At 44.7% G+C, this 64080-nt stretch overlaps 1 protein-coding gene across 1 annotated transcript; it reads left to right on the forward strand.

Annotated features, from left to right (window-relative positions):
- Positions 1–20479: 20479 nt before the first annotated feature.
- On the forward strand, positions 20480–57687 carry MAP3K14 (mitogen-activated protein kinase kinase kinase 14). The gene is made up of 16 exons (XM_040436818.1): positions 20480–20625; positions 35458–35708; positions 38617–38689; positions 38774–38966; positions 40726–41175; positions 41793–41930; positions 43288–43417; positions 48914–49045; positions 50067–50171; positions 51866–52029; positions 52463–52613; positions 52795–53031; positions 53447–53544; positions 54046–54175; positions 54841–54941; positions 56153–57687. The coding sequence occupies exons 2-16, from the start codon at positions 35474–35476 to the stop codon at positions 56384–56386; spliced, it is 2571 nt and encodes an 856-aa protein (XP_040292752.1). The 5' UTR covers positions 20480–20625; positions 35458–35473; the 3' UTR covers positions 56387–57687.
- Positions 57688–64080: the final 6393 nt, after the last annotated feature.

Here is a 64080-nt window from a genome sequence, read left to right on the forward strand (position 1 = left end):
TGGGAAGGTCACTCCCATACTCCATCTCGGGTGTTACCGCCACACACACAGGTGCGAGGGTGATTTTTAAAAGACACTCTGCCAGAGAGCAGGGTGTGTGGTTGGTGGTCTGAGAGGAAGACTACTGAACCAAACCTCTTGGCAGTGAGGATTTGCTGGGAGAAAACTGCAGCTGGTGAGAAGCCTGTATCACTGTGTTTTGTTATTTCATTTGGACTGTTCTGTTATTTGAAGAAAGCAAGCCTGTACGGTACTGTGTGCCTAATAAACCCTGAAAAGAGACTGTTTGAGTGGTCCCGTCTCACATATGGTGGAGGATGCGAGCAATTGGTTGCTAGGAGCAACGACATGAAAACCTGTCAGTGGTGAATGTTGTGGGTTAAGGCAGCAGCAGGATTGCAACAAGAATCTGTTGAAATGGAGGAGCTCCTCAAGCAGATGGTGCAGAGCAATCTGCAGCAGCGGCAGGCCCTGGAGCAGCAGCAAAGAGCCCATACAGAGGCTTTACAGGCTCAACGGCAGGCTAATGCGCAGCAACACGAGACTAACCGTCTATTGACTGAGCAAATTGCGGCCCTCAGAGATGCTGTGACAGCACCACAAGTGGTGCATATGGCTGGGCAAGCTTCAGGTGGTGTGCGGAAAACTGTGCAGTCTGATTTACAGAGAATGACAAATGAGGACGACGTGGAGGCTTATTTAACTGTCTTTGAACGTATTGCAAAAAAGACAGAGAGAAACTGCCTGTAGATCAGTGGGCTGAGGTGCTGGCTCCATATTTGACTGGGGAGCCGCAGAAAGCATACTATGACCTGACCTTGCAGGATTCGAGAGACTACCGCAAATTAAAAGCGGAAATACTGGCTCGCATGGGAGTCAGTCCTGCACTCCAGGCCCAGCGGGTACAACAGTGGATCTTTTGCCAAGACAAACCACCGAGGTCACAGATGTTTGATCTGTTCCACTTGGTACGGAAGTGGTTGCAACCAGAGTCGTCGTCCCCAGAGCAGATGGTGGAAAAAGTGGTAATGGATCGTTACCTGCACTCTCTTCCCGGGCCAGTACAACGCTGGGTTGCCCAGGGAGATCCCCAGAATGCTGACCAGCTGATAAGCCTGGTTGAGAGGTACACTGCAGCGGAGAACCTCCTTGCAGGAGCTGAGAAAATAAAAATAACTCCCGGTAACCCCAAGGTTTATGCGGAACCCAGTAAGAGGGGGTTTAAACCCAGGGGAGAGCGGGGACAAGTGCCCGTGGAAACGAAAAAAGAATCACCAAAAACTGGTTCTAGACCTCCACCCCGCCGTCTTGTTTGTTGGAGGTGAACATATGGATTGTGATATGGCACGACGGTGCTCCCTGTTTGCCGGGCCTCATATGTGCCAGGTGACTGTCAATGCTAGCCCTGTGACTGCACTACTAGACTCAGGGAGCCTGGTTACACTTGTTAGAGAAAATCTTGTTCCCGTATTGCCGGCACCTGGTCAGGGCATGGGGGTGATGTGTGTGCATGGGGATGTTAAGAACTATCCAGTTGCTCAGGTCACCATAGCCACTGAATGTGGGACTGTATTGCATACGGTGGGCATGGTGAAGAACTTATTGCATGCCATGATAATAGGGCGGGATCTTCCATTGTTTTGGGAACTGTGGGGTAAAATGTCACCCAAAATAGTAAAATTTGCACCTGCTTATGATGTGTCTCATGTTGAGGAAATCACAAACCAGGCTATGCCTAGTGAACCAGCTGAGATAGTTGAGGGATTTCCGCTATCTGTCATGGTGGGAGACGAGAGTGAGACCGTAGAATCTGAGCAGACCATACCCGTTCTGGATATCCCGCAAGGGAATTTTGGGACGGCCCAGGCGCAAGACCCCACTCTAAAAGGGGCTTTAGCAAATGTGACTGTTCAATGGTGTTCCCCAAGAGCCGGGTGCTGACCACAGGTATCCGTATTTTGAAATGCACAATGACCTCTTATATCGGGTTACCAAAGCTCACAATGAGGTGATAGAACAGTTAGTGGTTCCCGGGCCCTATAGAAAAATGGTCCTAGAAATGGCCCATACTCATGTGTTAGGGGGTCACCTAGGTACAGATAAAACCCGCGAACGAATATTTCAGAGGTTCTACTGGCCGGGGTGTTATAAAGAAATAGATGAATACTGCAAATCCTGCCCTACATGCCAATTAAAGGCCCCACTGTCTCATTTTAAAAGTCCGTTGGTGCCACTTCCTATTATTGAGATACCATTTGAAAGGATCGCCATGGGACCATTAGACAAATCAGCTAGGGGACACCAGTATATTCTAGTAGTGCTGGATTATGCTACCCGGTATCCAGAGGCCGTGCCGTTACGAAACTCCTCCGCTAAAACTATTGCTCGGGAGTTGTTTCATATATGCATGAGAGTGGGACTCCCCAAAGAAATCTTGACTGACCAAGGGACCCCATTTATGTCCAGGGTCATGGCCGAGCTGTGTAAACTACTGAAAATTAAACAGTTAAAAACTTCAGTGTACCATCCCCAAACTGATGGCCTTGTAGAAAGGTTCAATAAAACCTTGAAAGCCATGTTGAAAAAGGCCATTGAGAAAGATGGCAAGGATTGGGATTGTTTGTTGCCATATCTGTTGTTTTCAATCCGGGAAGTTCCTCAAGCTTCTACAGGGTTCTCGCCTTTTGAGTTGCTTTATGGTAGACACCTCGGGGTTTGCTTTATATAGCTAAGGAGACATGGGAGACTGAAGTTACTCCATACAGAAGTGTCATTGATCATGTGGTACAAATGCAAGAGAGAATTGCCAAGGTGATGCCCATAGTGAAGGAACATCTCCAGAGGGCCCAAGAAGCTCAGAGAAGTGTGTACAACCGTTCTGCCAGAATCAGAGAGTTCAAGCCAGGGGATCGGGTATTAATTCTGGTACCTACGGTTGAGAGCAAGTTATTGGCTAAATGGCAGGGACCTTTTGAGGTGATGGAAAAAGTTGGGGAAGTAAATTATAGAGTCCATCAGCCAGGGAAAAGGAAACCAGTGCAGGTCTATCATGTAAACTTAATGAAACCTTGGAGAGAACGGGAGTCCTTGTCAGCTACGCTCTTATCTCCCACTGTTTCCGGTCCTGAGTTTGGAAAGGTGACAATTGCTAGTTCCTTATCACGTCCCCAAAGACAGGAAACTAAAGAGTTGTTGCAACGTAATACGGACATATTCTCTATCTTACCAGGTTGCATTAATGTGGTGGAACATGATGTCATCACTGAACCCCACATAAGGGTTAAAGTAAAACCGTATCGCATCCCAGAAGCCCGTAGACAAGCAGTCTCAGAAGAGGTTCAGAGGATGTTACAATTAGGGGTAATTGAAAGGTCCAAAAGTGAATGGTCCAGCCCAATTGTGTTGGTCCCAAAACCAAATGGAAGCTGGCGCTTTTGTAATGACTTTCGGAAACTTAATGAGGTTTCCAAGATGGATGCTTACCCTATGCCTAGGGTGGATGAACTGGTTGAAAGGTTGGGTCCCGCCAGGTATATAACCACATTAGACCTCACCAAAGGGTATTGGCAAATACCATTAGCAAAAGAGGCCCGAGAGAAAACAGCCTTTTCTACGTCAGAGGGATGTTTCCACTATGTGAGGATGCCATTTGGGTTGAAAGGGGCCCCTGCTACATTTCAAAGGGCAATGGATGACATTTTGCTTCCCCACAGGGAATATGCAGAAGCCTACTTAGATGACATTAATATCTACAGCCTGGATTGGAAAAGCCATTTAAGTAAAGTCCAGGCCGTTCTAGACTCACTCAGAGAAGCAGGGTTTACAGCCAACCCAGAGAAGTGTGCCATAGGTATGGAGCAGGCCAAATACTTGGGTTATGTTGTGGGAAGAGGCATGATTAAACCCTAGGCCAACAAGGTAGAAGCCATACAGAGTTGGCCCCGGCCTCTTAAAAAAAAAACAAGTGCAGGCTTTCTTAGGGATAGTCGGGTATTACCGGCGGTTTGTCCCCAACTTTGCCAGTATTGCTGCTCCTTTGTCTGACCTCACGAAAGGGAAAAAGTCAGTTATGGTTCAGTGGTCCCCGGAGGCAGAAAAGGCATTTGTAGAACTAAAGTCCGTTCTTTGTAGGCAACCAGTGCTAATAGCGCCAGATTTCTCCAAGGAATTTATAGACAGATGCATCAGAGGTGGGACTAGGGGCTGTTATGTCCCAGGAGGTTAACAGAGAAGAGCATCCTGTCATGTATCTAAGTAGGAAACTGAACCCCTGTGAGAGGAATTACTCGATTGTGGAACGGGAATGTCTGGCAATAAAATGGGCCCTAGAGTCCCTAAGGTATTACCTGCTAGGCAGAAAGTTCAGACTCGTCTCAGACCATGCCCCACTGAAGTGGATGAGTCAAAACAAGGGAAATAATGCTAGAGTAACAAGGTGGTTCCTGGCATTACAGGATTTTGACTATGTGGTGGAACACAGGCCAGGTAAATTGCACATCAATGCAGATGCCCTGTCAAGAGTCCATTGTTTGGTTATGGAAGGTGCCAAGCCCCCCGGCTTTAGGCAGAGGGGGGGGGGGATATGTAAGCATGCAGTGGGTGACATCATAGATGGTAGGTATGTGTCACTGAGGCTGCTACGCTCAGTGATGTAAATCCCGGAGGTAAGTAGTGACCAGTGGTGGTAGATCACTGAGTTGGTGGTAGCTGGAATTTGGGTCCGGGATTTAGGAGTGACTGAAGAGCTTGGGTGGGAAGGTCACTCCCATACTCCATCTCGGGTGTTACCGCCACACACACAGGTGCGAGGGTGATTTTTAAAAGACACTCTGCCAGAGAGCAGGGTGTGTGGTTGGTGGTCTGAGAGGAAGACTACTGAACCAAACCTCTTGGCAGTGAGGATTTGCTGGGAGAAAACTGCAGCTGGTGAGAAGCCTGTATCACTGCGTTTTGTTATTTCATTTGGACTGTTCTGTTATTTGAAGAAAGCAAGCCTGTACGGTACTGTGTGCCTAATAAACCCTGAAAAGAGACTGTTTGAGTGGTCCCATCTCACAATATATACATATATACATATATATATATATATATATATATATATATATAAACTAGCCATATGCACAGATCGGAAATGAAAGTTGTTGCATAATGAGACATAGGCATGTTAATCTAAGGTGTGTAGTAGGGTTACCACCTTTTACAACAAAAAATACTGGCCAAGTGTACATGGGCATAAAGGAGGTGTGGCCTTGGGGGCATGGCCTAGGTAATCAGGTTAGCAGCTAGGACACCAGGTCATGTGACTCATATACTGGCAAGGACTTAAAGAAACGTCACCTTCCAAGAGCTATAACTTTTTTATTTTTCCGTCTACTGTATGTAGCTGTATGATGGCTTGTTTTTTACGGGACAAGTTGTAGTTTTTAATGGTATAATTTTGGGGTACACATATGCAACGGGCCCACTATCAGGGGCGTCTGGGGTATTCCTTGCCCTTTAGGAGGTTTCTACGAAATATGTCCCTCTTATAGAGCAAGTAATTGTGACGCCAGTTGCAGTTAAGCAACAAGGACATGGAGTCCCCTTTGTAGATGGTAGTGTTGATACCCAGGGTAGGATTGCCAGAGTGGTGTAGAGTGGCCTACAATATCTCTGTAGTTGTTGTATACACATGTCACGGTGCTCCTACCGGGATATCCTTGGATCCCAGACGTGAAGTGGTCCGAAGAAGTGCAAAAAGGGTAGTTGAACTTGGATGATGAAGGAATAATTGAGTCCAGACTTGTAGTAACGTTGAACACAGCTTTACTTGGCATAAAACGGTAATCCACACAGTTCCCAAACTTTATCTTCATCAGCATGTATTGTCTTAAATGGCAGGCAAACACTTCTTCAAAAATCTCAGCTCTGCTATGCTAGCTGGAGTAAATACGAACTTCTCCTCTTCTGCTGGAACTTAGTTTAGCTGTCTGTAGTCTGTCTCTTACTTTAATCCTAGGAACTTCTTCCTAGCTTTGAGTACCTCAAGCTCTAGCTTCAGCTTGGATGAAGGCAATGCAAGCCCAGGAGGGGACAAGCAACCATGAAGACTTTAGAGGCAGGGCCTCTGGGCACAGTAGAGCAGGCAGAGCTCTGCTGGCCGACACACAACCTCTCCCTGAGGAGGGTAGGCTAGACTGCCCACTAACTAACTAACTAACTCCTCCCTCTCTAGAGAGGGGAATATAATGGAAGAAGGGTTCCATTCTATCTAACATAGCTCTGCACAGATTGCCACCACCTGCTGGTAAACCAGGTACACTACATAGAAACAGTAGTTTAAAAGGAAATATATAAGGTACTTTCACACTTGCGGCAGGACGGATCCGACAGGCTGTTCACCATGTCGGATCCGTCCTTCCGCTATTTCGCCGTGCCGCTGGACCGCCGCTCCGTCCCCATTGACTATAATGGGGACGGGGGTGGAGCTCCGGAGCAGCACGGCGGTGCACGGCGAAAGCCGCCGGACTAAAAAGTCGGACAAGCAGGACTTTTTAGTCCGGCGGCTTTCGCCGTGCACCGCCGTGCTGTGCCGGAGCTCCGCCCCTCTGTCCCCATTATAGTCAATGGGGACGGAGCGGCGGTCCAGCGGCACGGCGAAATAGCGGAAGGACGGATCCGACATGGTGAACAGCTTGTCGGATCCGTCCTGCCGCAAGTGTGAAAGTACCCTAATACACACATTGCAGGAAATGACATTAAATATCAAAAATGACGCATGATGCACCAACCAAGATAGTGGGGGTACAAAGGAGGTGGTAATGCCCACTCTGGGTCATTACACATAGCTTTATGTTTAACTTTTATTAACTCTTTCTGGGAGGGAGATGGGAAAAAACAGCAATGCTGCCACTGAATTTTTCATTATAAATTTTACGGCATTAATTTTTCGGTGTAAATAACATAATAACTTTATTCTCTGGGTCAATACAATTACAGCGATACCAGATACATATAGTTTTTTTTTTAGCGTTTTACTACTTTTGTGCAATAAAACCCCTATTTTTTTTAAAAAAAGGAAGAAAATCTTTTTGCAAGACCCATAACTTTTTTATTTTTCTTTCTATGGAGTTGTGTCAGGGCTTATTTTTTACTGGACGACATGTAGTTTTCATTGGTATCATTTTGGGGTAAATCACACTTTTTGATCGCTTTTTTTCAGGGGTGACTAAGAATAAATTAGTAATTCTCCCATTTTTTTAAGGTGTTCACTGTAAATATATTTGTGTAGTTCGAGTCGTTACGGACGTGACGATACCAAACATTTGGGGGAGTTATATTTTTGCTGTTTTTTTAATTGAAAAGCGTACTTTCAAGGGGACTATAACAGGCAATATTTAGATTGCTTTTAAAATACAAATGTGGTATATATGTTGCACTGCATTTTAATGTCAGTGCTATATTGACATTGACCAGCAGGCTGCGTCAGAGAGAGGCACAGCCTCCTGGACAACATTCAAGACAGGCTTGGGGCCTATACCAGGCCCCACCCAACTTTTACACACTTCGGCACTCTGCGATCGAATTTGCGCGGTGCCAATGGGAGATAGAAGGAGGACACTCCCTCTGTTACCGCTTACATGCGGCGGGCGCCATTGCCCCCAGCATGTAAGGAGTTAAACAGCCCGGATTGGCACTCCTGCTAGTCTGGGCTGTTACAGCAGGAGACCGGCTCTGTGAGAGCCGAGCCATTGCTGCACTTGGGACCTGCTGCATGGCCCAGCCTAAGGCCCCTTAGTGACCGCTGTAAAAAGGCACATTGGTGATCACTACAGAGTTAAAGCGGTTGTCCGAGTTCACAGCTAAACCCGGACATAACCCCTTCTTCACTCAGACAGCCCCTTTGAGTGGAGCATCAAAGCAATTCAGCGCAGGGCAAGGGCTTTTACAGCAGATCCGGTGACATACCGGGTCTCTGTATGTGAATGCTAGGTGGAGGCTTCCGCCTAGCAGTGAGCCTGGTGATGTCTCTGGCACCTATGGGAGGACTTTAGCGCTGCCCTAGCCTGTAAAACAGCCTAAGGCAGGGCTAAAGCCCACCCATTAGTGCCGATTACATCACCGGGAACACTGCTAGGCAGAAGCCTCCATCACTCCATTGAAGATGGTTGTATGCATCTTTCCCCTCCTACTATGCTTACTGGCATGATGCAAAGAAAGAAAGAGCATCAAAGAGGCTTGGTATGAATAATTAGGACGGGGTCATCGTGTCAGTCTTTCCATGTACGTAGCTTAGTGTGTGAGGGACAGAGTGATGATTCCGGTTATACCAGTGTATCAAACGGGCAGATGCTGAAAGATGACTTTTGACTATTTGCGCTGCCCCTCATGTTTTTGTGTTTTTCATGTCATTATGTGTCTGGCAAACACAGTGTTAAAGAAATGTACAGGCAATTCCTGTAAATAAAATAAAATACTGGATTTCTGGACAAAATATTGGCTAAGCCGATCATTTACGAGTACCAGCCAGGTGGCAACCCTAGGTGTGTGTCAGGCAGTGCCAGTAATAAATCATGTCCTACCCCATCATATGGAAATAAAGGTTTTATGTAAGCTCAGCTCCTGAAATTTAGGAAGTTCATATGTGAAAGTTGGTGAAATTCTTATGACTGGACTGGGATAATGTGCCCATCAGTCTATCTTGCTGAATTAATAACACCTAATAACACCTATCATTTTATTTACAGAAGAAGAAGCTTCTGTGAGTGCTAAGTAATACTTAACCACACAGAGGCTATTTACCAAATTTAATAAAAGGGTTGTCCCATCTCGCCATTTCCATGGCGAGATGGGACTAATTGCTGGCTGTATTGGCTGGAGTCACAGAAATGGCCAAGGGGCTTGCATTCCACTGTTCCAGTAACTCCAATAGCAGTGCATGAAAGCTAAGCAAACTGTGTAGCGCGGAAACCTATACTGTTTCCGTAACTCCCAAATTACAGAAGCTTGCTGTGCTATGTGTATACATTTTTGCTGTCCGTTTTTTTATATCCGGCACGGGATCTCAAAACCACAGCAAAACGCATCTGTTTGAATAATACAACTGGCTGCTGCATCTGTTCAGAATGGATCTGGTTGTATTATATCGAAACTGAACATGCTGATCCGGCACTAAAACCATTGCAAGTCAATGGGTGCCGGGACCATTGACTTACATAGTTTTTGATGCCGGATCTGGCATGTTCAGTTTCCCATGCCGCACACAAACATGCAGCGGTTTTGTGTCCGGCATGAGAACGCAACAAAATGGAATGGAATGCATTCTGGTGCACTCCATTCTGGTTTCTTCAGTTTTGTTCCCATTGACAATGATTGACGACAAAACTGAGGCATTTTTCTTTGGTTTCTGAGATCCTCTGCCAGATCTCTAAACCGAAATGAAAAACGCAGAAGTGAAAGTAGTCTAACTCCCCGCCACTGCGGTGGGAGTTATGGAAACAGCTGAGCGCCAGCTGTTTCTGTAACTCCACCTCCCACGGCCACGCTGGCAGATCCAGGGGGAGCAACGGGTCAATTGCCCCCCCCCTGAGAATATAGTGAGAGAGTGGGTGCCGCTCCATTCGCCTGCTGTGGCACCGTTACCTTCTCCCGCGATGTATGGTAATTGCTACTATCGGAACACCAGGGAGGAGTCTGCCCTGTTTCTCCCTGGGCGTTGCTTCTCCCCTGGCTGTAGCGCTGTCCAATCGCAGCGCAGAGCTCACAGCCAGGGAGAAAAAAAATCTCCCAGGCTGTGAGCTCTGCGCTGCAATTGGACAGCGCTACAGCCAGGGAGAAGGAATGGCCATGGAGAAACAGGGCAGACTCCTCCCTGGTGTTCCAATAGTAGAAATTACCATACAGCGCAGGAGAAGGTAACGGGGCCACAGTGGGCAAACGGAGCGGCGCCCAGGGATAAAAGTAAGTGTAGTGAGATCCCTGGGCGCTACATATACAGATAGGTATCTTACAATGTTTGGACCCATCAAAGGTCCTCTTTAATAAGTTTTTCAGGGCCCCTTCACATACACTGGCACGGCGGCATTGGTGGCCTGCCCTGTCCCTTCCGCCCCCCCCCCCATGCATCTTACTGCCAGCCAGCCAGAATCAAGCTGGTACAAGCCGGCGCCGTTCTAATTAGGCCTGCCTACCAAGTTCCAGGACCGGGAACTGGAAGTCCGGAACAGAGAAGCGCCACCAGGGAGTCGGGACAGGGATGGGACCTCCCCTCACGGGTTGCGGACAACTGCGGCGGTGCCAGTGACAGTCTGACAGACTGTGCCCCTCCCGGGACCAGGCTCTGGATCCGCCACTGCATGGCCAGCAGTTAGCCTCATCTTTGCTATTGAAACGGTGAGATGGGACAACCCCTATAACTGTTATAGACCCTTTTTTTGCTTCGACCAAAAGAATAAGAGACGGCCCTGTCCTAGGCAAATTCTTCCAGTATGGAAGTTTTTCTTGGCCAAAAAGCAAAGTAGGGTCAGGCTGAATGTGCCTTAACCCTGAAAAACAGCACCCCCACAGGCAAATCTTGCCTATTCCATTGCGCTTGAGGCGCGGATCCAAGATAGCTGTTAACCCCCTCTGGGATGGTGCACAGCCAATGGCGCGATTCCTGGCCTTGACAGCAAGCTGGAGTGCGTGTGAACAATCACAAGGAGTCCTGATAACACAATGTGGCTGTAGCTTTCACAAGGCAGTCACTGCAGTAGTGCAATAAAGTTTCTTTAGTGTCCAGACAACAATTAGGCCACTTCTTAGTAAGACATGGAGGCTCAATCCTGTTCGAGATGCCAAATTTATGTGCAGTGCGGCCATGAAGAGCCACAGTGGAGGATGACAGTGGTAGTGACTCTGGCTGTCCCAGACAATCATAACAGCTGTCCTCACACTGTTGCTCCCTAGGGCCATGCAGTGAAAAGGATGGGGAGTCACCCTATCTTCCCTTTGGGCACACCCTGATTCTGGGACTCCTACCTGATGTTAGCTGGGGTGCCCATGATGTTAAGTGTTTGCATGGTTGCAAGGCAGGGCGTGTAGAGTGCAATGGCCAATGTATGGTATAGCAGTCAGGAAACCAGACCAGAGGTAGAAGAATAAATATCTCTCTTTACTGTAGTGCAAAATGGGAGTTGTAGTACATCTTACTATAGCAGTCACAGTTCCAACTGTACACAATGCAATTCTCTACCAGATAGTTCTGTATGGATTTAGGCAAGGATGGGAGTTATAGTCTTTTTTGTACATTATCTTGCTAAAGTCTATCTCAGTATAATCTTTGGCGGTCAACAGTAACTTGGCAATAATGGCTGTAATGTCCACTGCGGGATATAGAGTTTTGAAGGCATGTCTGATCTATGGATGTAAGGGGTAGGAGGTACTATTATCTAATGTCATTACATTACTAATAGAAACATCAGGAGAGTCCTCAGAGTTTTTGTATGAGGATAGTAGGATACCTGTGGATGTACATAGTAGGTACTGTAATATTATGTTACATAATATTATTACAGTAATAATGGTAATAGTAGGAGAGCCCTCTGAGTTTATGTATAGGTACAGTAGGACACCTGTGGATGTAGGGGGTAGGTAATATTAAATGATATAATGTTATGAAAGTAATAATAGGAATATTAGGAGAGCCCTCTGAGTTTTTGCATAAGGATAGTAGGACACCTGTGGATGTACGGGGTAGGTAGTATTATATTATATTATATAATGTTATCACACTAATAATAAGAACATTAGGAGAGTCCTCAGAGTTTTTGTATGAGGATAGTAGGAGACCTGTGGATGTACATAGTAGGTAATATTATATTACATAAGGTTATAACAGTAATAATGGTAATATTAGGAGAGCCCTCTGAGTTTCTGTATAGGTACAGTAGGACACCTGTGGATGTAGGGGTAAGTAATATTATATTACATAATGTTATTACAGTAATAATGGTGATATTAGGAGAGCCCTCTGAGTTTTTGTATGGCGATAGTAGGACAGCTGTGGATGTAGGGGGTAGGTATGGCGATAGTAGGACACCTGTGGATGTAGGGGGTAGGTAATATTATATGTATTATTATTATTATTTATTTTTAAAGCGCCATTCATTCCATAGCGGCTGCACATATGAAAAGCAGTGTACATACATAATACAGACAATTGCACTAAGCATGAACAAGACGAGTTACAAACTGGTACAGAAAAGGAGAGAGGGCCCTGCCTGTGAGGGTTTACAATCTACATGGTTTGGGAGAAGGACACAGTTGGTGAGGGTAAAGTTGGTCGTGGCGGTGTAGAGGCAGCAGGGTCACTGGTTGTAGGCTTGTCTGAAGAGGTGGGTTTTTGGGTTTCTTTTGAAGGATTCCACTCTAGGTGAGAGTCTGATATGTTGGGGTAGCGAGTTCCAGAGTGTGGGGGATGCACGGGAGAAATCTTGGAGTCGATTGTGGGAAGAGGTGATGAGAGGAGAGGAGGAGGTCTTGTGAGGATCGGAGATTGTCTGTGGGGATGTATCGGGGAAAGTAGCTCAGAGATGTAGGGAGGGGACAGGTTATGGACGGCCTTGTATGTATTTGTTAGTATTTTGAACTGAATTCGCTGGGCAATGGGGACCCAGTGAAGGGATTGGCAGAGGGGAGAGGCAGAGGAGTAACAGGGTGAGAGGTGGATTAGTCGGGCAGAGGAGTTGAGGATGGATTGGAGGGGTGCGAGAGTGCTAGATGGAAGGCCACAGAGGAGGATGTTGCAGTAGTCTAGGCGGGAGATGATGAGGGCATGTACAAGCATTTTCGCAGATTCAAAGTTGAGGACAGCACGGATACGGGAGAGGTTTTTGAGTTGGAGGCGGCAGTAATATTATATTGTATAACGTTATGACAGTAATAATAGGAATATTAGGAGAGCCCTCAAAGTTTTTGTATAAGGATAGTAGGAGACCTGTGGATGTAGGGGGTAGGTAATATTATATTATATAATGTTATGACAGTAATATTAGGAATATTAGGGCTCTTTCACACTTGCGTTGTCCGGATCCGTCGTGTACTCCATTTGCCGGAAGTGCCCGCCGGATCCGTAACAACGCAAGTGAACTGAAAGCATTTGAAGACTGATCCGTCTTCAAAATGCGTTCAGTGTTACTATGGCAGCCAGGACGCTATTAAAGTCCTGGTTGCCATAGTAGTAGTGGGGAGCGGGGGAGCAGTATACTTACCGTCCGTGCGGCTACCGGGGCGCTCCAGAATGACGTCAGAGTGCCCCATGCACATGGATGACGTGATGCATGCGATCACGTCGTCCATGCGCGTGGGGCGCCCTGACGTCACTCTGAAGCGCCCCGGGAGCCACACGGACGGTAAGTATACTGCTCCCCTGCTCCCCACTACACTTTACAATGGCAAACAGGACTTTAGCGTCCTGGCAGCCATGGTAACCATTCAGAAAAAGCTAAACGTCGGATCCGGTAATGCGCCGAACGACGTTTAGCTTAAGGCCGGATCCGGATTAATGCCTTTCAATGGGCATTAATTCCGGATCCGGCCTTGCGGCAAGTGTTCAGGATTTTTGGCCGGAGCAAAAAGCGCAGCATGCTGCGGTATTTTCTCCGGCCAAAAAACGTTCCGGTCCGGAACTGAAGACATCCTGATGCATCCTGAACGGATTTCTCTCCATTCAGAATGCATTGGGATAATCCTGATCAGGATTTTTCCGGCATAGAGCCCCGACTACGGAACTCTATGCCGGAAAAGAACAACGCAAGTGTGAAAGAGCCCTTAGGAGAGCCCTCTGAGTTTCTGTATGAGGATAGTAGGAGACCCGTGGATGTACGGGGATAGGTCATATAATGTTATTACAGTAATAATTGGGAGACGTGGAGATAGTACTTTCTACTTAATAAGAGCCAGCAGTAGATATGCAGTCTTTCAACTGGTTAACAGGAAATGCTCTGAAATTAAATCTTTCTCCGGTATCTCTCTCAGAGTATGTTCCTCTTCTTGGTTTCTGTAGATCTCTGCTCCTCCCTCGGTCACTGCCTCTCCTTCAGCTGTCTTATTTCCTCTAACCTCTTGCCATCTCTTTTGTCTAGATGTCCAGAACCAACCACCCACATTACTTTTTGCCTCTACAGCCACTGTACGTAGTCCAGCACCCCTTCACTTTGTATTTGTCTCCGTCTCTAAAGCCTCCCCCCCCCCCCATTTCAAAGAGGAGGACAGACAGCTGTTGGTGGAAGTCCTTTTTATGGGCATGTCTGTAACTGTACGCCCACGGCCGCTGACAATCTGCCAAAGCAAATGAACTGTTCCAATGTACAGTCTTTGCCGGTCTTCTTAAAGAGACACTACCATCAAATCTTTTTTTCTCACTTCAGCAAATTACATTTATAATAGAGAAAGTTAATGCAAGGCACTTACTAATATACTGTTATTATACATATTGCTTCCTTTGCTGGCTGGATTCATTTTTCCATCACATTATACACTGCTCGTATCCAAAACATCAGTGGTGGCCGTGCTTGCACACTATAAGAAACACTTTCCTATAGTATGCAAGCAGGGCCAGCGCTGCTAGATTGCAGGGCTGTCGTAACCCCTGGATACGAGCAGTGAATAATGTGATGGAAAAATGAATCCAGCCAGCAAAGAAGGCAATACGGACAATCACAATACATTAGTAAGTGCCTTATGTTATCTTCCTCTGCATGATAAATGCCATTTGCTGAATGAGACAACCCCTTTAAAAGCCTATTTATGAGTATTCATTATAGTTTTTATTTTTTTTTACAAAAAACACATGTATAGTTTTTTGAATATAATTTTTTTAAGTCACTCCATGTATTCTGCTTCCTGTTCTAGTTGACTTTGGACTGTTGCACAGCAAATAACCTTGTTTGACTTTTTCCCTCAAACCATTCACTGAGACCAGAAGGGAAGGAAGAGGAAGGGGGGGGGGGGGGGGGGGGGGAGTGATTCAATTAGAGGATAACACATTACACTAAGTACAATGGGGGAGATTTATCAAAACTGGTGTAAAGAAAAACTGGCTTAGTTGCCCATAGCAACCAATCAGATTCCACCGTTCATTTTTCAGAGCTTCTTTGTAAAATGAACGGTGGAATCTGATTGGTTGCTATGGGCAACTAAGCCAGTTTGCCTTTACACCAGCTTTGATAAATCTCCCCCAGTGTTCATCTTTACCTAGGCCTATCAAGAGAACAATAGAGCTGTGATATTGTTATCCTTATTCTACTAATCTATTATACTAATCTACTTGATCCAGGGAGTTATTCTTTGATCCAGGGAGTTAGTCTGATTGCCTGATTGGAGTCGGGAAGGAATTTTTTATTCCCCTAAAGTGGGGAAAATTGGCTTCTACCTCACTTTTTTTTATTTTTTGCCTTCCTCTGGATCAACTTGCAGGATGACAGGCCGAACTGGATGGACAAATGTCTTTTTTCGGCTTTATGTACTATGTTACTATGTATGTTAATACCATACTAACGTGTGCGCCCCTGTGCTGTAGACCGCAAAAAGCGGTCCTCAATGTACAAGCACCATCCTTGTGTCCACCATTGGCGGATGCGGACCCATTCAACAAGATTCAGTCCGTGCCGCGGAAAAAATAGAACAAGTTCTAATTTTTGCGGTGCGGAGGTACGAACTGAAATCATCCCATGGAAGCGCATTCTGTTCTGTTCTCATGCCGGAGAGAAAACCGCAGCATGCTGCGGTTTGCTTTCCGTCCTGGGTTGCGGAGCAAGACGGATCCGTCATGACTCACAATGCAAGTCAATGGGGACGGATCCATTTTCTCTGACACAATAGAAAACGGATTCGTACCCCATTGACTTTCAATAGAGTTCATGATGGATCCATCTTAGGTATGTTAAAGATAATACAACCGGATCCGTTCATAGCGGATACAGATGGTTGTATTATCAGTAACGGAAGAGTTTTTGCTGAACCCTGCCGGATCCAGCAAAGACACTAGTGTGAAAGTAGCCTAACATCTGTCCAGTAAAGACTTATGCAAACAGTCAACTAGTGGGGCACTACAAATGGTTAATTATTGCCAAGTCAGTTAACCTACAGATTCTTAGTGCAATGTTGTGATTTACGTAAAATACAATGTTTGTTTTACCTATTTTATGCAAGCCCAATGGTAAGTGTACAGGCAACTAAGATGTTAAACACTTGTTTACCCATTAGGTTGCTAGGGCGTTGGACTCAGGTCCACCCTCTAGTTAGAGAGAGTGTCTAGAGCAGGGATGCCCAACCTGCGGCCCTCCAGCTGTTGTAAAACTACAGCTCCCACCATGCCTTGCTGTAGGCTGATAGCTATAGGCTGTCTGGGCATGCTGGGAGTTGTAATTTTGCAACAGTTGGAGGGCAGCAGGTTGGGCATCCCTGATCTAGAGTTTGCAGAGAAGGAGGAAGGACATCTGTGAGAAAGCTCTGCATGCAAGGCCTCAAGTTCTAGAGAACTGCTGTCTCAGAGACCGCTAAAGAATAACTTCTACCTTAAAGTCCTCCAGAGAGGACAATAAACATCTTGAAAAAGTGTAGAACCTTCAAGATAACGCCAGTGAGGTACAGACAGTTTATGGTATGCGACAAATCTAGCTCAGGCTTCTACCACACTGGGATATTGGTTAGCCATCCGAATCTTAATCTGCACCCCTCAGTTTAGGATCGGCAGGAGAGTTAGATAGTCCAGTATAGAACAACTCTGGTGCATGGAAAGACTGTAGATAGATAGAGAGAGAGAGAGAGAGAGAGAGAGAGAGACTGAAAGTACTACAACCTCCATCATTGTTGCCTAGCACGACCATTGAGTATACTGCTGTTCCATAAAATACCTCTAAACAGTGACTTTGCTACTACCTGTACTACTGGTTATTTATTATAACCAACGACCCTGATTATTGCCTCCATACTTTGCCAGCCCTGCACCTGCACTCTTGCCCCGCACCCAGCCAAACACCCACCGAACACCAAGGGAACCTCAGCTACCACCAAGCAGGAGACTCAATACCGGGGAGTACCCTGAGAGATGAACTAGTGCGCCCTCCATTCACTGCACGGCCCCAGGTAGCGCCAGAGAGAGGAATGCCACTGTGAACCTTGGGTACTATCATCACTCCCATTCTGTCATCCTTGCACCTCCCCAGCAGGATACTGCAGTTGTCCCAGTTTCGATCCGGTGCTTGGAGTGTGTGACCACATTACTTTCTTTTTCATTCCCTTTGTGCGGTAATATTCCCATAGCGGTTCCCAGTGTTTCCAGACCTTTTCCTTCAAAGGATTCCATTTTTCAACCATAAAGTAATACTGGAAGACATTGGAACTAATATTACCAGGGGCGGACATACCCTGTGCAGCCGGTTTGGCTGCACAACCGGCTGCACAGGGGCCCAGGGTGGGAGGGGGCCCCTGTGCAGCATCGGCTTTATTGTGAAAGCGCTCATCTCTATATTCATCTGTATCGCCGTCCTCAGGACAGCGATACAGATGAATGGTGCGGCGGGTCAGGGGAGAGGCGTCTCCCTTCCCTGTTCCTCTCACTAGGCCTGCAGCCTATCAGAGGCCAGTGCAGGCGGCGCAATGATGTCATCACGTCGCCAGGGCCGTACAGCGCGGGACACAGGCCGGAAGAGGCCTGCATCACATCACTGAAAGCGGCATGCAGGCAGTATGTGAGTTTATTTTTTTCATTTACGCTATGCTGGGGGCCCTATCTTATACACTGACACACATGGGGGCACTATGGAGGGAGAGGAGCACTATGGGGGCCATATCTTATATACTGGCACACATGGGGGGCACTATGGAGGGGGAGGAGCACTATGGGGGACCTAGCTTATATACTGGCACACATGGGGGGCACTATGGAAGGGGAGGAGCACTATGGGGGCCCTATCTTATATACTGGCACACATAAGGGGCACTATGGAGGGGGAGGAGCACTATGAAAGCCCTATCTTTTATACCTGCACACATGAGGGGAACTATGGAGAAAGGAGGGAGAAAAGCACTATGGGGGCATCTACTATGGCCCTATCTTATATACTGGCACACATTGGGGGCACTATGGAGAAGGGGGGAGAGGAGCATTATAGTGGCATTATATACTGGCATATTATGTCAGGCACCATGGGAACAAGGGGAGGACCACTATGGGGGCACTATATAGGAGTATTTTATACTGGCGAAAAATTATAGGACGCTATGGGGACCATAGCTGAACTGGGGTCACTAAGAGGGTTTTTTGGGCACACATTAGGGAGGCATTGGCACACATTATGAGTGCATTATGGGGACATTGGCTTTACTGGGCGCACTAAGAGGAGGTATTTTTTTATACTGCAGGGCATTTTTATGTACGGGCTCACATTAAAAGGGGGCATTTTTCACACATTATAAAGAGAATTATTACTACCCGAGGCATTATGGTGGGCTCTATTACAATTGAGGGACTATGACGAACATGAAATCTCTGACTGATAGAATGTTAAAGAAAAAATCTTTATTCATGAGATATCTATAAAACGGGGCACAATTACCCTGATAGATCTTAAACAGGCAAACAGGACACACCACGTGTACAGAGGGACTAAAATATATATGCCATCTACATGAAGTGTATCGTAATTGAAACACCCATGGAGCCCTATCATTGGATAGACTCATTTTTGTTTTAACAGTACGTATCCCACACGGGTGTAACCAACAAGCCACTGAGGACAGGTGAAGTGGCACTAACGATCTACTTGCAATAAATCACCTCAGTGTCCGTGTAGTTTCAGACCAACCCTTTTTACTGGTATAGGCTGAGGGAGCATAAACAGTCCAGTTCACTGAGGGCTGTGCATGGCCAAACACATGCCGGGCTGAAATAATCTTGGTCCCAAATAATCTTGGCCCCTCCCCCTGGAGGTGTGTGCCGTTACTGCCGACCAGTAGGGAGTACAGACGTGTCACTGACACGCCCCCCACCAGCGGAGTAACAAATGTAGAGTTACAGCCCGGGGGACTAAACGTAGCCGCGCTAGACAGGTAAGGGGGAACCTCAAAAGCGGCTATAGTTATCCCTGAGACAAAGTAACAATAAACTGTAAGTGACTATGAGGAACATGAACACTAGTAAGGTCACTATGGGAGCATTATTACTTCTGGGGCACAGTGGTGACATTATTAATGCTGGGGGCACTATTACTACTATGTGCACTCTGGTAGATAATTATTTCTATTGGTGGGACTTTGGGGAGCACTATTAGTAAGGGAGGGGGGCACCCTAGAACAGTATCAGCTTAGCACAATTATTTTTGGGGGACGTTATGTTTACATTATTAGTGTCAGGGACACCATTTCCTGGGTGCAGTTATTTTATTGTGTGCCAATAATTACTGAAGGCGGTACTATCTGTGTGGTTCTAGTATTTTCAGGGGGACTGTTTCTACAGTATAGTATTGGGGAGCACAGTATTAGGGGGTGGCAGGGTAGGGTGTTCAGAAGGTGGGAGGATGATGGAAAACTAGGAAACTAAGATGTCTGTCTGTCGAACTTTGCAGAGAGAAGAGATGGCAGGAAGAAATCATCATGGCGGTCTGGTCTGAAAGGAGAAGATGAGGACAGAGAACATCTAAATCTAAGAAGACATCACTGGATGTAAGAGGTATGTGGCGCTGTATTAGGCTACCTTCACATCTGCGTTAGTGATTCCAGCAGGCTGTGCCAGCAGAATTCTCCGGCACGGCTGGATGCAGACAGAATGCCCGCCGGCCCCATTAAATATAATGGGATCCGGCAGAGATCCGGCCACAATCTGGTAAAATGCAGAGAATCAGCGGGACAAAACCGCTCCATATGTAATGTTAGGATGGAATAAGTTAGGTTGAGAATTTGGCTTGGGAGGGCCCAGGCACATTCTTTGCACAGGGGCCCTCTGCTGTCTGTTTTCACCCCTGAATATTACTGCAGCCAAACTAAAGGAACAAAATGATTAAGTCGCAAAGGGAGACAGAAGACTGCCACAGAGTTGGAAGCATATGTTCAGAACTTGGTTTTGTGGTTCCTCCTGTAAAATATGTCATAATGTCTACTAGGAACTAGTTCTTATTGCATCACAAAAGTAGCACATTTATACTTTAGAGTGTGAAGAAAAAAAACAAAAAAAAAACAACGTGTTCCCTCCTATTATAAAGAAGCATAATCTAAGTATCAAAGTGTTAAGCACTACGGGTGCAGTAGGCCTGTAGACCCATTTGCTTTCTTCTTGGAAGCTTAGCCTTTGCCGGGAAATTCCATGAGCCTGCAAACCTATCAGCGAGCAGAATGTCACTGTCACAGTCTTGAGCGAGAGGGCAGGGGAGAGTGAGATCATCACACATGAGAGGAGGAGGGAACAGGAGTGTGAGGCTGTAGTTGTAACTAAGGGAGGAGAAGAAAGGGGGGGAAAAAAGTCTTAAACTCTGGCAGTATGCAGACCAGAAAGGGGGTGGGAGGGACAAGAGTATAGACTGGAAGCATGTATAGAGTGTGAAGAGTCTCAGAAACAGGCAAGTGTCAAATTCAAGGAGAGAAAAGACAAAGGATCAAAAACAGAAGCTGGTAAGTGTGGGTAGTGGTTGAGTTTAACTAAGGGGTGTGACTGCAGGTCTGCTGAGCGGGCCCGAGAGTCGGGGTATGCCAGGTACAAGAAGACTTTGTACAGTCCAGGTATGTGTGACGGAACGATCAACAGCAAGTGTGTTCTTGTACGCACTCACATTCGACTGTAAAAAGTGACCTAATGTATATGAGGTTTGTCATAGACCTGCTCTTATAGACCAGGTAAGCTATGGCCTCCATAACGTGAGGAGATATGAATATGCACCCTTTAAGGAGTGTCATACTACCTCTGCCTGTGCATGTCTATAACTTTCTGATTTATACATGATCATGTCATTCGTGTATGCATACAAGATTGATGACATACATGACTAATGACGTGTGACATCTTCTTTGTTTTATTCGATTTTCCGGATTGTACCCGTCAAACATGTATTTTTCTACGTGCATACTTACAACAGCACACAGTTAAAGATCTGTTGGTATCAGCAACTTTTGTCGGGGCAGAACGTATGATTACAGGAGATTGCTCTTTCAGGATGTATTGTAATAGACTTTATTTGATCATTGCAATGGATCTATAGGCTCTTAAGATACTTTCAATCCTTAAAAATCTCTGCCCTCTTCTACTTAGCCATTCATTAATGATATCTTGTTAAAAATCTCTGTCCTCTTCTACTTAGCCATTCATTAATGATATCTTGTTGTGGAAAGGTGAGTGGTAACCAATAACGCTCCCAGGGGGCTTGTCACTTGGCTCTTCAAGAGACATCAATCAAAAAATTGTTTGGATGTGTAGTGATTTGGAGGACAATGAATGAGTTTCTACATTATTTGGTAGATTCAGGCCATTTGTAGGTCTGGGAAAGCTGAATGATGGCCTAGGTGGAGCAGTAATGCTGATCTTATTGGTGGCCACTCAGTTTCCGCAGTCAAAGAAGTAATTAATAGTCTCTAAATTGGTCTTGGCAAAAGAGTACAACTCAAATAAATCTCCAACTGTATGCAAACCTTACCATAATGACCAGTAAAACTGCAAGGGCCCTGTTTTAGTGCAGATCCAGTATAAAGAGGTCTATCCTGTAGCCAACCAACTGCTATAACATGTCTACACCACTGAACTGGTTATAGGAGACATCATCAGTCCAATGAGCTTTTGTACTTTTACTAACATTTTTTTTACAACTTTTTCTTATGTTTTTGATTTGTTCTTAGGGTGCTGACCCACATTCAGGTTTTTATGCAGTTTTTGGAGCCAAAATCATAAAATGATAATAAAAGGCGAGGAGCTATTAAAGGCAGATACTGCTTGTAAAAAAAAAATCTTTGGTTTTGGCTTCAAGAACTGCACCAAAAAACCTGTACATTTGGTAGCACCCTTCAAGTGGTAGGCCCATCTCACACCTTGGAGGTATATTGCTAGGATATGCCATCAATGTCAGATAGGTACGGGTTCCACCTCTGGAACCTGCGCCTGTCTCTCAAATGAGGCATGGCGTGTTCTCCATTTACTTCTATGGGAGTTCCGAAAAGAGCCATGCGAGTGTGCTTGGCTATTTCCAGAACTCCTATAGAAGTTAACTGCGAGCACACCACGCAAGCATGGTCATCTTTCCATTCACCTCTATGGGAATTCCGGAATTTTTTTGGCACCCCCATAAAAGTGAATGAAGGGTTGCCACACTTGTGCAGTTTTCCCTCGTTCATTTTGGGGGTCCCGTTCTAGAGATAGGTGTGGGGACCTGAACTTATCTGACATTGGTGGCATATCCTACCGTTATGCCACCAATGTGTCAGATGGGCCATCCCTTTAAGACTTTGTTCAAATGCAGTCCATTTGTTGCCGATATTCCGTACATCCTAATGGGGTTTGTAAAAATTCAAGCACATTCTGCAGAAATAGCATGGTTCTGATCTATGGGACTGATTCTTGTGGAAATCTTTTAGTCTATATTCACACCTGAGGTGCAGTTTAAACTGCAATGCAAAGTGCACTGGAAAAACAACATGTGCTTTTGCTGTGGTTTTTTTATGCAGTTGTATTCTTTCCCGGTGAGACATTGAAATCAGTGTATTTCATCTGTAAAAAAAAAAAAAAAAACAGCTATTAAAATCATAGCAAAAATGCTTTTTTTTTTTTGCAATGCAGGCTTAACCACATTTTATGTGGCAATGTACCCCTACAAATCTGCTGAATGTGAATTCGGCAGAGCATTGCTATACATTAGTCAGTGTGGCAGGGGCAAGCATTTCTCCTGTAAAGTAACTGCGCCTGTTGTTACCGACTGTTATGATGCTTCCGTGTTTGCATATTGCAGCCAGACAGTCCACCAACAAGCATGACTACCGCACAATATAATTCTCATATCAAACCATACTAACCAAAACCAAACAAAAACTATCCCTTCCAGCATGTCCCAACACGTAGAGTGATCTCCAGTGTTTCTAGGTATGTGTAGTGAACGTACAACTGACAGAACATGCTGGGAGTTGCAGTTTTAAATCAGTTAGAGGTGTGTCTGTCACATATACACTGAAGGCTACTGCTTAAAAAAACTGACCTATTCATCAGTTTAGGGGGCCATTTAAACAGGCTCGTTCCAGATCATTGGTGCACGCAAAATGCCTACTGATCAGCATTTAATTGGCCGCTGATCAGATATTTTATGCTCAGATATTTTATACATTGGAGGTGCTGCCAGCAAACTGAGGGATGAACAATCGTAATAGCGATCATTTGTTCCCTATTAATTGGGCTGTGTGAAAATGTATGTCAAATGACTTGCATATTGTCCCATGTAAAAGGACCTTTAGGGTGGCTGCACACAGTGTGAATTACTCACGGTTTTTCCTCCCGTATTTAGTGCAGGGAGAAACGCAGTGTAATACAGTACCAGCAAAGTGAATGAGATTAAACAAATTTCATGTACACCTTACTTACATAAACAGAAAATCTGCAACAAAGGCCTCATGCACACGACCGTTTTTTTTTGCGGTCCGCAAAAACTGGGTCCGTAGGTCCGTGATCCGTGTCCGTTTTTTCTTCCGTTGGTCTTCCTTGATTTTTGGAGGATCCACGGACATGAAGTAAAAAGTCGTTTTGGTGTCCGCCTGGCCGTGCGGAGCCAAACGGATCCGTCCTGATTTACAATGCAAGTCAATGGGGACGGATCCATTTGGCGTTGACACAATATGGTGCAATTGCAAACGGATCCGTCCCCCATTGACTTTCAATGTAAAGTCAGGAGTCCCTATTATACCATCGGATCGGAGTGTTCTCCAATCCGATGGTATATTTTAACTTGAAGCGTCCCCATCACCATGGGAACGCCTCTATGTTAGAATATACCATCGGATTTGAGTTAGATCGTGAAAACTCATATCCGACAGTATATTCTAACACAGAGGCGTTCCCATAGTGATGGGGACGCTTCAAGTTAGAATATACTACGAACTGTGTACATGACTTCCCCCTGCTGCCTGGCAGCACCCGATCTCTTATAGGGGGCTGTGATCCGCACAATTAACCCCTCAGGTGCCGCACCTGAGGGGTTAATTGTGCGTATCATAGCCCCCTGTAAGAGATCAGGTGCTGCCAGGCAGGAGGGGGCACCCCCCCTCCCTCCCAAGTTTTAAATTCATTGGTGGCCAGTGCGCCCCCCCTCCCTCCCCTGTAGTACTGTACATTCATTGGTGGCCAGTGGGCCCCCCCTCCCTCATCTGTATTACTGTACATTCATTGGTGGCCAGTGCGGCCCCCCTCCCTCCCCTGTATTACTGTACATTCATTGGTGGCCAGTGGGCCGCCCCTCCCTCCCCTGTATTACTGTACATTCATTGTACAGTAAATGCTTGTGTGACCTATGTTTTATATTCTTCATAGACCTTTAGCTAAGAGAGGGTTTGCATCACCGTTTCATTTTCTGTTCTTCCGATAGGTTAGCAGAACAAAAAAAAAAAAAAACAGGATCCTATAAAAAAGGATCCTATGTATCAGTTATGCACATTTGGCATCCATTTGAGCTATTTTCGTCTGAGATACGTTTTTCTAGACAGAGAAAAAAGTACTGCTGCAGAAAATGTTGGCGCACTAATGTTAGTGCACTTATGATTGTCCTGCCCGGGATCCAGCTGGGGGTACCAGCATTTAGAAGCTTGGATGGCAGTGGGGAAAGATCCTCCTGGGAGGCCGGCTGTGCTGTAGGGTTAATGAAGCATCTGAGCTTTCTCTTCTCACACTGGAAACACAGGAGCTGTCAGGGCTGTGCTGTAGGGTTAATGCAGCAGATGAGCTTCCTCTTCTCATACACGAAACACAGGAGCTGCCTGGGCTGTGCTGTAGGGTTAATGCAGCAGATGAGCTTCCTCTTCTCATACAGGAAACACAGGAGCTGCCTGGGCTGTGCTGTAGGGTTAATGCAGCAGATGAGCTTCCTCTTCTCATACAGGAAACACAGGAGCTGCCTGTGCTATGCTGTAGGGTTAATACAGCAGCTGAGCTTCCTCTTCTCATACAGGAAACACAGGAGCGGTCATGGTTGTGCTGTAGAGTTAATACAGCAGCTGAGCTTTCTCTTCTCACACTGGAAACACAGGAGCTGTCTGGGCTGTGCTGTAGGGTTAATGCAGCAGCTGAGCTTTCTTTTCTCATATAGGAAACACAGGAGCTGTCAGGACTGCTGTAGGGTTAATGCAGCAGCTGAGCTTTCTCTTCTCATACAGGAAACACAGGAGTTTTCTGGGCTGTGCTGAAGGATTAAAGGGGTTATCCAAGACTATAAAATGCTCTCCCCCAAATGTCAGGCCCCTCACAATGAATATACTTAACTGGCTCCCCGCGCCGCTCCTGGTCCCTGCTGCTTCTCCCCGTGTGTGGATGAAAACATCCGGCGTCTGGGGGGCGAGCAACCAATGGCAGGCGGGGACGGGGATGAGCCTCCCTAGCGTCACCTGCAATGTTTTCATCGAGGCACATGGAGAAGCAGCAGCGGTGGCGCGGGGACCAGGAGCAAGCGCAGGGAGCGGGGGAGCCAAGTAAGTATATTCATTGTGAGGGGCCCGGGATATGGGGGAGCATTTTATAGTCTTGGATAACCCCTTTAATGCAGCAGATGAGCTTTCTCTTCTCATACAGGAGCTGTCAGGACTGTGCTGTAATGTCTGCACAGAAGCAGGGCACACTTCTGTGGAGATCTCTCAGTCTCTCTATCTGCTGGCCATGCTGCTGTCTCTAAGGATACTTTCACACTAGCGTTTTTAGTTTCCGGTATTGAGTTCCGTCATAGGGTCTCAAAACCGGGAAAAAAAACGCTTCAGTTTTGTCCCCATTCATTGTCAATGGGGACAAAACATAACTGAACAGAACGGAATGCTCCAAAATACATTCTGTTTCGTTTGGTTGCGTTCCCATAACGGGAGAGCAAACCGTATCATGGGATATGGAGCTAGACTTTCAATGGAGTTCATGACGGATCCGCCTTGGCAATATTAAAGATAATATTCCGTTCATAACGGATGCAGATGGTTGTATTATCAGTAACGGAAGCGTTTTTGCTGAACCCTGCCGGATCCCTCAGCTATTGGTTGCAGGGAGGAGCAAGTGCTCATGGGATTTGTAGTCCACTTCACCTCAGAAGAATCAGCACTAATACCTGCTGCTGTGATTGACAGGCACGGCATCCACTAGACCCACTGCTTTCTCTGCAGGGGTTACAAAGACAATTGCTTAAAAGAACATTTCTGTTACAGACAATTGTGTAAGCTAGTATCCCAGTCACAGTTAATTGCTTAAAGGAGTATTCCTGTTGCAGAGCCTTCTATTTGAGGAATCACTGCTGGTCTGTTGTACTGTACTCACATCATTAGTACAACAGATGTCATAGGACAACTTTGCATGCATCGTAGTCACCCACTTCATCCCATATGGCACTCAACAGGGCCCAAAATCAAATCCTCATGACAAGGACCTTGAGGATGGCAATGACTAATGTTCTGGAGATGGTGAAAGATATGTAAAGCATCACAATGTGATGAAGGGAATGAAAGCGAGCAAGTTCTTTCATCCATAATTACATCTCCTATACACCTACACATTTGTCACCCACTTTCTGCTTCATTTGCATGGGCATGTTAGAGTTAACTATTGTATGCAATCCAAATTTTATGCTCAAATCTGGGAGTTATCACTGCAATCTTACAAGGTGTATTATTACCACATAATCAGCATATGGAACAAAATGTAATAGTTACCGTACCAGTGGATGCTATATATTGCTGCAAAAGGACATAGTATGGCAGGTTTAATAATACTGTCATAGGCATGGGGTTGGGCACTGTCTCACTATATTAAAACTGAGCCCGCCATTTATGAAATGAAACCAGCCTGGTGACTGGCTTCTGAATTAAGCCCAGGCAATCATCTGTTATCTTAGGGGTAACATGTGGCCATACATACAGGGGAAATAAAGGGGCTGTTTCATCACAAACAACGGGGGCATATCACTAGGATATGCCCCCATTGTGTTATGGTGCGCTAGGACCCGCACCTATGTTGAGACCAGAGCCCAGAAAGTGGTGGAGAGTGCACTGCGCATGCGCAGCTGCCCTTCATTCATTTTCTATGGGGCTGCCCATAGAAGTGAATTGGAGTGGTGGCCAGCCATGCCCAGTGCGCTCCCATTCACTTCTATCTGATTGGCAGGGTAAGACACACAACTCTCCCACCGATCTGCTGTTTTGCAGCAGCTCCAGTGCCTACAATAATAAGCTTTGTCCACTGCACACAATGAACAGAACTGTAATTCTGGTGCTGACTTCCAGCACCAGACCTACTGCAGAACAGTAGATTGGTGGGGGTGGCGGGTGTCATACCCACGCTGATCGGACATTCGTGGCCTATCCTGAGGATAGTCCATAAATATAAAAGGATCAGAAACCACCTACAGGGGGCACAAACAAGTCATATGTTGGGTCTGACCTGTTGGGCATTTTGTCTTAAGAACTTACATTCTGTTGTCAGTCATTAAAAAATGGGTCTTGCTGGCCACGTTCTCTCTCTTCCTCCTAAATGATCATTTGGTTTCCAGTTCTATTCCCTAAATCCCCCAATGTTACTTCTTTGGAAGGTGGACTTTAAGTGACCATGAGACTACTGGATTTGCTTACCTCAGGGAAAATGGAGACAAATGCAACCCAAAATTCAATGACTGGTCCCTTTTCACTGCTGTGCTTTTGGCAACGCTGGGGTTGCAGTTGTGGCAACTTGCAAGTTGCCTGGCAACCCCATTCTCTTCTTTCATGTTGGGAACCCCCTTGTTGAGTCCGAAGTTGCGGTGTTGCCCCAGCCTAAGAACCTTTAAAGGGGTTGTCTTATCTCAGACATTGATGGAATATTACTACAATAATGTTAGATAGGAACAAGTCTCGGAGGTGAGACCCGAACCTATTTACAGAACGGCTTTCCCGAACTGAATAGAGCAGAGCCACGCATGCACAGCCACCCCCCATTCATTTCCAAAGGACTTCTGAGAATAACTGACCTCGCTTGCTCACCTATTTTCGGAACTCCCATAGAAGTGAATGAAGAGCATGCTATGCATGCAAGGTGCACTCTCATTCACTTTAGGAGCCCCAGTCTAGAGACAAGTACTGCTCCCAGAGGTTGATCCCACACACTTCTGACATTGGTGGATTATCCTAGCAGTAGTCCATCAACGTCTGAGGTAAGAGAACCCAATGCAAGCATTTTCCAAAGAGTTTCAGCTATTTGTTAAATATGGTGTTAATTACCTTAGACAGCTTCTAGGACAATTGGAAAAGCTGCAATGCGCTGATCAATCGTAGTTGATCATTTCAATATCCTGCTATAACGCATATTTAATACTTGTGTGCCACTTCAAAGGGCCATCCGGATAAACTGTGAGAAAGCTGGGATCTGTATCTCATTATTATGTCTGAATGCAGAAACCAAGACGGGTCAGTCAGAGGCCCAGGCATTCTGAATCACTTACTCATAAGAAGCATATCCTGCTGTGCTCGCTGACTAATCTCCAAACCACTGAGCCTAGCAATAAGAAGTGGAGGAGGGTCCTGGATACTGTTACATGAGTATACATACAGGGAAAACTAAACGAAAACTTGTGGAAAGTGTAAAAAGATGCATTAACACCATAAGTTCCCCAAAAACATATGTGTTCCATAATGCAAAGCAACAAAGGGCGGCATTCTACACTTAAAAGGGTCATCCTTTAATTAAATACTGATTAATTCTGTTAGATCAGGGAAACCATATTTTTTTCAATTGGAATTATAAAAAACAATGCTCCTGTGACTAGAGATAGCTGTTGCATGCTTGTTAAAGCGCCCTCCTGGTCCACCTAATGTGTCCAGTGCTGGTGAGAAGAAGCTGCCTCTGATGCATTGATTCTTAGTGGCTGTTCTGCACAATCACTCTGCTGCCTGTGTGCAAGGAGATACAAGGGCTCGGACTGAGCTACTGAGCATGTGTGACCATTGCTCCTGGACACATTAGGTGGAGAGCCTGAGTGACAATAAAAAGATATGCAAGATAGAAGGACTTCACTACTACTGCACGAAATCCTCATGCCACTACTCCATGTGACAGACGGACAAGGGCTGTATATCAGTACATGGTGGTGCGATTACGGACAGTAGATCATCAACAATATAAAACAGCAAAGAAGAATCAGTGGCACTCACCATCCAAGAATAAAAAGAACAGCAATGGGCGGAATAATAAGTATGTAACTGTAATATCTAGACACAGGAGCACAAATGTAAATGATTTCAATTGAAATAATTAAATTTTACATGATGTGACAGAAACATGTAACCCACATCTTGATTTAAAGAAGACCTATCACCACAAGAAGCAGTGAAATCTGCAGTCAGTATGTTATCAAATAAAGGTTATTCACACTAGCGTCGGGGCTCCGCTTGTGAGCTCCATTTGAAGGGGCTCACAAGCGGCCCCGAACGCATCCGTCCAGCTACCAATGCATTCTGAGTGGACGCGGATCCACTCAGAATGCATCAGTCTGGCAGCGTTCAGCCTCCGCTCCGCTCAGCGAGCGGACACCTGAACGCTGCTTGCAGCGTTCGGGTGTCCGCCTGGCCGTGCGGAGGCAAACGGATCCGTCCAGACTTACAATGTAAGTCAATGGGGACGGATCCGTTTGAAGTTGACACAATATGGCTCAATTTTCAAACGGATCCGTCCCCCATTGACTTTCAATGTAAAGTCTGGACGGATCCGTCTGAACTACTTTCAGACTTAGAATTTTTTTCTAAACTATAATGCAGACGGATCCGTTCTGAACGGATCCAAACGTCTGCATTATAGGAGAGGATCCGTCTGTGCAGACACCAGACGGATCCTCTCTGAACGCTAGTGTGAAAGTAGCCTTACTGCAGCACTCAATGACTTCCATTCAATGTGCAGATTTATTCACCAAGAAATGCATTTCTTGGTGAATAAATCTGCATGTTGAATGGAAGACACTGAGTGCTGCGGTAACCTTTATTTTATACTATCTACTGGGGATCTAAAAGCTAAAACCTAACCATGCGGGCCCCTCCACCTAATGGACTGTACAATGCTTTACATACAACTGTAAGTGCTGCTCCACCTTTTTCATTTTTTGCAGGCAATATGTTATAAGGCAGGAGGAGTTGAGCAGATTAATATATAGTTTTAAAGGAAGAGAGTCAGTTATAAACTTATAATTTATACATTTATATCTCTGCTTTTTCTGACTTCAGTTGTACACGGAGGGAGTTATCAGTGATTGAAAGCATTCACTGTGTAAGTGTGTATACAGAGATTGCTGTCAGTCACTGATAGCTGTGCAGAGGGGCCGTCTTATTATTGATTGATAGCATTCCCTGTGTAAGCCTGTATACAGAGACTGCTGTCAGTTACTGATAGCTGTACACAGGGGCAGTCTTAAATGCAGAGATATAAATGTATACATTACAAGTTTTACTTAATAATTTCCCATAAAACTATATATCAATCTGCTCAGCTCCTCCTGCTCTATAACATGCTGCCTGCAGATTGCACTGCATTTTGTGGAGACAGGTCCTCTTTTAGATGGTTAACTTGTTGTACACCCCCACTTTCCACCCACAGAGGTCAGCTGATTGGAGAAGTAAGGCTGCTGGGGAAGCTGACAGCGCCTGTACCATTTATTAAATGGTGCCCATTTTATAGCATACCGTAAGTGCCTACATAATACTTGTTTGCACCCGGTTCACCACAGATGCACACAAGCTCTCTCTTAAGGCTGTATCATGTAATGACTTCTTAGAGTAACAAGCTATAGCTGTCCTTGTGCCCAGTGGTTGAATGATCACCTGATTGCTATAGCTTGTTACTCTAAGAAGCCATTACATGATAAAAAAATATAGCAGTTTCGTGAATGTGCCTTTTGGGTTGAGAATATCTGATTAAGGTAGTGTCACTGTACTTAGTGCTTCTCTGCCTTCAACTTCCTGTTTATTACATAGATACACTTTCCCGAATCACGAAAAAACATTTCTCAAGAACTGCAGATCTAGCCTACAAGTCAAAGAGAGAGGGGGAAGGAGAGAGGGCGGTATTACAAGGCGTTGTTTAAAGGGACACGCACGGTTAACTTTTTCATGCCACACTAGATGCAAAACTGAAGCTTTAGCTATCTATATCCATTACTACACATTTATTACCCTTCCTGATATGGGCCTCCTGAAGGTGAAACTTTACTTTCAAAAGCACTTTAAAAAATATGTTACACAAAAGCTGCAAAAACGTTATACCCTGTGGACAGAGGGTTCCCTTAAATATAAATATGGATGTGCCCTTCCTGGTGGGTGTCCTCAGTTGTAACCTATAGCATCCCCTAATCCCGCCGTGAACATATGAACAAACCATCCTTTACTGCCAAACCCATCCAACATGCTGTGTAGAGCCCTAACAGTGCCGCCGGCGAGAGACCGGTGCTGCAATGGCCTGCCTCCATGGATGGTAGGACACCAGTAATAATCTTTCAGAATTGCACCTTCAGTCAAAGTAGCTCTCTAATGACTTGCCTAATTTCTACCTTATAAACCTGTCAGCAGAACACATGGAACTGGAGACACAGACTGTCCTAAAACAGCCAATAGCTGCTGTCATGTTTGTACGAGAACAGGCAAAAATAAGGGCTAAAATGATACAAATCAATAACGATAGGCGAAAGCCGCAGAAACAATGCAGCTTAGGATAGAAGTAAACAGGATGAAGGGGCGTGGGCAAAAAAAATAACAGAAATAAAAAGAATGGCGGCCAGGAGAGTAACAGGAAAAGAAGAGGGGAGCAGGAAAGTGGGGCTGGAGAGGAGGAGACAGGCGAGCATGGAAGAGGGAGGCCCTGTTACTGGCAGGCTTCAGTGACCTTCCGACAGAAACTGAAAGTAGTCGATATACTTTCGAGCACATGGAGTAACCAGCCAGCTGCCTGAGTAAGTTTACATGTACTGTGAGCGGGTCTCCACTGAAAGCATGTCCGATTCAGAAAGTAATGTCATTTTAATGGTTTATACTGTAAAGTGACATTGATGTCTTATGGCGGATAAACAGTTTTTAGTCCCATAGTTGAGGGAACATATTTTAATGCAGTACCATCTTTATGGCACTGTTATGGGGCATCATGCCTAAAACTCCTTGGAACACTATGGTTGGCACTCTTATGGGGTAAATGCGGATGACTGTATGCGGACACTTGGAGGGTACATTTTGGCACCAAGTCCTAAGTATTGTATGCATTACCCTGTGACCATGTCTCCTGCATGTCACTATGCTGCTGGGGTTTAGGGTACTAAGGGCACTGCTGGGGTACTAATGGTTTAGGGTACTACGCATGTCATGGTCCTTTTCTCCTTTATAGAAGGAGAAGTTCACATACAGCACATGTAAATTGCTGGTGAAGAGTCATGAGAAGAGTCCAGCAGTAGTGATGAGCGGCAGGGGCAATATTCAAATTTGTGATATTTCGCGAATATTCGCCATATATTCGCGAATTCGTTATCTTCAGTCATTATTTTCTTGATTGCGGAAATCGGCATTTGAAAAATTCACTATCAACACTACTCCTAAAGTCAAAGATATTGCAGCCTTCTCATTGGCTCACAAGCTAGAAGCAGGGAGGGATCATGTGTACTGATTAAAGGGAGTCTTTCACGCAGATTCACCCTATTAACCTAATAACAGTGTTATGTCCACGGCATCCCCCCTATTAAAACGGTGCTTACCGTTAGTTCCTTGCTAGCATCGTTGTGCAGAAAAACACTTTTAATCCGCATGCAAATGCGTCTGTGAAGGTGCCCAGGGGCGGCGTTACAACGGCCGGTGCCCAGGCCCCTGGGTCATTTTCATACGAAGGCACTCCCCCTCCGCCGCGTCTGCCCGCCCTTAGTCTCTGTTCTAACTTCCCTCCTCCCGTCCATAATCCCGCGCAGGATTAGAGGTTAGAACAGAGACTAAGGGCGGGCAGACGCGGCGGAGGGGGAGTGCCTTCGTATGAAAATGACCCAGGGGCCTGGGCACCGGCCGTCGTAACGCCGCCCCTGGGCACCTTCACAGACGCATTTGCATGCGGATTAAAAGTGTTTTTCTGCACAACGATGCTAGCAAGGAACTAACGGTAAGCACCGTTTTAATAGGGGGGATGCCGTGGACATAACACTGTTATTAGGTAAATAGGGTGAATCTGCGTGAAAGACTCCCTTTAAAAAAAAATCTTGAATATTTGAAATTACGAATATATATATCACTATATTCTAAATATTCGCTAATTCTCGAAGTGCCGATATTCGCGATAAAAATTCGCAATTCGAATATTTTGTGATCAACACTATCCAGCAGCATCCAGAGCTCTGTGAGATGCAACTATGATCGTTCACCCCCATACAGTTTGCATCTCGTCAGCAGCCCATCCCCGTTTACATGGGGAGATGTGCTGCCGTCACGTGCAAGATGTGAATGCAAATAAAAATGAGCAATTGCCTATTCATAGAGGGGATCAGCGGACATACTTACAAGGGGCAATGATCTGAACATGAATTTGTAGGAACATTTGTAAAAAGGGCCTTAATGAATGACATTTCACATTGGTTGTCATTCACTTGGCTCCCTGATAGTTATCTTTGTGGGTGCATTTGCGGGTACACTGCTTTGTACTAGCTTTGGCATGGATCATGTAGCGTGAATTCAATATCATTGGGGAATTGCTATTTAACCGTGATCACTCATGATAGATAAGATACCGGTGAGTCAGTAAAAATATAGTAATACAAGAGACGTAAACTGTTACTAATAAATCCATCTCTGTAGGAAAAATAGGTAAATGAAATGGATTTGTGTTTCTTCACATGTAAAAAAATTATAATTAAATATCACATTGTACTAACCTTAGAAAAGCAGTATTTAGTGGCAAAATATAATCCAGTATTTCAGCCATTGCCTTCAAAGGAGTGTGCGCAGCATAACTGATGCAATGAAGTATATTATTTTTGCCATTAGCTTCCACTAAAATGTGTACCGTACTGTTAAAGGGCATCCATCAGCAGATTTGTATCTATGAACCTGGCTGACCTGTTACATGTGCACTTGGCAGCTGAAGGCATCTGTGTTGGTCCCATGTTCATATGTGTCTGCATTGCTGAGAAAAATGCAGTTTTAATAAATGCAAATGGAGCAATGTAGGCGTGGCCATTACACCTAGAGGCTCAGCTCTCTCTGCACTTCATTGACAGGGCCTGGCAACGTGATCATGCTGACAGATGTCCTTTAAGTTCATTCCATTCAGAATACTGATTTGACAATAGAATGAACAAGTCAAGCCAAAATTAGCAAATAATTTAATGGGTTCCTTTCAGGTCCACCTATTATAATATTGAACAGGAGGGCTTCGTCTTTTGTCTATCTCCTCTTCATGATGTCTGGGCTTCTGATACCCCACCCCCATTAAAACAAGAGATGCGGTCAATCTAGTTTTGGCCCGATCTCCAGGGACCCTGTCATGCTCATGGTCAAAAGACAATATTATTTTTCGTATAAATTGAAGCCATTTTGGAGCAGAAGGAGCATTCTTGGCTCTACAAACAGAACTGACCATCATCCATGTCTTGTTGGGAATAACTAAAAAGTGTCTAGAGTATCATATAAAGATTATACCAATAAAGCTTGGCCTAACACCGCAACAAAATCAATATATATATCGCGTTTCGGCGAACCTTTGTCTGGGGGTTCGAAGTTTAGCCGAAACGTGCATCAGGGTTGGTGCCATCTCGGAGGAGGCACAGCATGGGTAATACATTCTGCCTTGATGATTGATTGTATTGATATAATTGCACTTGCAGTTTATATTTTTTCTTACTACTATGTGGAGCAGTATGAATTGTTGCCAGTGTGTCCTCCTCTGGTGATGTCGCCTTGTCCCTGCACTTGTTTTACCATATAAAGATGTAGCCTTTAAATGAGCTTTATATCCCACCCAGCACAAGCAATATCTGACTTTTCTCCAGATTGTACATGTTTGAGTATTTTAGGACTAAGACATATGTAAAGTACTGGAAAAATTACATGTTGAGTCCTCCTTGTGGAGAAGTGAATGCATTCGACCATATGCTCCTTAGCATGTTGCAGCAATGACATAAGGAACCAAAAATCTATGTTGTCAAACCCGTCCAGCCAGTGCATAAATCAACAATATGTGCACTTGTCAATAGGAAATGAATTGAAAGGACCTGTTCTCAATAGGAATACAACATGTCTCATACTATCATTTGTCTTCAGGTTATAGAAAACAAACATGGCCATAGACTGCCATGACGGTCAAACGACAGTCTCCTCCAAGACCCCTGTGCACTCTCTCAAGCTCATTAAGCCTCTTGAGTCGGTAGATAAGAAAGCAGTTGAAGCAGGAATACCCAAAGCTCTTCTCCAGAATAAGGATGGACACTGGGCCAAACTACTGCTGAAGGGAACAGCCACCGAGACTAAAGACAGCTCTGCCCTGGGAATCTCCATCATAGCACAACCTGAATGTAAGATCTTGTCGTGTTATATTGAATTTCTTTGACCCAAATTTCCTTCAAGTTTTACATAACTTGCTACTTGTAATGTTTCAGCTTTACAGATCTAGCCGAGCTCAAATTGACTCTGATAACATGTCACAGTGTTATCTCGGTTATCTTGTGACAAAAGCCATTGAAATCCATTGAAAAGTCAGTTAACATTTTCTTACCATTTTTTACTGAACACGGTAACCATCAAGTTTTGCTCGGCTGCATTTGTATGTTTCAGCTACTATACCATAACTGTTACTACTATACCTATTGCTCTATAACCTCTCCCATATACCTCTTATTACCCCCTGTAACCTCTCCCATATCTTCTCCTATTACTCCATGCAACATCTCCCTATATCTCCTATTACTCCATATCACCTCTCCCTATAGCGCCTATTACTCCATATAACCTCTCCCTATATCTCCTCCTATTACTCCATATAACCTATCCCATATTAGGGCTGTCGAATATAATCGATGCATCGATGCATCGCGATTCGACCCCCGGCGATTCTGCATCGATGCGGTTGCTTTAAATAATCGATGCATGTTGATGACGTCAGCGTCGCGTCCGCCGTGCAGCCGAGTCGGAAAAAAGTTTTTGGGCGCCTTCTTTCCCGCCTCCCGCCTCCCGCTGACGTGTCAGAGGGGGTGGCCACAACATTGAGTGAGCCAGGTCTGATTGAGTGAGGAGGAGCCGGAGGCGTGGTTTCCGCGCATCTCCGGCTCCCAGTCAGACACTCAGAAGCAGGCGGCAGTGCGGACGTGCGGTGGCTGGCGGCGAGGTAAGTTCTGTCACCTATGAGTATGTAATATCTACCTCCAAAGCGCCTGCCACCTACACAGCATATACACCCACCTACCGCCTGCCACCTACACAGCTCATATTGCCGCTTCTCATACCTTTGCCGCCCGCGCCATGTTTCTTCTTTATTTTTTTCGGTTGTGTCTCTTCGTATTCTTCCCCTCCGTCTACTACAGTGGACGGAACTTTAGGTTCCGGGTCTATGAAAGGCGGTCAAACAGCGGCCCCTAGTGGCCAGTCTGGGAATGTCTACATTTATCTCACACTATTGGAGATTGCTCCCAGCAGGAGGTGATCCACACTGACAACTCTCAGCTAAGGGCAGGGATCTGAAACTGCTGGGGTGTCAGATTTACTGACAGTTACTGATCCTGCACCATCAGAGCCCCTTCACACGTGTATCAGTCCCTACTGAGAGGATGGTTATTGTGGATACAATGTAGCATACACAGGATCTATCAACCTGAAACCTCCAGGACTAACATACTGATGGTCTCTCAGGTTCTTTCACACTTGCGTTTTTCTTTTCCGGCATAGAGTTCCGTCCTAGGAGCTCAATACCGGAAAAGAACTGACCAGTTTTATCCTAATGCATTCTGAATGGAGAGCAATCCGTTCAGGAGGCATCAGTTCAGTCCCTCTTACGTTTTTTGACCGGAGAGAATACCGCAGCATGCTACAGTTTTCTCTCCTGCCAAAAATCCTGAACACTTGCCGGATCCAGCTTTAAACTTATATTGAAATGTATTAGTGCCAGATCCGGCATTAAAATTGCTGCATTGACGGATCCGTTCTTCCGATCTGCGCAGACCTTTAAATCTGTGAAAAAAATAAACACCGGATCCGTTTTTCCAGATGACACCGGAGAGACAGATCCGGTATTTCAATGCATTTGTCAGACGGATCCGCCTGACAAATGCATCCGTTTGCGTCCAGATTGCCGGAATCCTCTGAAAAACAAGGGGACTTGGGTAATAATCTTGATGCATCGTGATGCATCGCCGAATCGAATCGAATCGTGGACTTGATAATCGTAATCGCATCGAATCGTGAGACGAGTGAAGATGCGCAGCCCTATCCCATATCTCCTCCTATTGCTCCATATAACCTCTCCCTATATCTTCTCCTATTACTCCATATAACCTCTCAACATATCTCCTCCTATTGCTCCATATAACCTCTCCCTATATCTTCTCCTACGGTATTACTCCATATAACCTCTCCCTATATCTTCTCCTATTACTCCATATAACCTCTCCACATATCTCCTCCTATTGCTCCATATAACCTCTCCCTATATCTCCTCCTATTGCTCCATATAACCTCTCCCTATATCTCCTCCTATTGCTCCATATAACCTATCCCTATATCTCCCCCTATTACTCCATATAACATCTCCCTATATCTCCCCCTATTACTCCATATAACATCTCCCTATATCTCTTCCTATTACTCCATATAACCTCTCCCTAGATCTCCTCCTATTACTCCATATAACCTCTCCCTAGATCTCCTCCTATTACTCCATATAACTTCTCCCTAAATCTCCTCCTATTACTCCATATAACCTCTCCCTATATCATCTCCTACGGTATTACTCCATATAACATCTCCCTATATCTCTTCCTATTACTCCATATAACCTCTCCCTAGATCTCCTCCTATTACTCCATATAACCTCTCCCTAGATCTCCTCCTATTACTCCATATAACCTCTCCCTAAATCTCCTCCTATTACTCCATATAACCTCTCCCTATATCTCCTCCTATTGCTCCATATAACCTCTCCTATATCTCCTCCTATTACTCCATATAACCTCTCCCTATATCTCCTCCCATTACTCCATATAACCTCTCTCTATATCTCCTCCTATTACTCCATATCACCTCTCCCTATATCTCCTCCTATTACTCCATATCACCTCTCCCTATATCTCCTCTTATTACTCCATATAACCTCTCCTTATATCTCCTATTACTCCATACAACCTCTCTCTATATCTCCTCCTATTACTCCATATAACCTCCCTTAGATCTACATACAGCTTATAAAAACAAATATTTTGTATCACTTTTCAGGTGAGAATAATCAAGAAATTTGCCCAACTTCCCAGGAAGGTCCTCTGTACATCACAGACTCCAAGCAGTACAGGTAATTCAACACATCCATCCTACTAATAAAGACCTGGGGGCTATTATGGCATTTGCAATCAATTATGAATTCATCTCTTCACAGTTTAACCGAATGCAATGAGCATATTCCAAATAATGTGGTAAATGCAACAGAAGGCAAATTGGCACAGCCACCACGATTTCCAAAGAGCAAGAAAAAGAGGCGGAAAAGAAGTGTTAAGAATAACAATGCCACCACAGCTATAAGAAGCCAGACCACCCCAGAGCAGGAGACACGCACACCGATACCTGTACAGGTAATGTGAGCTATGGCAAAATACATCTGTTACTGGGGGCACCAGGGCTGATAGCTGTCTACATCTGTTACTGGGGGCACCAGGGCTGATAGCTGTCTGCAATCTACTATGTTTTGAAACAGAGAATTTAGTCTGAAACCAGGGCACCATCACAAGGTGATTAGGTGTAGTTACCTATATTCTGCCTGTGCATACTATACGTTTTCTATGAACCCTTCATATGCATTAATTGTGTCTCCCAACAATCGACCTTTACATAGAAAATTTAACATTTGGTAATTAATGTAAAAAGTGGATCAGATTTAGCGGCCATTATCTTGTGTGGAAAAGTTCCTCTACTTGACGTTATCATGGAAATTGTATGATGCTAGTACAGGTGCCTTCATATAAGGCAGATTTTGTTGCCGGAGTTTCTGTTCGGTTCCATTCATCTGAATGAGCCTTGCAGAAATCCATCTGCTTTCTGCCAAAACATCCCCATTCAGATGAATCATGGTCAACCTCTTTTAAATTGGGAGCCACCTTGGTTCACTGGGATTTCAGAAAACTTTTCATATGTCATAGAGGCATCTCAAAAGTTTGGATCGGTGAGAGTCTGAGTGCTGAGACCCCCACTGGTCACTAGAATATCACACTCTTTCTCCTAGCTGCAGGGGACGAAATCAAGATGGTCCCATAGACTTTCTTTTGAGGCTATCTCTCTTCCTCTCCTACAGTGAGGAGAGACAGCACAATACGCGAGAGCTTCTCTCTCCTTTTTATAACATTCAGTGGGGATCTCAGCTCTCAGAGCCCCACAGATCTAAAAGCTTGATATGTCTCGAGTCTATAACATATCAAAAGTTTTATCAAAACAGTGGATTTTGAACAGGGGACATTTCCATCTAAAATGTAATACTACATGTCCCCCATTAAATGAATGGCTCAAGCTACAGCAAGAACCCCTGTTTGTTAAGGCTCCATTCACACGTCCGCAATTTCGTTCTGCATTTTGCGGAACGGAATTGCGGACCCATTCATTCCTATGGGGCAGCATGATGTGCTGCCCGGACACGGAATTGCAGATCCGCACTTCCGGGTCCGCACTTCCGTTCCGCAAAAAAATAGAACATGTCCTATTCTTGTCCGCAATTGCGGACAAGAACAGGCATATTCTATAAGTGCCGGCAATGTTCGATCCGCAAAATGTGGAACGCACATTGCCGCTTTCCGTGTTTTGCGGATCCGCGGCTCCGTGTATCCGCAAAACACGTTGCGGACGTGTGAATGGAGCCTAACAGCTCTGCCCTCTCTTTCATACCGGGGACTCCCCAACAGGAGACTCCTCTCTGTGAAGTCCATATGCCCTAATAGTGTGTATGCAAAGGGTTGCCTTTTTGAGACAAATTTCCTGGACCACTACTCTGAGCCGAACTCACAGGATCTGTTACATTGGGCGTGTTTCCCAGACCAAACACATTTGTGTGAAATTAGTCCTATTTTCATTGATTTAAAAAAAGCACTATTTCTACAGTTTGGTTAAAAAAAAGTCCATCATCTCCTTGATTTGGCTAGCTATTTTGGCCTCAGCCAGATGGGGATAGCAATTGTCAATCAGAATGCAATTGTGATTACTATAGTGGCAGCAGTGCAAATAAAGCAATGTACCACTTCATCTCCTGATGGCTCTGCAACGTCTTACCAAGTGATGGTATGGACACTAATTGACTAGTAGAGTAGAGCAGACTTAATTAAATATTGTTTTTCTGGTTTTCTGTAGGATGAAGAATCTCAGTCAAAACAATGGCATACAAGTAGCATCAAACCAACTAATGAAAACATTCAGTACCCGCCTCCAAACTCACAACCCTATGCTTATGACAACCTAAAAGTGCTCCACAAGCTTATCAGTCCATGTCAATGCATCTACCATGTGGGTGCTGGAAAGCTTCAGCCTCCATCAAATCTATTACTTGATCAATCATCTAAAATTATTACTGCTTTGGGGACTGATGATTATGAAAAATTTAACCTACAGAGGGGTTCCTTCAAGTTCTCCAACTCCTTTACAGACTCAAAAACCCAATCTGTGGAAGAGGGGGTATTGTTTGCTCTTAAGGATAGTGTAAGCTTTGGAGAACCCTACAACTTGTGCACATTAGCCAAATCCTGGAAGAAAGATGATTATGATCATGAACAGTTGGTCAACGAAGGGATCCTACTGAACAAGGTATAACAATATACTGAACTAATTAAGACATAATTTTGGACCTAGAGAACTGACTAAGCAACCCATTTAAAGGGCATCTGTCAGCAGATTTGTACGTAGGAAACTGGCTGACCTGTTGCATGTGCTCTTGGCACATGTTTCTAAATTGCTGAGAAAAATGAAGTTTTAATATATGCAAATGATCCTCTAGGAACACTGGGGCCTTACCATTACACCTAGAGGCTCAGCTCTCTCTGCTTCTGGTGCACCCTCTGCACTTTGATTGACAGGGCCAGGCAGTGAAAATGTCATCACACCTGGCCCTGACTTGTCCTAAAGTCAATCAAAGTGGAGAGAGCGCGGCAGTTGCAGAGAGAGCTGAGCCTCTAGGTGTAATGGTGATGTCCCTGTCGCTCCTACAGGCTGATTAGATTAAAGAATGTCGTATTGTAAAGAGACTGTGGGAAAATTTATCATCATGGACCTGCAAGTACTAAACCCAATAGCAGAGTCTTTACAGGAAACATAGTTATTTTTAGGGATAAAAACAGCATCTGTGTCAAGATACCACAGCTGATATGATTTTCCTTTTCTGATAGGACTTTATTAGATAAGACACATTTTCTCATTTTCTTTAGGGTCTCAAGACGCAAGATTATGAATACAAAACAAATATCCATTGGACAAAAAGTGAAGAGGTGCTGGGCAGTGGAGCATTTGGAGATGTGTTCTTAGGAAAGGACAAAGAAACTGGTTTTAAATTTGCAGCTAAAACAGTAAGTATAACTTCTTCATAAATGTCCATATAGGCTTTATTATTTAAAAGCATCAAGGACAAACAGGTTGTCCCAGCTGGACAACACCGGACCACATTCCCTATTGGCTATATGCGCTTTATAAAGGGGGGTCCTTTTTTTGTATGACCAGAGAAAATAGCCTCTGCAAAGGGTATTTCCCACTTTGGCAGACTTGGCTGCTGTGCCCCGCTGTTCCCCTGCTTACCGCCGCGGTCCCGGGCGCCATGTTCTGGGCTCCGTCAGTGTGGGTGCTGTTGTTCTGGATCCGCTCCACAGTCTGCTCTCAGCCCTGGCCACAGCATGCTTGCTGTTTGTTTCCTGCAGCACTTTCTTAAAGGGAACCTGTCACATGGATTTTGGGTATAGAGCTGAGGACATGGGTTGCTAGATCGCCTCTAGCACATCCACAATACCCAGTCCCCATAGCTCTGTGTACTTTTATTGTGTAAAAAAAACTGATTCGATACATATGCAAATTAACCTGAGATGAGTCAGAGCTTGAAAATATGACTCTTCTCTGGTCACACAAGTAAGATATGACTCTTTTATGTTAATTTGCATAAAAGGCGGGAAGTACAAAAATGCATAATACTTATTGAATTCGTCTGCAAATGAAATTAAAAGTGTAATTTATATGTTTAGGGTAACACAATGAACATTTAGAAACGCTCAGTGAGGGTAGCATAGTAGAGGTGACAGGTTCCCTTTAAGGGCCGGCGCGTGTCACTTCCTGGGCTTTATGGGTTAGGCCGTGACAGTACACTGAGGCCATGGACCCCGCTGGTCACCCCAAGCCTGTCGTTCAGGAATTGTTACATGAAGTGAGGCGTCAGAGCGAACGTCAGGATGTCATGATGCAGTTCATGCAAAATGTTGCTCCTCGTATGGATGCCATTTCTTCTCCAGCTACTGCAGGAAGCCTCCACCTAAGCAGTGAGCCCGTTGACGTCACGGCACTAATGGGTGGGCTTTAGCCCTGCTCTAGCCTGTAAAACGGGTAGGGCAACTCTAAAGCTCGCCCATCAGAGCCAGTGACGTCACCAGGAACACTGCTAGGTAGAAGCCTCAGCATAGCAATGTAATAATAATATAAACAAAAAAGCTATGAAATGCTCCGATGCTCATGTCAGGAGTAAAAATGGGGAACCCAGACAACCACTTTAGGCCTCAACATAAGTGTAGGTAGCTCATAAAGAGATGTTACATTTTTAAAGATGTTTCACATCGGAGGCATAAGCATGTGGCGTAAACACAATGTAAAAGAGCAGGTCGAAGTTAATCCATTCACTTTCACTTCCTCCAGGTCTAATTTTATTTCTCCTCTTCCTCTTTTCAGATTAATGTCGACAGATTTCGATCTGAGGAGCTGACCTGCTGCCTAGCTGTCAATTCTGAAAAAATAATCCCAGTGTACGGGGCTGTCCGAGAAGGATCCTGGATCACTGTGTTTATAAAGCACATGGAGGGTAAGGTTCAGGACTCCTGACTTATTACAAATGACAAGTAATAAGAAATGGTTGTAAATCTAGCACTAACACCCAAAATCTCACCAGATATGGGTGAATGTGTGAAGTAAAATTAAAGCTGCTTCTACACACAAGATAACTGATGAAGTGAGCTGCAGGGGTGGTGGGAAGGTTGGGAGTAGTTGTACCCAAAGTTCGGATGCTCCCTGGGCTGTGCAGTTATAGGGGCACACCCTGATGTTGGAGCTCCTGCCTGATGTTAGGAGGGGTGCCCTCAGTCGTGTTATGTTTTAGGTGCAAGGCAGGGTTTCCTGAATTGCTGTGATAGCAATGAAAATGTTGGTGCACACAATGACGAGGCCAGATTTTAGTGTATCAAGTCCACTGTACTTTACTGAGGCTATTTTGCAGATGATTCACACAAGCATGAAGTGCAGTTTTTACAGTTGGCATATGTCATTTCTAAGGCTGTGTATGGGAGGCTGGTCTCTCTCTATCAATCATGCTATACAATCTCTCCTTTCCCAGCCTAAGGGGTGCACTTTCTCTGTCTTCAGATATATAGATATATCTCTAGTATCTTCAGTGGAACACAGTCTGTGAACCTGAAGCTTGCCCCCACCACATGCAGAGATGTCTGTAGCCTCAATGTAGGTGCGCTACCTTTCTCTAACAAATGGTCTGCACATCTCCTTTGTGGACATTCAACTTTCTGTAGAATCCAATAGCTCTTTCCCTCAAGAGATGACATAAATACTGTGACTTTTACTGCTTATAATCCAGAGTAAGATGGTTTCCGTGTTAGCACTGCTCCTTAGCGGTGTACTCGTCTGCAACTCTCTTCCTCCTAGAAAAGAAAGGGTGGAGCCAGCCCTTCCTAGCAACTAGGGAACCTCCCACTCCATACACAGCCCATGGGACATATAATACATGAAATACAGCGACAGTAACACTTTAACCACCTGCAGTGGGGACAGTGCACTGACAACAACTATCCCCCCCATAAAACTGCATGACCGGCCAGCAGACGTTGTCCGTTGTAGGTGGGAGAGGGGAGAAAAGTGTCTGCCAGACTCCTTTGGCAGGTGGCTTATCTTACTGAGAGAAAAGAATTGGGCATGCTGAAATCTAACATACTCAACTTTTTTCTCCCCTGATATCTGGAGTACACATGGGTTTGGTCAGTAGTCATGTGTATGGCTGATTTAAGTATTCTACAATTAGCTGTTACAGCTAGAGTTACATATCTTGTTACTAACTGCTGAACTGAGATTCCCTTGCTCAAGGATAAGTAGTCTGATAAGTAGTTTGGTTTTGTATTTGTAAACCAGACATCCATAGATATTCAGAATAGGATTTATCAAGTTCTGCACTGCGGAAGTATGGCTTATTGGCGCAAAAAAAAATATTGATATTTTGTAGTTTTACACCACTTACTTCAGTTTGTGGGCATGGTTAGCCTGTTGAGCTTATTTAAAGGGTTTTCAGGGAGTACAGTATTGATGACCTATCCTCAGGATTGATCATCAATATGTGATGGGTGGCAGTTCAACTGCTGGCACCACCACTAATCAAGTGTTTGATGAGGCCACAGCACTCGGGTGTGTGCTGCGGCCTCCTCCTAGGCTAGTGACGTCATATAGTCTATAGGCACCTCAGTCCCATTCAAGTTAATGGGCTTGGGCTACAAAACCAAGCAAAACTACTATGCAGTGTAAATTGCTGTGGCTCTCTGCCTCTTCAAACAGGTGATCGGCGAGGTTGCCAGGAGTCGGACCCCCACTTATCAGATATGGTTGAGGATAGATCATCAATATTGTACTCCTAGAAAATCTCTTTAAGCCAAATTGATCAACTGCATCTAATGAGGATGAGGTCCCCAGGATGAACAACCCCTTTAAGGCTATCCGGCTTATTAGTATATTAGTGCCAAATTCAGGATCCACTAAGGGTTCGTCCACACAGGGATCTTGGTCCCATGAAGACTGATGCATCCAAGGATCTAGCAGTATTGGATTTTTTGCAATTCTGGGTTGTGCTGTATTTTTGGTTGACTTATTTTGTGCCTTGTATGCCACTATGCTTCATTGTGAATTTTGTGTATTTTTTTTATATTTTGCATAATTTTGCAAAACTATATACCACGCATCTTTTTATTCTGTTTTACACTGTTTGTTTTCAGCCTACATTGTTAATGGCCAGGGCCGGCGTCATAACCCGGCATCCCCGGGCAAGTGCCGGGGCCCAATGCTCCTGGGGGGGCCCACTGAGCTGCTATGAGCACTTCCATCAATACAGATGGGAGCTCTCACTGCTGTCATTTCACATACGCAGTACCCCTCTGGTGGGCCCTCTGAGCTGCAGAGACTCAGGACACGCCCCCTCTACACAGGACACGCCCCCTCTACACAGGACACGCCCCCTCTACACAGGACACACGCTGCCTGAGGAGACTGGAGAGAGACCGCACGGCTGGAGCTGGAGCAGAGAAGTGTGGAGACAGTCTGTGAGTGAGTCTGCACTGTGACTGTCTCTTCTCTGTGGGACAGAAGGAAAGGGGGGGACACTGCTGCTTCATTCTATTTAGTTGTGTTACTGTTTTATTAAGCTGATTGTCTCCATGACACCTGCCCCCCCCCCCCCCCCATATCCTGTCCTATATCACCCTTATGGAGCCCCTGCTGTCTCCTTTCCTCCCTCATGTATCCAGGGCTCCTGTCCCACCCTCCTATCTCCTATTGCTGCCCTGCACAGACCTCCTGCCACTACTTGTATGAATCCCCCTCAGAGCCTCTTCAACCTACTTGCTGTGTCCACCCCTCCTGTCCATCCAGGGCTCGGGCCCCTGTCTCACTCCTCTGCCTCTCATTATGGTGGCATCTGAACCGCATTCACCATAAGGACCTTCTAACATCACAGGGTCATGTGACTGTGCCCCCCACCCCGTACTGTGCCCCTTTATACCCTGCATTGTGCCCTCTTACCACACTCTGTGCAGTGCCCATAGTCATTCCCTGTACTATGCCCTCTTATACCCTTTTATCCGGTCACTGTATGGTGGTTTTATCCTTGTATGGCGGTGTTATCACTATATGGCGGTGTTATCACTATATGGCGGTGTTATCACTATATGGCGGTGGTATCCAATAACTGGATGGCCATAACTGTATCCCTTTCTGCCCACACCACTTATTTTAGACCTGGCATGAGCGGGAAAAGATACAGATTGCGGTGTTAAGGACCTTTGCGCCACATCTGTGTCAGAAATACGCCTAATATAGACGTATTTCTATATAATAAATGACCCCCTAATCGTATGATTATTCGGGGGGTGGGGCTAATATCGTTATATTATATAGATTCTAGTGTATTATACTGTTCCCTGTATTTCCCAGTAGAAAATGATCCTTGGGAAGCACAGTCCTCATCCCTGACCACCAGGACCAGGTAGCGCTCTGTCAGTACATGGCGGCCTCCCCTCTCCTCCACGCTGCTCCGCTGTGTACTGGTGCTTATTCTGACACTAGGGCTGGGTTCACATCCTATTTTTGCCATCGATTTAATGCATACTGAAAATGTATGCATTGACAGATGCCTCAGACTGATGCCGTACAGTGGCGTCCGTTCACCATACAGTTCCATGGTAAAAAAACATATACGTTAACGTATGCATTTTTTACTTGACTCTGCAGGATACAAAAACGTGGAGTGCTGCACATGTGTATACATCAAACCGATAGGAAAAACGTAATGTGAACACACATTGGGGGGGAGGGGGGCGTACTAAATTTTGCTGTGGGGCCCAGTCAGTTCTAGCTCCATCACTGCACATCTCCTTCTCTCCTCCAGGCCTGGCTCACTGCTGCAGCGGGCCGGAGGAGAGAAGGAGCGCAGGGAGCTGCAGTTAGTGAATGACAGGACCACCAGCTCCCCTGCAATGATAGGTATGTGAGGGGGCCACTGGGGGGTCATTCATCACACTGTGAGGGTCCCTTACACAGTATAATGACTCCCAGTGCCCCCCATTTAGTATAATGATCCCCATTGACCCTCCATTTAGCATAATGACCACCAGAGCCCCCATTAAATATAATAACCCCTCGTGCCCCCTCTATACAGTATAACCCCCAGTGTGGGGGCGACTGGGGGTCATTATTCTGAATGGAGGGTCACTGTGGGGTCATTATACTGTGAGGGCCCTTTACATAGTATAATGACCCCCAGTGTCCCCCATTTAGTATAATGATCACCAATGACCCTCCATTCAGTATAATGACCCCCAGAGCCCCCTCCATACAGTATTCCCCCCGTGTGGGGGCTACTGGTGGTCATTCAGGGCCGGCTCCAGGTTCATGTGGGGAGCTGGGAGCTGCGGTTAGTGAATGACAGGACCACCAGCTCCCCTGCAATGATAGGTATGTGAGGGGGCCACTGGGGGGTCATTCATCACACTGTGAGGGTCCCTTACACAGTATAATGACTCCCAGTGCCCCCCATTTAGTATAATGATCCCCATTGACCCTCCATTTAGCATAATGACCACCAGAGCCCCCATTAAATATAATAACCCCTCGTGCCCCCTCTATACAGTATAACCCCCAGTGTGGGGGCGACTGGGGGTCATTATTCTGAATGGAGGGCCACTGTGGGGTCATTATACTGTGAGGGCCCTTTACATAGTATAATGACCCCCAGTGTCCCCCATTTAGTAATGATCACCAATGACCCTCCATTCAGTATAAATACCCCCAGAGCCCCCTCCATACAGTATTCCCCCAGTGTGGGGGCTACTGGGGGTCATTATTCTAAATGGGGGCGACTGGGGGTTATTATTCTGAATGCAGGGCCACAGGTGGTCATTATACAGTGGGGGGGGGAATTGGGGGTTCATTATACTGTGTGAAGGGCCACTAGTAGTCATTATACTGTATAGGGGCCACTGGGGGTCATTATACCGTGTAGGAGCCACAGGGGGACATGTCAATGTAAAAAAATGCCTCATGGGGGCCCACTGGGATTTATCGCCCAAGGGCCCACATGAACCTGGAGCCGGCCCTGTTAATGGCAATGGGGTAACCCACAAAACCGCCCAATTATTATTGCTGAATTCAAACATCTGTGTTAAAAGAATACTGTCGTGGCTTGCATGGCCATGCGGTTCTCACTGCACGGTGGCCATGTCCAGGTGATGGTGCACTAATTCTGTACTGCGGTTACAGCAGTGCTTTTTAGAGATGATTTTTCAGCCCTGGTAACATACTTGTCACATGTATTTTGATTCTGGTCATCAGTCTCAATAGCGGGGAGAGGGGTAATGACATGGCCAGTGCATTGTACTGCCTGACCAAGATAAGCAGCTTTCTTTCGGATACATTATACAGAGATACCTTACCAAGTACATTTTCAGTATGTTGTGGACTATAGTTCTTTTACATGGCAAGTTATAATTCACTAATGTGAACAATGAAGCTAATTGGTGTCTATGATATTTTTCAGGTGGATCTCTGGGCCAGCTAATCAAAAGAAGTGGCTTCTTAGCAGAGGACTGGGCCCTATATTACACAGGGCAAGTACTGCAAGGGCTAAAACACCTTCACGCTGCCAATATAGTGCATGGAGACATAAAAGGTCAGTACCACAAAATCTTTGTCCTGGTCCCTTGAAATTTTGCAAGCTCACCTATACCAGAGATGGGCAACCTGCAACACTCCAGCTGTGAAACTACAACTCCCAGCATGCATACTTGCTCTTCTCAGAACTCTCATAGAAATAAGTGGAGCATGCTGGGAATTATAGTTTCACAACAGCTGGGGTGCCGCAGGTTGCCCACCCCTGACCTATACTTTAAATCTATTATTATTGACAGCCTATGAGCTGGGCTCAGTTGGTAGCATTCTTCAAAGTGATGCTCCTTTTCAGCTTTTAGCTCGGAGATCTCGTGATCTCCTGCAACTCTCCATTCAAATGAATAGAACTATAATGCACATGACACATTGTGCAGAAGGAGCTGAGCTGATTGAAATATAGTTTTGTAGGAAAGATTGAATAATTTCATAATTTATAGTTATAAATCTCTGCTCTTTCTGAGCTCAAGACAATGCATTTGGTTATTGTCAATGATTGATAGTATTCCCTAAATAAAGGTCCCCATATAATTAGTGTATTGTCGTCCAAACCCTCCAAGAACCCCAACACCCACACCCCCAGCGATCATCTGTTCCCTGCAGCCTCCAGTGCCAGAAAAAGCTCTTAATTGGCGCAGGAAGAGTAGTTGCCGTGCTGGGTTACTGCAGTTCACCCACTGATGTGGATGGGAGATGAGCCGCAGTAACCCATTATGGTCACTACACTTTGAACGTAGCTGTGCTTCCTGTCCATTAAAAGTGCTAGTTCCGGTGCTAGAGGCTGCAGAAAGCAGCTGCTTGGCTGGGGAGTAGTATGTTGGACCCCCACTGATTAGATATCGATGAGCTATCCTGAGGATAGGGCATCAGTATCAGGAGCCTGGAACCCTCTTTAAAGTGAACTTGCTCTTTAAGCTACATTAAACTAAGGTATTTGTGTCTTCCTGTTATTCTTGGGTTTTGTATTCTCCTGTTCCTGTATAATGTCTTCAATCTAAGCTTTTTTCCTTTTTTTTTTTTTTCAGCTGACAATGTACTTCTGTCAGATCATGGCAAAACTGCATACTTGTGTGATTTCGGGCATGCAGCACATCTCCCTTCTGGTGGTTGTAAGATACGGCTACTGACAGGTAGGTGACAGTGTTAGATAATGAAAAGTTCCCAAGTACAGACACATGAACGAAAAATAGCCTAGAACAACCTTGTCCTTGAGGGTACGGTACTAGTTTAAGCTAAGACCCCCATAAGGCTGCATTCACACGTCCGTGGTGTGTTGCGGACCCGCAAATTGTGGGTCCGCAACACACCAGCCCAGCACCCCCATAGAAATGCCTATTCTTGTCCGCAAGCTGCGGACAAGAATAGGACATGCTCTATCTTTTTGCGGAGCTGCGGACCCAAAATCGGGGCCGCGCTCCGCAATTGCGGCTGCAGACAGCACACTGTGTGCTGTCCGCATCCATTCCGTCCCCATAGAGAATGAATGGGTCTGCACCCATTCCGCAAAATTGCGGAAAGGATGCGGACCTATTTTGCGGACGTGTGAATGGAGCCTAAAATGCACGCTCAGTGTGTACATTTATATAAATTGGGAAAGAGACAAGCCGCTGTCAGATACTTTTGATAACAACTCATCCAACATGTCTGATCTTCATTTCCTTTGCCTGTTGCCTCAAAAACTGTACTGCTCAGCATGCACCCTGTGCCTTCCCACTCCCGTTGTCACACTGGGTGGGGAATTTGAATAGGAGGGACACCTTAAGATCTGTAACGGTCACGTACACACACACACACACACACACACACACAGGGGGGAGGATAGTGACGACTGCGCTCCACCCTCACCCCTGGCCCTGCCTACTTGCCTCACGAGTCCTGATGACAGGGGACAACTGGACGGCAGTCCCTAACTTAGGATACATGCGGGAAGGACAGACAAGACAAATAACGGATAGTGAACGGACCGGGTCAAAACCAAGAGGACAACGCAGTACAGAGGGATAAGCAAAGAATGGTCAGGAGAAGCCGGGGTCATAAATACCAGGAGAGTCGAGAAGTACCAAAGGAGTCCGCAAAGAATAGTCAGGTGGAAGCCGACGTCAAAATACCAGGAGGGATGCGCAGTACAGGAGGAGCAGGCAAAGGATCGTCAGGGAACAGGATCAGGTAAGTGTACAGGTATCCAACAAACGCCAAGAACCTAAATTAACAGGCAACCTGTGGCCAGCAGGCTGCCTGTATTTATAGTGGGGAGTGAGAGTCATGTGACGTGGCCAGCGTCACATGACCGACAGACCGACCAATCGAGCACCGAGTGATCAGCTCGGCGCTCAAGGCAGACCTAGGAGCAGGGAGCCTCCCAGCTAGCAAAGCCGCCCTGGGAACGAGGTCAAACACAGATCCTCGCTCCCGAAGCTTTTTACAGATTAAAAATGATAAAAGCATACTTTTTACCTCCACAAACGAGCAGGAAGTTTTTGGGAAGGAACAGTTTCTTCCATCAGTGGAGGTAAAGAGGTACGTTTACATGCAGCAATCACACCACTGTATGGGGACGAGTGTTTACACAGCATGATCTGCTGCCCACATACGATAATTTAGGTGTCTACATCAACAATGGTTTCCCCCGATGAACAGGTGTTTTGCTTGGTTATCAGTTGATCTACGGCACCTTTATACGGGCTGATTATTGGGAACGAGTGTTCATACTAATGCTTGTTCCTGATAATCGGCCTGAAATTTGCACCATGTAAAAACTGATAAAAGTGAAAAATATTTTACAGCTTCTAATTACTATAGTAATTGTACTTATTGTCTCCTATAGGTGACTATGTCCCAGGTACTGAAACACACATGGCCCCCGAAATCGTGCGTGGGGAGCCTTGTGACACAAAATTAGATGTGTGGAGTGCATGTTGCATGTTTCTTCACATGCTAAATGGCTGGCATCCGTGGAGCCGCACACACAAAGCACCCTTATGTCTGAAGGTAAGTATATTAATATTGTCAAATTAAATAAAATAAGTCAAAACTATAAAGAGTACTTCCACCTTCTGTATGTACACATTAAAAAGCAGCCTTTGGCCTCATGCACACGACCATGCCGTTTTTTGCAGTCCGCCCGTGTGCCTTCTGCAATTTGCGGAACGGGCGGCCCATTGTAGACATGCCTATTCTCCGCAAAATGGACAAGAATAGGACATGCAATATTTTTTTGCGGGGCCTCGGAATGGAGCAACGGATGCAGACAGCATTGAAGTGAATGGGTCTGCACCCAAGCCGCAAAAACTGCGGCTCAGATGCGGACTATAACTACGGTCTTGTGCATGAGGCCTTAGAATTATGGACATTTTAAGCCAATTAGTCCACAAACAAGATTTATATTTTTGTGCAACATATTCTATTCTTCTTCTATCCTTAGATTGCAACAGAACCACCACCTTTGCAAGAAATCCCCCCTAACTGTCAACATCTAACCCAAAATCTTATAGTAGATGGACTACGGAAGGATCCTAGTAACAGAGCAGATGCAGTGGATCTCATTCACAAAGTAGACATTGCACTTCAAAAAAGTAAGCTCAGTATTACCACCCAGTACCTTCTGATATTAAAATTGGAAAACTATATTACAGACAGTACATGCTGAGAATAAGCCTATCCTACTCTGTTTAAAGAGTAGGACCTGCATGCCAAGAAACTAGCATATAAACTAGTATGAAGATGTAATAATTACATGTATTCTCTTTCTTTTAGTTGGAGGTCTGAAATCACCATATAATTCAGAATACAGAGAACCTCGAATATTCCCCCCTATATACACAGATGTCCCAGTTGTCCCAGGTTCTCAGCTAAAGGCTTATCATGAAGAAGCCGTGGCTGTTCAGAGCCGTGGTATGCAGCAGATAACAGAAGATGCTTCTTTGACGAGTCAGAAAAGTGTTGGACAAGCGAGGAGATCATGTGAAGTGGAGATTGAACGTCTAGAACGAGGTAGTGTGTGCTGATATGGTCTTATAGGCAATCCTAAAGGGGTTATCCAGTTCTTTAAACATGATGGCCAATCCTTGGTATACACTTATCAATACTATATTGGTGTGGGGTCGTGGTGCTCTACCAAATGTAATATCCCCTCCATGATTTACCGGGAGCATCTACACTAAATAGTACCTGTGCCTGGAATTGCTGGTCAGTCCCATTCACCTCAATGGGATGAAACTGCAGCAAATTGCTTTACCCAACAATGTAATATTGATGGCCTATCCTAAGGAAAGATCATCAGTACTAAATATCTAAATAACCTCTTTAAGATTGTATATAAGACTGCATGTTGCATGAAGTTGTTGAATATACCCTTATAACCAGCAAAATTGCTTTGACGCCTAACACTTGACTGCTCTGTCTATAGATCTTTACATGGACAACCTATCTCAACCCTACTTTCTTGAGGAACATGAACAAATGTTTCTGAGTGAGCAAAGTTTGGAGCCTCTGCACAGCCGCAAGGTACTGGTATAGTCAGACTGATTAAACATAATTTCAATGTGTTGTTTTTTATCTATTTTTCTTAGGACATACAGGATATACCTGGTGTATAGGCGCTAGATGGCTACGTAGGGCTGCTCATTCAGTCATAGAACAGAATTCTTAGCTTCCCACGCAAAGCGATAACTAACCACTGCCAGATGTTATACTATAAAGATACCTAACTTTATAGGGATTTTACTATAAAGAAAATTCTGGCATTGGCCAGAAGAAAACTAAAATACCACCAAGAGTTATATCTTCTCTTTTAAGGAGCATTCCCTTACCCTTAGAATTTTAAGATTTGGAGCATCAAAAACAATTGGTTTCGGTCCCGTGTTCAGGGATCACAACGAAATTCTACCATTCTGCTACACCCTAAATACAGTATATAGCAGTTATTGTTCTTTCATCACTTGCCACTAGCTTGAGATACATTCACAAACCATCATTATATGACAATCTCCCTTGTTTTCTATACAGGATTCCATTACAACTTTGGACACTAAAAGTTCTGGGATTCATTCCTGGGACAGCCAGATGGAGCCCTGGAGCTTACAAAGTGATTCATTCTTCAGTGGAGGAAACACGGCTACACCCAGTTGGTTCAATGGTAAGTTGAGATATTTATTTTCTTTAAAGGGAATGATGACACAAAGAATTCTATGAAACACCAAAGAGGGAATCCATGGGCCATGTACTGTCTCAAGCTCAAGTCTGACTGCTGTGCTTGTCATCAATTAGGGCATAACTACTGTTAAGGGGCACTAACTGGACATTCCACAGTAAAGGGATACTAAGGGGGCATAACTATTGTGTGGGGGCAAAAAGGGGGCATATCTGCTGTGTGGGGGCAAAAGGGGCATAACTGCTGTGAAGGAGGCATTAAGGAGCATTCTATTGTGGAGGGGCACTAAGGGGGAATAACTACTGTGTGGGGCACAAAGGGGGCATACAGTGTCCAAGTGACATACTGTAAAACTCTTGACACCTCCTCCTTCTGTCCAGCGATAGTAAGCATTTTATTTTCATATGTTTACATGAGTGGGTGGAGGGTTGTATAGCGAGTGTGGGCAGTCTTGGCTAGAGGAAAAGTTGTAAGGAAGTCTCCAGGGGGTGGGCTGTTCAAAAAATTTCCATGGGGCCCAGTCTTTTCTAGTTAAGCCAATGACTCTGATAATTGGGCGATGAAAAAAATGGTACATTAGGAATAAAACAATGTTGTACACTTATAGTTTTTTGGTAGAGCCAAACTTAGCCTCATTTCATGTGTTTCAGGGGTAAAAGTTCATCTTCAATCCTTCAGTGGGGAGATCCTGTATATCTGGGAGTCTGGCAGGACTAAACTAGGAGACCTGGCGGTTGGAATAAGCAGTCAGGTAAGAACCTTGATCAAACCAGAACTGTGATATAAGGCAGCTTATATATTGCATCTTATGTGTCAAAACCTTTTAAGAGGGGTGAGACTTTCTCAGCCTTGAAAACAGATCAAATTTAACTCTTTTCCTGTAAACTGCACAAAAAACCTTAAAAGTGAACTGTTATTGGCTGCCTCTTCAAAACCAAATACTGCATGCATTACAACATACTGCCCCAGCGGACCCAGACAGCACAATGCAGCATATTATACTGCCTCTGCAAAACCAAATACCACAGTGCAGCACAAAATATGCCACCTACACCACAGCGTAAAACTGTATCATCAATGTGAGGATGGTGATACCGTTAAATTCAGGAGGGACCTGCACCGCTGGTGCATAAGTACTTGATGCTCCTACATTAATTAATGCTGAGAGCATGAGATCTTTAATCCCTCAGCCTGTTTTTGGCCTTCGTCGCGTTTCAAGAGCTATAACTTTTTTATTTTTCCGTCTATATAGCTTTATGAGGGCTTGTTTTTTTGCGGGACAAGTTGTAGTTTTTAATGGCGCTATTTTGGGGCACATATAACTTTCTGATTAACTTTTATTAACTCTTTCTAGGAGGGATAGGAAAAACAGCAATACTGCCACTGCGTTTTTACGTTATAAATATCTTCATTCTCTGGGTCACTACAATTACAGTGATACCAAATACATATAGTTTTGTTTTCCGTTTTACTACTTTTTTTCAAATAAAACCCCTTTTTTTTTTTAAGAAAAAAATGTTTTTGCATTGCCCCTTTCCAAGACCAGTAACTTTTTTTATTTTTCTTTCTATGGAGTTATGTGAGGGCTTGATTTTTGCGGGACGACTTGTATTTTTCATTGGTATCATTTTGGCGTAAAAAGGCGGCGGCCCAGCCTAAGGCCCCTTAGTGACCGCTGTAAAAAGGCATATGGGTGGTCACTAAGGAGTTAAGTGCCGGGCTGGCAGCCAAGAGGAAGGCTTAGATGGCCCTCTGGACATCAGCGCACCAGGAAATCTCCAAAAATTGCATTTTGCTTGTACATACAGTAATCCACTATATAGAAATACTGAAATTCTTCTGAAGGAAATATATTACTTTAGCGTGACGAATATAAATGAAATTTATTTTACTTGGATAATGAAGTATGCTACTTCTGCTATAATTCCTTCTACTAACATGTCTATATATTTGTATCTACAGATTCCTATAGAATCCTTCACCATAGTGAACTCAAAAGGAACCCCCATCCCTCATAACACAGACATCTCAGACTGTGGAACTGAGCTACAGGTCTCCCTAGCCCTTGATCGTGAAAGGTGGCTCTGGAGAGTGAAAAAAGGGAAAATAGAAGAAGGGAAAACAGGGGAGGTATACACAGGTGGAGGGACAGATGCCCCAACTTTTGTGGACCCCAGAGTGCTCTCTTTGACTTAGAGGTTTCTAAACTCCTACAAATGTGCCTTATTGATTGTCAAGTCTGGAGTTCTATCTGATCTCATAAGAAGGACACAAAAGGGATCATGTTGTAGTAATAATATTTTCAAGAAGAAAATATATTTTTTCACAATTATAATTGTGTGTGAAATTGTCAGAAAATTATATAGGTTTCATTATAGCCTTAACCTATTTTTTGGCTTCCAAAAGGCTATCCAACCAACCAGTCAACCAATAAACCAAACAATCAATAGACCAACCACAATTGTCCAGATAATACAGTGGTTTGAGATACAGTGTTGATTTGGTTCTTCATGATGGTAAAATATTGGGTTTTCATGTGGTAGGCAGCCGATGGATAGCATTTTTGTGGGGCTTACACAAGCATTAAAAGCACAACCCAATCAGCCAGTGCATTAAGGCAAATTTTAGATGGATGTTCCTCAGATGTGATAGCTTTTCCTGCACAAGACACTTTTTCTATATGTTAAAAAGGTTATGTTCCAGAGTTTTTCAGGAACTTGGAGGGGGGTCTTGACAGGTGAAGAAAGGGATAATATGTACTGTAGCCTTAGACCACCAGACCCCTTAATGCTACATACACACAAATTACTTGTGTGTTAAAAGATGTTGGTCATTTTCTTCATTGTGCTTGTGCACAGACACTGTAGTGATGTACATAGAAGAAAAGGGGCTATAGCGAAGATAAAAATGGGTTTTCAAGTATGGTGTGCCAAGATTACCATCCAAGACAGTAGGGCTCCTTCCCCTTGGGGAAAATTCCCCACCCAACAATACAGTTCTGCTGGAGAGACTTGTTCTGCACAGCTTCTCTCCACTCATTACAAAAGAGAATGGAACCACCCAAGAGCCCCAAAGAAGCTGCATGGTCTGCTTCTATGGATGGTATATACCCGCTTGGCCGCAACAAACATTATTCACCTCATTTGCTTATACTAACAGTACAGGTTAGAAAAAGTTCTGCACATTAATAAATATGCATACAAACCAACCAACAGTGGATTCGCCAAATCATTGAAACAGACCAGATACCCACACAATGGGAGGGGTTTGTAAGATCAATAAATAGTAATAATACTTTAGCCTACTTCAGTAAGGAAGAGAGAAATCTCTACCTACAACATGGCTGCCTTTGATATGTGCAAGTAAAAAGTTCCCTACGAGGGCCACAACCTGTTAGGCCCCTTTCACACGGGCGAGAATTCCGTGCGGGTGCAATGTGTGAAGTGAACGCATTGCACCCTCACTGAATCCGGACCCATTCACTTCAATGAGCTGTGATTTTCACGCATCACTTGTAAAATCGTAGCATGTTCTATATTCTGCGTTTTTCACGCAACGCAGGCCCCATAGAAGTGAATGGGGCTGCATGAAAATGGCAAGTGTGATTTTCACGCATGGTTGCTAGGAGATGATGGGGATGAAAGCAACTCCGGACCCCATTAAAGTGTATTCACTGTATTATTTTCCCTTATACCATGGTTATAAGGGAAAATAATAACATTCTTAATACAGGATGCTTACTAAAATGTGGGTTGAGGGATTGAAAAATAAATAAAATAACTCACCTTATCCAATTGATCGCACAGTCGGCATAGTCTTCTTTCTTCTTCTTTTAGGACCTTTGATTACGTAATCGCGCTCACCACGTGGGCGATTACGTCATCAAAGGTCCTTTTGCAGGTCCTGAAAGAAGAAGCAAGAAGACTGTGCCAGCTGTGCGATCAATTGGATAAGGTGAGTTATTTTTTTATATTTTTTAACCCCTCAACCCACATTTTACTAGGCATTCTGTATTAAGAATGCTATTCTTTTCCCTTATAACCACGCGGGAAACCAAAATGCATTGCACTCGCGCTGAAAAAACTGACTGCAATTGCGTGCCTACTCTCACAGGTTTCCCGCAATGCACACGCGATGCATCCGAAGCAAATCCGGAATGCTCGTGTGAAAGAGGCCTTAGAAGTGGTACCCAACCCAATTGCATACGGACGCAGCTGCATTACAGTGTTTACACTGCACATCTCCTCTCTTTAAAATCTGTTCAAATGTAATGGTTTAATAAGAACATCATGTGTTAGCATCTGATGTTATGTCATGTTATAGTAATTGCCATCAGGTCAGGAAATATCTGTAAGATATATGAAGAGGGAATGAAATAGCAATAATTGAAAGAATTTATGTAATTGTACAACTGTAACCCTTATGCTAAATAAAAATCTAATTGAATTCTACTTTCCTTTGTGCCGTCTCGGTTATAAATTCTGGAAATTGCATATTTTTGTTTTAGATATGTCATAGATGAGAATTGAAATGATGCATGGAGGATGATGCATTTTAATGTTCTGTTTGCACATTGTAGTATTGAAGGTGTTTAACTGTTCATGGTCAGCCAAAACCAGAAATGATTCGATGTTATTTGAAATCCATAAAATAAAGACATTTTCTGTATTCAGGATATTGATGGCCTATCCTCAGAATAGGTCTTCAGTATCAGTGCTGCCAACCAACAATGGTTTTACGTGCTGCATAAACGCTTTGCTTGTTTGTTGGGTGATCAGCAGCACAATTACACAGGGCAATTATCAGGAATGAGTGTTAAACAAACATTTGTTCCCGAAAATGGGTCCGTGCAGCCTGTTTGTATTGATGCATCCTCAAGATAAGTCATCAATATCTGATCTGCAGGGGTCCAACACCAAGCTATTTGAAGAAGAGGTGGCGCTCCATGCAAGCGCTGCTTCCTCTTGATTTCACTATGTGCCATCTCTCTTGCAGCTGTGGCGCAGAGTAATTACAAATATTCGCTCCATTCAAGTGAATGGTGCAAGTACTCATCATTACACTGCACTTCTCAAGTACTCATCATTACACTGCACTTCTCAAGTACTCATCATTACACTGCACGGACGGTGTAATGAAGAGGAAACGGCACTCGCATGGAGCGCCGCCTCCTCTTCAAAAAGCTGATCGGCAGGGGTGCTGGGTGTCAGACCCCTGCCGATCAGATATGGATGACCTATCCTGACAATCAATATAAACAGGTTGCACAACCCCTTTAAGAAAAGATAAATGTAATGAATATGATAGTAACAAAGATCAAATGTGAAAAAGACACTGCAGGGAGTTGTCAAGCAGATAAGAGAGATTTAAATGTCATAGACATGAACTGACACAAAAGTAGGAGAAGGCCTTGCAAAAGTATTCACCCCCTTGACTTTTTTCATATTTTGGTGCCTCACAACCTGGAATTAACATGGATTGTTTAAGGATTTGCATCATTTAATTTACAGAACATGCCCACAACTTTGAAGATTTTTATTTCTTTTTTTATTGTGAAGCAAACAACAAATAGGACAAAATAACAGAAAAAGAAAGTCATTGTGCATAACTATTCACCCCCTAAAGTCAATACTTTGTAGAGCCACCTTTTGCGGCAATCACAGCTCCAAGTCGCTTTGGAGAAGTCTCTATGAGCTTGCCACATCTTACCACTGGGATTTTTGCCCATTCCTCCTTGCAAAACGGCTCCAGCTCCTTCAAGTTGGATGGTTTGCGCTTGTGAACAGCAATCTTTAAGTCTGACCACAGATTTTCTATTGGATTGAGATCTGGGCTTTGACTAGGCCATTCCAACACATTTACATGTTTCCCCTTAAACCACTCAAGTGTTGCTTTAGCAGTGTGTTTGGGGTCATTGTCCTGCTGGAAGGTGAACCTCCGTCCTAGCCTCACATCACGCACAGAGTGGTATAGGTTTTGCTCAAGAATATCCCTGTATTTAGCACCATCCATCTTTCCCTCAACTCTGACCAGTTTCCCAGTCCCATCCCCACAGCATGATGCTGCCACCACCATGTTTCACTGTGGGGATGGTGTTCTTTGGGTGATGTGATGTGTTGGGTTTGCGCCAGACATAGCGTTTTCTTTGATGGCCGAAAAGTTCAATTTTAGTCTCGTCAGACCAGAGCCCCTTCCTCCATACATTTTGGGAGTCTCCCAAATGCCTTTTCGCCAACTCACAACGTGCCTTTTTGTTTTTAGCTGAAAGTAATGGCTTTCTTCTGGCCACTGCCATAAAACTCAATTCTATGGAGCCTACGGCTTATTGTCTTCCTATGTACAGATACTCCAGTCTCTGCTGTGGAACTCTGCAGCTCCTCCAGGGTTACCTTAGGTCTCTGTGCTGCCTCTCTGATTAATGCCCTCCTTGCCTGGTCCGTGAGTTTTGGTGGGTGGCCGTCTCTTGGCAGGTTTGCCGTTGTGCCATGTTCTTTCCATTTGGTTATGATAGATTTGATGGTGCTCCTGGGGATCATCAAAGATTTGGATATTTTTTTATAACTCAACCCTGACTTGTACTTCTCAACAACATTGTTCCTTACTTGTTTGGAGAGTTCCTTGGTCTTCATGGCAGTGTTTGGTTAGTGATGCCTCTTGCTTAGGTGTTGCAGCCTCTGGAGCCTTTCAAAAAAGGTGTGTATATGTAATGACAGATCATGTGACACTTAGATTGCACACAGGTGGACATCATTTCACTAATTATGTGACTTCTGAAGGTAATTGGTTGCACCAGAGCTTTTTATGGGCTTTCTAACAAAGGGGGTGAATACATATGCACGTGCCAATTTTCTGTTTTCTATTTGTAAACAATAGTTTTATTTCTATATTTTTCTCATTTCACTTCACCAATTTAGACTATTGTGTTCTGATCCATCACATACAATTCAGATTAACAAAACATTGAACTTAAGGCTGTAATGTAACATAATACGAAAAAAGTCAAGGGGGTGAATACTTTTGCAAGGCATTGTATAACTTATTATCCAAACACACAATTTTAGTTCTCAGAATGAAGACTAACTCCAGTACCTATTGAACAGAGGATGAAGGTGTTGGGATCAGCGGACAGCGCAACCAAGGCAATGCTGGCTCCACATGAGATTATTAATAACTTTTATTGTTATTAATCAACTCATCTGGAGCCCGCTTTGCCCTGGTTGCGCTGTCTGCCGATCCCTGACTAGCACATCCATGCTTAGAGGGAGACGCCTGGCAGCACCAAACAATCTTTATTGTATATGATTCAAGGGAATTAGATTGCACATCTACATGCTTAGCTTTGATCTATAACTGCTTCTCAGCAAAATTAACATCACTTCTCAGCGCAATAATTAGTGTACGGCCCCCTATACTGCATTCTATATAAGAGGCATTAGTGTACTTTTTGATCAAAAGGCATAAGCCCACTCACCACGTCAAGGTTGCCTCTTGGAGTGGGACCTACTCTAAATATGGCGCGGCACTGCCTGGCGACCGCCGGCACCACAGCTCCGCACCAGCAGGTGGCGGGACCCAGCCGCCAGACAGCACCCCTGCTGCCTGGCAATGCCACCCTGGCACCGGGTCCCACCAACCCACCAGCGCAGAGCCACAGCAACAACAGCCGCCACCCAGCACCGCCCCGTGTGAACAGTTGTCAAAGCTCACATTATTACCTGCTCTCAGAGACTCAGACTGAGGGCTGGTAGGTCACTTCACATTTATATTCAGGCTACTGCTAATTATAAGCACCTGTACCGAATGGGAGGAGTGCAGATCCTGGACAGAATGATCATACATGATTCAAAAAAAGAGAATTAGATCGCACATCCATAAGCTTAGCTTTGATCTATAACTGCTTCTCAGCGCAATAATTAGTGTACAGCCCCCTATACTGCATAAGAGGCATTAGTGTACTTTTTGATCAAAAGGCATAAGCCTTTATTGTATGCCGTCTTGGGTGTCGCACTCCCAGCGTGACACTGCAGGGTGAGCCCTGCCAACCTCGCGTGCCCATCGGCTTTACAAGCGCTGCTCTCCTTCTCTTCCAATACCTATTGGAAACACTGGGGGAAATTTATCAAACTGGTGTAAAGTAGAACTGGCTTAGTTGCCCATAGCAACCAATCAGATTCCACTTTTAATTTTCCAAAAGAAGCTGTGAAAAATGAAAGGTGGAATCTGATTGGTTGCTATGGGAAACTAAGCCAGTTCTACTTTACACCAGTTTGATAAATCTCCCCCACTGTTACTAATCTTGTAAACTTTTTATGTTTTAGGCTGCTTGTGCCACTTGTTATAGAAATAAGCAGGTGGCCACGGTCCGACACATTAATTTACACCAGAAAACTGGAGTAAATTACAACTAAAATCTATCTCCTGGCTATAGTAGGTTTCAGTTTCTGACAAAAAGACCTCATAGATGAGACTATGTATTAGGAGGCATTTGCCTCTTAATAAATTGATTGCATCTTTCACCAGAAGATTTTTTTTTACTAAGACTGGCACGTGAAAACGTGCTGTGTCTGCATGTAGCCAACACTAGGGAGAGCTTATGTACTTATCACATACTGTTTCTTATAGAGTTCAGTATATTAAATGGGTAGTCTGTGCCAAAAAATAGCAAATTTAATAAAATCGAAAAAAAAAACAGAACCTCTTAAATCCCCCATTGCTTTTGCGCTAATACGTCAGTGTCTGTTTTCCAGTCTTTGTTTACATCCTGGGAACGATGGCGCGCCATAAAGAAATATGTGAATACTTCAACCAATCACTGGCCACGGCTTGTCACAAGCCACACCTACTGGGGCTCAGCAGTGATGCAGTATGTATAGCCAATGACTGTTAAGGCCAGTACTTGGCTGTACCGGTCAAGTGCCTGCACATCATTGCCCTCATGATGTAAAGAAAAACCAGTGGGGGGTTTAAGAGGCGAGCCCCATTTTCTCTTTATTTTATTACATTTGCTGTTACCTTGTATATGCAGTAGGTCTCTACTGCAATTGATCTTACCTATACAGATTCTACTGCCCACAAATGATCATTTTAGATGCCACCTCAATGATGCATTCACCTATTAAAAGAGTGTTTGCTCATTCATCAGGTCAGCATCTTTACACAGGGTAATTATTGGGAACAAGTGTTCTTACAAATGTTCGCTCCCGATAATTAGTCCATTTAAAGGGGCCTTAAAGGGGTTGTCTGAGTTATGAAAAAAAATAATATAGCACTGAAAATCTGATATATAACTGAGCTAAGCAAGTTTTATGCAAAAAAAAATAATATATATTTCCTCATTTCCCTGGTTCTTTTCTGGCCCCTTGTTTACATGCAATAAAAACAACCTCTGCCCCTCCCCTGAACTGCTAAGGGAGTGAATACAAGAGCTGCCCTGAGTGACATGTCTGCCCCTCCCCCTGCTCTGCTAAGGGAGTGAATACAAGAGCTGCCCTGAGTGACATGTCTGCCCCTCCCCCTGCTCTGCTAAGGGAGTGAATACAAGAGCTGCCCTGAGTGACATGTCTGCCCCTCCCCCTGCTCTGCTAAGGGAGTGGATACAAGAGCTGCCCTGAGTGACATGTCTGCCTGCTGGGAGACTCTGCAGCATGTTGTATGTGTAGGACTACAAGTCCCAGCTGTATAATGACACTGCTAAGGGAGTGGATACAAGAGCTGCCCTGAGTGACATTTCTGCCTGCTGGGAGACTCAGCACCATGTTGTATGTGTAGAACTACAAGTCCCAGCTGTATAACGACACTGCTAAGGGAGTGGATACAAGAGCTGCCCTGAGTGACATATTTGCCTGCTGGGAGACTCTGCAGCATGTTGTATGTGTAGGAATACAAGTCCC

This window comes from Bufo bufo, chromosome 6 (genome assembly GCF_905171765.1).
Source record: "Bufo bufo chromosome 6, aBufBuf1.1, whole genome shotgun sequence".
NCBI classification, from domain to species: domain Eukaryota; kingdom Metazoa; phylum Chordata; class Amphibia; order Anura; family Bufonidae; genus Bufo; species Bufo bufo.

Coding starts and splice junctions, on each gene's coding strand:
- MAP3K14 (XM_040436818.1), top strand. CDS start 35,474: ATGGCCATAGACTGCCATGACGGTCAAACGACAGTCTCCTCCAAGACC. Junction 38,690..38,773: donor ACAGACTCCAAGCAGTACAG/GTAATTCAACAC, acceptor ATCTCTTCACAG/TTTAACCGAATGCAATGAGC. Junction 43,418..48,913: donor GTTTATAAAGCACATGGAGG/GTAAGGTTCAGG, acceptor GATATTTTTCAG/GTGGATCTCTGGGCCAGCTA.